General features: G+C 45.9%; 3 protein-coding genes and 2 non-coding genes across 5 annotated transcripts; 3 read left to right on the forward strand and 2 right to left on the reverse strand.

The window, feature by feature from the left end:
• Positions 1 to 21546: 21546 nt before the first annotated feature.
• Positions 21547 to 23679, reverse strand: LOC124672978 (tyrosine-sulfated glycopeptide receptor 1-like). The gene has a single exon (XM_047209122.1). It carries the CDS (start codon positions 23677 to 23679, stop codon positions 21547 to 21549), a length of 2133 nt encoding a protein of 710 aa, XP_047065078.1.
• Positions 23680 to 31459: 7780 nt separating this feature from the next.
• Positions 31460 to 31656, forward strand: LOC124679840. The gene has a single exon (XR_006995268.1). It is a non-coding gene; the product is annotated as a U2 spliceosomal RNA (small nuclear RNA).
• A 580-nt stretch (positions 31657 to 32236) lies between these two features.
• On the forward strand, positions 32237 to 36406 carry LOC124677789. Its single transcript, XM_047213748.1, has 8 exons — positions 32237 to 32662; positions 32750 to 33002; positions 33147 to 33369; positions 33466 to 33601; positions 34262 to 34414; positions 34504 to 34569; positions 34654 to 36205; positions 36317 to 36406. Exons 1-8 carry the CDS (start codon positions 32372 to 32374, stop codon positions 36349 to 36351), a joined length of 2709 nt encoding a protein of 902 aa, XP_047069704.1. The 5' UTR covers positions 32237 to 32371; the 3' UTR covers positions 36352 to 36406.
• A 2902-nt stretch (positions 36407 to 39308) lies between these two features.
• On the forward strand, positions 39309 to 43579 carry LOC124676888 (pentatricopeptide repeat-containing protein At3g18020-like). Its single transcript, XM_047212904.1, has 4 exons — positions 39309 to 42067; positions 42159 to 42251; positions 42898 to 43037; positions 43503 to 43579. Exon 1 carries the CDS (start codon positions 39309 to 39311, stop codon positions 41496 to 41498), a length of 2190 nt encoding a protein of 729 aa, XP_047068860.1. The 3' UTR covers positions 41499 to 42067; positions 42159 to 42251; positions 42898 to 43037; positions 43503 to 43579.
• Positions 43580 to 44831: 1252 nt separating this feature from the next.
• Positions 44832 to 45028, reverse strand: LOC124679843. The gene has a single exon (XR_006995272.1). It is a non-coding gene; the product is annotated as a U2 spliceosomal RNA (small nuclear RNA).
• Between the last annotated feature and the right edge of the window lie 27061 nt (positions 45029 to 72089).

Genomic DNA, 72089 nt, shown 5'->3' on the forward strand with positions numbered 1-72089 from the left:
CTATGCAAGGGATGATCGCCGCCGCAGCACCGCACGGAACCGGCAAGGGTATGACGGTTTCGCTTGCTCATGCGTTCTGCCTAGATCTGCGTCCTCGTTTCTGAGTTATCCTTCTGGATTATGCGTGATCCTGGCGGCGGTTATCCCCTTCGAGGGTGGAGGTTTTGTTTTCTGGAAGGACTCTATCGAACTATCGAAGTCGAGCAGATAACAAGCAATGTATAATTCGTTGTTGCAATGAATTCCTACTAGCTATGTGTAATTATCTTAGTTGTAATTTTCTGTTGTTTGTATGGTACTTGCTTTGTTGAAGTAAGTGGTTGTCCTACTCTATGTACTAAAATTTGGTTTTGTTTACTCAAACTAAACGATTGTTTTGCACTATTTATTATAACTAGCATGAGGGCCCTCGCAAATGCGAGGGCATCAACTTTAGTATCATTGGAGAGATGGGCACTGTCAATTGTATGTCGAAATTGACCGAAAACTACACTTATAGATCCATGGGCATTCAAATTATGTTACAGACATAATCCATTTTACAACCACCATTTTTTAAATGTGTATGTCTAAATATATAAGTCTTACAAAGCAATATTATGTTTCTAAATGCGAGATTTTTTAATTTTGTAATTTTTTTATATTTCTATAAGTATAATCACTTTTAAATTATCAGACCATACATACCAAATGTTTAATATAGATAATTATACTTTTAGGAGTTTGTAACAGTGTTATTTTATTATGTTAGTGTGGAACTTTAGAGGTTATGCATGGCTAGATGAATCGTCTAGGAAGGAGCTAGCCTATCCGCCTCTTTGAATATAATCCATCTCGCAAAAATTATCCTCTCAGACCTTTTCTTTTTGTTGCAAGAATATGTTTCAAATCTCTGTTCGGTTACTTAAATTTCATCAACTTAAGACACTGAAGGCAAGCGAGGCACCAATGACACATATTGGTTCTACCGGATTATTGATGTTCTTGTATGGATTAAATTATACTGTACATTAATCCATGAAGCCAGGTTTCTGTGGGTTGGCTTTTTAATCGGTAGTTTGGAAAATTTGGAAGTTTACCTTGTGAGCATTGTATCCATGTCCGACGTCCGGTGACCTACCGGTCCTACTTTTTGAATTCCACATCTCACATGATTTCGTAAAAGCTTGTGAGGCTAATTTATCTTTTCCATGTTATGTTTTTAATATTTATTGATTAGTTGATATTCATATGTATTTGCATGGAGAAATCATTTTATTTTATACCCTATTCACATCCTTTTTATCTTATTTTTCTCGGAAGTATGGCAAATTTGGCTAATATTCCACAATTTAATTTCCCCAATTTATGTTTTTGTTTGTTTATGCATTAGCTAATATTCACACATATATTTATTTTTGCTTGCCATTACTCCTCGGTAGTTTGACAAATTTAATCTATGTTATGGGGATTTCTCCTAACGCATTTCTTAAATATATAGCATGTCTTCCGACCATCGTGTCCCGTCCAGTTTACCACAACCGATCTTAGAGTCCTACTTCTTCCATTCGGAAATAAGTGTCATAGATTTTTCTAAATTCATATTTATCACCATACTAAAATTTATCTACATATATATACAAATCTACATAAAACTGCGGACACTTATTTCCAAACAGAGGGAGTCGTATGATCAGCTTTGGAGATTTTTGACCGATTGTTTTGCACAATATTTCTTGTGCATATGTCTATATTTGGTTGGTTATTTTTTTATGGCCGATTGGATTGCGGTATATTTCTCGTAAATAGCTATATATTAGCGAGTGCTATTTAAATTTATATCGTATCGATCAGGTTTCTAGTTTTTTTTACCGATTGACTTGTAGTATATTTCTCGCACGTACGACTGTATAATACAGATTTTGTATGACTAATTGGCTTGCAGTATATTTCTCGCAAATAGTTGTGTATTTGTCCAACTGGCCACTGATTTTTAGTTAAATTTATATATAAGTTATAAATTATAATGGATCGATCAGTCAGAGTTTTCTAAAAATAACAACCGGTACAATTTTCTGCAATAGAGCTCATGTGCATGAGGCGTTGGTAAATATTTTTGTATTGAACTGATTTACGGAGAGAGAGATTAAGGAGAGACTAGGACAATACCCGTGCGTTGCTACGGGTAGACTGATTTTGTTTTATCATTGAATGCAAATGATCAAAGACAACACAGATTTCTTGTTTGTCCAACTCAAAACATGTCCGTCGAACTATCTCACCGAGGTCTAGCACATTCACGCATTTCCTTAACTTCTTCTCGTGAGTCGTCAGTCTTTATTTGTCCAGAGAATAATTTTGCTCTGATGAGGGTGTGAAAGTATTTCATCTAGGTCTAGCGTGTTCACGTCCTTCCTTGACATCTCCACATGAGTTGTCGTTTCTTTAACTTTCCAGAGAATCATTTTGGTCTAATCAGGAGAACTTAATTAATTGAAGATAATATTTTGACAAGATCTTCTTTATGTGAAATAAACTGGGAACTTGTCATGAGAAAAGCCGCATCAACTTCATACAAAAAATAAGTGTCTCACTTTTGCCTAGATATATCCATATCTAGATGCATTTTCGTTATAGATACATCTGTATCACTTATTTTAAAATGGAGGGAGTGTGTATAATTCTTTTGCTCTATCGGAAACAGCTTGTGTCTCTATGAACTAATACTTCCACTTAATTAACACATTAAACATAATCTCTAACCATTCACTATGCCAACAAAAATTACATTAAGGTAGCCGTTATGTGCATATTTTTGTGCAAAGAGTCGTCCATCTAGGATGGCTGTGTACACATGCATACGCAGGTGTGCCAAGGAGCCCCAGTATGCCTGTTGCAGTGTTGCATGTACTGATTTCTACACGCAAGGGTAGTCAAGATTGATCTTGGACCGACCTCTCCCATCTACAGTGACCAGAGAGGAGATTTGTGAGCGACCCAGGCGTGCCACCTTGCCGGCGCCAAATCAGCGGCCGCTTCGGCAGCGGGAGGACAGGGGAATGCCGGTTCGCGTTGTGTACATAGTGTAGGTAAGCTTAGGGTTTCCGGCCAGCGGCGTCGTGACGGAGGAGGCGCGGTTGGTTCGGTTTTGCCGGTGGTGGATCCCCTCCTTGATGGCGGTGTTTTGCGGGGCTTCGGCGTCGATCTGCTACCTTCGTCAAGCTGGCGGTTCTTCGGAGGGGCTTCGTTCAACTTCCCCATGCCGGATCCCGTGGGTTGACGGCAGGATCTGACTGTTGTTGGTTTCCGGGAAGAAGCTGGTGAGGTTCGGATCAACATCGACGACGGCCGCTAGCATAGGCCCTTCGGGGTCGGCGATCGGCCACTTCCCAGTCGCACGGGGACTACTCCCGATCCAAGGCATCAAGGGGCGTAGGAGCGACGGTGCGCCACCGACGACGCCATGGTCGACGACGATGCTGTGTTGCAGAGGGGCGTGCGTTGTTTCTTTTCCATATTTGTGTGGACCTCTTTGTAACTTTGCCGGATTAATATCAGCTTCTTTCTTTCGCAAAAAAAAAAGTCCAAGGTTTAGCCAGCTAGCTAGCATCGATCGATTATTGGACGGACAATCTCGTCCTTCATTGAAATCAGCTACTAGCTAGCACTGATCGTGGGAGATCCATTGCAAGGCGCTCCCGAGCATCTCCATCCAGTGCGCGTACACGGACAAGTCGTACAACCAGCCGCTCGAGGATGTTGGACGCGCTCGCTCAGGCGTCATCACTGCATATCCGGGACGATCTCCTCGGAACGGGTAACCAGTAAATTATGATGTAACCGAGACACGTACGAGTTTGTTGTGCTATTTGATCGGGGTACGAACCTATGGAAGCCTATTGACGAAAGGGTTGTTGTGTGTTGATCGGTGTATTCTAGATTATATAGGGAATTGGGCGTATGGATACGATACCCGTACGTACTCTATTCTTTAAATAAGACACCTTATCTCTCGACTGGGCCGACCCTCATCGAACAATTGACCCGTACAACCTGGGCCCAACAAACTGTTTTGATCTGTCTGTGACACCAGACAGCCACCTATTCCAATTTAATAGTAAAGAAGATAGTTACATACAGAACATGCTAATATTGTATGGGAGTTTGTATTCTGTACAACCAAGACATGCTAAGATTAAGGAGAGAGATATTTACGTACGGGACATGCTAACACTGTATAGAAGTTTGTATTCTGTATAATATAAATAGGATAGACTTGTTCCAAGAAAAAACTGATATGTGGGATATTTCCAGGACATGCTAACACCAGATTGTAAGTTGAAATCTGTACGATATAAATAGAAAGGATTTTTCCCAGGGATATCTGATACGTGACAATACATTATGGTACGTTTAGGTTCGCAGTAGAATTATGTTACGGTACGTTTTGTTATATCGTAGCCGTAAATTTTCGATCCAAGGATTAATATATTTCTAATGATGTGGATCAACCTAATGCCTCGAAAAACATCCATCTTATTTTGCTTTTAGTATATAATAGATCTACTGTTCTAGATCTTCTATTCTGCTTGCTAAGGATCTGTTTGGTGCCCATCCACAATTTGCCGAACCAAAATTTGGAAACCATATATGGCCCATTTATCATAGTCTCAATTTTTTTGCCAACTTTTACCAAAGTTTGGCCACAATATTTCAAGCACCACTTTTATCACTAGCTACACTTTTATGCACCAAAGGTAGAAACTCGGCCAACTCGAACCAACCTGATTTGAAGAAGAACCGATTGTTAAGCGCATGAAGAACCGACGGGCTTTGGAGCTTGTAGTGCAAAACAATTAAGCGCTTGTAAAAGCTTGGATCCAGAAGTTAGGTGTTTGGCTGGACTTGTGCTTCTTAGGACCCAAAAGCAGTAAAAGCACAAGCTCCAGCCCAAACAAACAGGGCCTAAGGCTAGTTTCGGCTGCCAACGAGTAGATGAGGAACAAGGCTTCAAACAAGGCAGACTATGCTAACAATGCATGACAAAACGGTATTACGGCATGCCGCGTCTAACTTCCTAGTAAAGCTAATCAGGACAGGAATTTAAATTCATGGATGAGATTTTGGGAATAATAATTACCCCAAACTCCTTGTACCCGAATTAGATCATTATTTCTGCTCGCTTGTACATGATTCGTTAGATTCACTTCTGCAATAACGCCTCCTTTGCTTGAGAAAGACTTGGGCATTGTTGCGAAAAGTTATTTTAGATCCTGCTTTCATCGTATTAAAAAATTCGAAAATTATACTTATGTGTTAAAAAAAATATATAACAAAATTCTAAAAGGAGTTGATGATGTATCCCTAACGTACAACATCTCAATTATAAATATTTTGTTTTCTGAGCTTCACAAAAATGACAGAATCGAATCACTATACTCAAATCTACACAATTGTTATTTTTGGGTAGCTTAAAATATATATTATTTTCAGTTGAAAGTTTACACATCTGTGGAATGCAATAGCTCACCTGCCCTCTGCATCTACTGATCTACACATGAAGCGCAAGCAATTGTGCACGTTCGGCGCACCACTGGTCCAGGATTCGGGAGGCTGGGCTGGAGGCACAAGCGGCGACGCGGAGCGCAGCGCGGCGGCGGGCGGGCGGCGGCTCGGCGCACCCGTGGGCTGTGGTCCCGGGTTCAGAGACCGGACGGAGGCACAAGTAACTGCGCGCAAGCGGCGACGCGGAGTGCTGGGCACGAGCTGCCGGCGGCGGCTCGGCCACCAGTGTCCGATGGCCGGAAGCCAGGCGAGGAGGACAAGCTATGGTCCGAGGGGCACATCCTGCCCCAGAGATAAAGTGCTGACTGCTGAGGATCAAGGTCATGTAGAAATGCTGCTTTGTTCGCCGTTACATTGTTTAGTATATTTGATGATTAGCCTGGACTTGCAGTAGATGCCAACGCTAGTTTGATTCAGTACCAATCATGTTTGCATGTGCATTCGATTTACAACTTGATCTATTGTTGATTTGTTAACTGTCGGTACAACTATACAATCTCAAGCTGCATGACACCTTGCTGTCTTACAGATTACCAGTTTGCCAGGGTTGTTGACCTTGATGTTTCTGGGGTCTTTCAAAAGTGAGCACCGCCTGAGATCAATCATATCATGGTTGGGTATGGTGATAACTGATAGCAACAAAAAAGCCAGTAGCTATTTGCTGTTAGATTCAGTACTTTTTATTACATATATGCAAGGTAAAGCAAAATATTATAGCCTATTCCAGTTGAAATAGATCCAGAGAAAATTTTGGGACAACACTATCTGATCATATAGCATTCCTTCTCTGAACAAAACACCAAAGGAGATCACACAAAAAAAAACATTGTTCTAATTGAGAAAGAACAGTGACTGGATGTGTTGGGGGGATGACCCCCGGTATGCCGAAGGCATGCCAAACCGGATGGCTCGTGCCATCAAGATACCGGTTTAATGTTTATACCGGAACCTGAGGTTAAGAGTTTAGCTAAGTGGAGCTAAGCCGGTATCCCCAAGAGGGGTATACCGGAACCCGGTAAAGAAGATACCGGAAAGGAGAGCCTGTCGACGAGGACCGGTCAAAGATTCTCTCCGGAGCTAGAAGACAAAGATGAGCTAAGCAAAGTAACTTTTGACGAAGGGCTGACGATAAAGAGAAGAGTGACGGTCAAAGAAGCCGGAGGACGTCGGCGCCTACGATTAAAGAGGACTCCGGTGTCATCTATGATTAAAGTAGCTTTGTAAAGTAGTTTGTCTAGTCAAAGATGCCATTAGGGTTTCTTCCAGTGTAAGCCACCCTCTCCCCTATATAAGGAGAGGGGTACCGCCTCCTCACGAGTGCGAGACCATAGAGAGATCGGCGTATCGAGAAACTTGTAACCATGTTGAGATCAATGAAGCTAGCGATCTAGTAAAGAGTTCTTCCTCTTGTCTCTCTTCTTGTATACCGGCCTTTGGTTGTGTTCTTGAGGAAAGCATCCGGAAGTTCTTCCCATCTAATCGCAAACCCTCCCCCGAATCCTCATACGTCCATTCGGCCCCAACTTAAGCCATCCTATGGCATCTGCTCGTTCACCACGACGACAATTGGCGCCCACCGTGGGGCATGAAGTGGCGCATGCTGGAGTTCACATTCGGACGGGCCTCCTTGAGTTCGCCGGCGAGCGGACAGTGTCTGCGCTCGTGCAGAACTTCTACTCCATCGATTTCATCAACGACAACGCGGGCTGCTTCGCCAACGGCGGCATCTTCCCCAAGAACGGCCGCATCATCGAGTTCGGCAGCCACCGCATCTACTTCGGCACCGTCCCCGTGCGCCGGCGCCTCTCGCCGGTGCTGGTGGCACCGGACCCGCCAAGATGGCTGCGTGCTGGTCGCGCGCCCGGCGGCGTCGAGGTAATGATGACCGGTGTGGGCCGGTGCGGAGAAAGGAGGTTGAGGTCGAAGGCGCCGGTCGCGCGGTTTCGACCCGTGCGGCTAAGCCACCGCCGGAGCGCGACGCAGGCGCAGCGGGAGCATCATCCGCGCCACCGGCAACGCCTCTCCAAACGGCGATGAACGCGCCGGCAACCCCCATCGCGCGGAACATCGACCCGGCAGCGGCTCGAGCGGAGGCTGGAGGCGCAGCGCCCGAGGATACTCGAGAGCGGCAAAGACGTCGTCAAGGCGCAGCCGCGAGCTGAACCTAACCGTACGTGAGTATAACGCTGCCCATGGCTTTGCTTCGTTAGCGCTCATGCTGCTAGGATACCGGAAAACCGGCTTAAGGCTCGCAATCTAGCTCGGGATTTGCGTAAGGAAGTTCTTACCGGCAAAAGTACCTCTGCATCTGTTAGCATTGTAGAGAAACCTAAGTACGACGAGTCCGGATAAAACAATAAAAGCTGCTAAGGCTGTCGCAGATCCGTGTGATTCGCTACCGGAGAGGCTACGGCAAAACAACAAGAGCGTGTCGGAGAGCCGCTTGATGTCGTAGAGCAGCAGAACGCCGAGCAGTCGGCTAAGCTGAACAAGGCAATAGCCTCGAAATCCGCGCGTTCAACAAAGAATGCCGGAAGCAAGTCCCATGGGCAGGCCTCGTCCCCCATCCGGACGAGAAGAAAAGAAAAAGAGGTGAACGCACGGCAGATGACTGTGTATGATCCGGTCCTTGCCGGTAAACAAAAAGCCGGGCAACACGATGCCGGTAGAAAAAGCCAAGGGGCAGAACGAGGCTACGCCAAAGAAGCCTATGCCGGAAACAAACATGCCGGTAAACATGAAACCGGGCAAAACTATCCGACTGCAAGGGCAGCGTATGATGAAGATGAGGAAGAGATGCCTCCACCAAGGTACCGGCAGGCAAGGGCCGCGGCACCGGAACGTTACGATGAAGCCGATTCTAACAGACCGGCAGCATACCGGAACCCTTTGGGAGAACGCTTGGGAGAGAGGTACTTACCGGAACGGGATGCGAGGCACCGTCTGGATAGAGTATACTTGTCGGAAATGATCGAGGAGGAAGGTCCTCCAGGTCCAAAGTGCTTTGGCCCAAGAATCATGAGAGAAAAACCACCGGTTCGCAACTTCACGTTGCCCCGTGACACAAAAACATACGATGGCACTACGAAGCCGGAAGATTGGCTCGCGGATTACGTGACCGCGGTATACGTCGCAGGCGGTGGAGGAACCGTAGCAGGAGGAGGAAACCGGCGTTGGGCCGTGAGGATCATACCGTCGTTTCTGGTTGGACCGGCAAGAATCTGGCTAAATAACTTGCCGGCAGGAAGCATAAATGGCTGGCTGGATTTTGAGGAGGCTTTTGTGAGCAATTTCAGCAGCACCTATCAGAGGCCAAACAGGCCGCAGCAACTTGCTCTGTGTGTGCGGCGCCGAGACGAAACAGACCGGGATTATCTAGCCCGGTGGAACACCACAAGGAACTCTTGTGAAGGAGTAATCGAGGCGCAGGCCATTGCTTGGTTTAGCAGTGGGTGCAAAAGAGGTTCGCCGTTGTGGCAAAAGCTGCAGCGGAACATGCCGACAACGTTGGCGAGAGATGATACGTGTGGCGGATAACTATGCGTTGGGAGACCCAACGCAGCCGGCGATAGCAACCTCGAACCGGAACAGACTACGCCAAGAGCAACACCGGGACAACCGGAACAACAAGAGGAGGGAAGATTTCCCGGATCGAAGGTATGGCCCGCAGCAAGTTGCTGTCTGTGCGGAAGACTACGATGCCGGCGGCAGCCCAGAGGCAGAGAACCGGATCGCAGCCGTGGGCGGGTCCAAAGAAACAGTGGGTGGAAAAGAAACCCTGGGTCCAGAAAAGAAACTGGCAAGAACCCGCAAAATACACCATGGAAGCTGCCATGGACCAACCCTGCCGGTGGCACACTCCAAATCCGGCACACCCGTCAAACCATCTGACGAAGGATTGTACCTGGACCAAGTACTTGATGGAAAAAGGGGCGGTAAAAGATGCCCAAGGGCGAGGAGGCAATGCAATGATGCCACCACCGGACATGCCGCGGCAGACAGCAGCCTACCGCCACCACCGCCGCTTACCGGGCCAAACGCTTTACCGGTGCAGCCAAACCGGCAGCAATACCAGCAAGTTAACCGGGTGGAACAAGATGATAACCAGCTACCTCCACCGCCACCTTTAGGCCGGAACGTTTACGAAGACCCGCATCTGTGCTGTGTTGTTTTTGTCACTGAGCCGACAGACAGGCAAAGTATGCACCGCCGCTCCATGGAAGTAAATGCTGTGATGCGGCGGTGCCCAAATACATGCGAGTGGTCCAATCGGGAAATTGCTTGGTCGATCAAGGATCACCCCAAGATCATGCCGAATCCGGGCGGATATGCTCTTGTTGTGGACCCAATCATGAAAGGGCCGCAAACTCGAGTGAAGTTCAGCAAGGTGTCGATAGACAATGGCGAGCAGCATCAACATCATGTACAAGCACACCATGCATACGCCGGGCATAACGAGAAAACATGCTTCGGCCAACGCGCACAACGTTCCATGGAATCGTTCCGGGTTTGTCCTGCGCACCGGTTGGAAAAGTCCGGGTGGACGTGTCGTTTGGAGGACGTGACAATTGCCGGGTTGAGAACCCGGAGTTTGAGGTGGTGGATTTAGATAGTCCGTACCATGCTTTGTCCGGGGAGGCCGGCACCGGCGGCCTTCATGGCCTCGACCCACACGGCGTATCTCAAGATGAAGATGCCGGCACCTCGTGGACCTCCGACTGTGGTGGGAAACTACAAGGTCTCGGCCGGAAACGAGCGTCTCGCCGGATCGAACCTAGCGGAATCGCTGGTGATCGCGGAGGAAAAGAAAAGGATGCAAACAGCAGTTGCGCTGGCTCAGTCCTCACAGCTGAGCTTAGCGGCAATGAGTGCAAGTCTGAGCGCTCCGGCATTCAAGCCAACGAATGAAACAAAGGACGTTGTGCTGGATCCGGCCTACCCAGAGCGCACCGTTCGTATCGGTGCCGGCCTCGATCAAGCATAGGAAAGCGCGCTCGTCAGCTTCCTCCGTGAGAATCGGAATATCTTTGCCTGGTCAACTGAAGATTTGGTAGGTGTTCCGACGGAGCCGGCTGAGCACTCCTTGAACGTTCGGAAAGATGCCAAGCCGGTGCGACAACCTTTGCGCCGGTTCGCTGAAGATAGAAGGAAGATCATAGGAGAAGAAGTAACCAAACTGCTTGTTGCCAAATTCATTGTGGAGGTCACGCACACAGAGTGGCTGGCCAATCCGGTGATGGTTGAAAAGAAGAAAGATGAGAACCTGGAGGCAAAAGCACCGAAGGTGTGGCGCATGTGCATCGACTACACCAACCTCAACAAAGCTTGCCCAAGAGACCCTTTTCCTTTGCCACGGATCGATCAAGTGATTGATTCAACCGCAGGTGTGAGTTGTTGTCCTTCCTCGGATGCCTATTCCGGTTTCCACCGAATTCCCTTGAAAAAGGAAGATCAAATAAAAACTGCGTTCATTACCCCGCACGGGGCTTATCTGCTATATCACTATGCCTTTTGGTTTGCGCAACGCCGGTGCAACGTACCAGCATCTGTATGCAAAAATGCTTGTTTGATCGGATCGGAAAGAATGTGCGAGTGTATGTGGATGACATCGTGATAAAAACTAAGGTAAAAGATACCCGATCGATGATCTCCGGCAAACGTTTGATAACCTAAGGAGGTTCCGGATGAAACTCAATCCGGCAAAATGCACTTTCGGTGTCCCTGCCGGCAAGCTGCTGGGTTTCCTCGTCTCAAGCCGAGGCATTGAGGTCAATCCGGTAAAGATCCGGGCAATCGAAAGAATGACAATACCACAGGATTTGAAGGACATACAAAAGTTTACCGGAAGCTTAGCGTCGCTAAGCCGGTTCATAAGCAGGTTGGGAGAGAAGGCCTTGCCATTGTATGCCTTAATGAGAAAATCCGATAAGTTCGTCTGGACCCCTCAGGCAGACGCAGCATTCAAGGAGCTGAAAACAATGTTAGCTACCGCGCCAATATTGGCTTCGCCGTTGGAAAGAGAACCGATGTTGTTGTACATAGCAGCAACCAACCGGGTCGTGAGTGTTGTTGTGGTAGTAGAAAGAGAAGAGGAAGGAAAAACCGTCCAGAGGCCGGTATACTACCAGAGCAAGGTGCTCTCCCTCTCAAAGCAAAACTACCCGCACTTCCGGAAAATGACCTATGGCGTGTTTATGGCCGCCACAAAGCTCAAGCACTACTTCGAGGAACATCCTATGAAGGTGGTGAGTGAAGCACCCATCTCCGACATCATGTGCAACAAAGACGCCGGCGGTCGGATTGCAAAGTGGGCAATCCGAGATATCACCATACGTGCTCGGTGTACGAAAGAAGAGATGCCATAAAGTCACGGAGCTTTGGCTGATTTCCTTGTTGATTGGGCGGAGATGCAATACAAACCGCCGGATCAGAAGATAGAGTACTGGAAAATGCACTTTGATGGATCCAAGCTCAAGGAGGGTCTAGGTGCCGGTGTGGTGCTTACTTCACCGAAAGGAGATCACCTCCGGTATGTTTTGCAAGTACATTTCGGAGCATCGAACAATGTCGCCGAATATGAAGCTTTGATCCATGGGCTTAAGGTCGCAAAAGAAATCGGTGCGCACCGGATCATTTGCTATGGAGATTCGAGATCTTGTGGTACAACGGTGTTCCGGAGATTGGGATGCAAAAGATGCCAACATGGCCTCGTACCGGTTTCACGTGCAAAAGATTGCCGGGTTCTTCGAAGGTTGTGAGTTTCACCATGTACCGCGTGCGAGAAAATGAAGTCGCGGATGCTTTGTCCAAGATAGGCTCATCCCGACAAGAAATTCCTCCCGAATAGCTCTGGCGCACCTGAGAGTACCATCAATCAAGCCAAGTCCAGAGTCGGAATCAATTTTTGTACCGGAGTCACACATTGTGCCAATGGATATCGATGAAGGGAACCCGGGGACTGCTCCGGCGAACCCGGGAACTGTTCCGGGAAGCTCGGGGACTGCCGTACCCATACAGGAAGAAATGATGCTGGTGGATAGCATGGAGATAGATGCACCGGTGTTTTTGGTTCGAGAGATACCGTCATGGGCTAAACCTATTAAGGAATTCCTAATCAACGGCACCTTGCCGGCCGACGAAAATGAATCAAGGAGAATCCAAAGAAGGTCCAAGGCATACACATTCATCAATGGTGAGGTGTACAAGAGAAGCGTTACCGGTGTCCTTCAAAGATGTGTGGAACCGGAAGAAGGGAAAGAAATGCTTGAGGAAATTCACCAAGGAGAATGTGGGCACCATGCCTCGTCAAGGGCGCTGGTAGCAAAAGTGTTTCGGCATGGGTTTTACTGGCCCACTGCTTTGGCGAACGCTGAGGATTTGGTAAGGAAATGCAACGGGTGCCAGAGGTACGCCAAGCAAAATCATACCCCAGCGTCCGGTTTGAAGACAATACCGCTAACATGGCCGTTTGCTGTTTGGTGCCTTGACATGGTTGGCCCATTTAAGACTGCAAGGAGCGAGCATGACTCACATCTTGGTCATGGTGGACAAGTTCACCAAATGGCTAGAGGTAAAACCTATCGCAAAGTGTGATGGGCATACGAGCTGTGAAATTCTTGAAAGATGTCATCTTGCGGTATGGATACCCGCACAGACATCATCATCGACAATGGAACCAACTTTGCTCAAGGTGAGTTCAAAAGGTTCTGTGAAGATAAGAACATCCGGTTGGATTTGTGCTCGGTGGCACACCCACAAGGCAACGGCCAAGTGGAAAGAATGAATGCTTTGGTACTCTCCGGTATCAAACCCAGACTCATTGACGCAGTGGAAAAGGCACCGGGGTGTTGGCTTGATGAGATACCATCTGTGCTGTGGAGTATAAGAACAACCCCAAACCGGTCTCACCGGATACACTCCGTTCTTCATGGTCTATGGAGCGAGAAGCGGTCATACCAACCGACATCATCCATGATTCACCAAGAGTACAGCTCTATATCGAGCAGGAGGTCAAAGAGGCCAGAGAAAATGATGTGGACTTGCTAGAAGAAGCAAGAGAGCTAGCTTTGGCAAGAACAGCCATTTACCAGACAAAACCTCGGACGCTATCATGACCGGAAAGTCAATCCAAGAGTTTTCCGGGAAGGAGATCTTGTGCTTCGCCTAGTGCAGCGACCGAAGGCCGGCATAAGCTCTTGCCACCTTGGGAAGGTCCCTTCATTGTAAGCAAGGTGCTTCACAATGATGCATACTACCTAATTGATGCACAGGAGTGGAAAGAAGGAAAGGCGGACAAGTCCGGAGAAGAGAGCAAGCGTCCATGGAACATAGCTCTGTTGCGTCCTTTCTACTCTTGAAGTGGTGGTGTAAGAAGTTCCTTTTTTGTACCTTATATGCTATGAATAAAAGACGCTGGAACATTGAATGAGTTTCGGGGACTACCCCAATAAGGTTGCATGTAACTTGTCTATTTTTTCAGTTACCGGTTGCTTATTGAATGTTTTATCTTTCCGGTTTAGTAGTGTGCTAAATCCTACCGGAGTCTTCGACTCTGCTGCTGTCCGCAAACCGGCTTCATGGCAAGCAAGATAAACCGGTAGGGGCTAAGCACATGAACTGCGGAAAGGGAGAGCAGGAAAGAACAATCCGGAAAATTTAACTAACCCCGGTTATACCGGTTTTTTGCAAAATTTCAAAGTTATTTCTAAGTTGAAGAAGATGTTTGTTTGGTGAAAGAACCTTGTGCTCATACGCCAAAGAACGCCCAGAGAAGGCAGGCAGAGCCAAGGCAAAAGAACCAGGTATGCATCAAATTGGACGCGGAAGCAATTGAGAAATCTTTGCAGTGCAGGATAAAAGCAGAACCAAAAGCAAAATATGCTAAGGCAAACTCATAAATACTTAGCTACCGGTATAACTTACCGGCAGGAAATGTTGTAGCACAACCACAAGAAAACTTAAGTTTTACATCTTAAGCCCCGGCATACCGGGCGGAATTTAACAGACATTGTTTTAAGGTAAACGGGGCCAACGGGCATAGCAGGCAAAGGTGTCATAGAAGGTCATCAGGCAGCAGGGACGTCGGGTGGAGCAGCACCGGCCTCGGCATCTTCAGGAGGAGTAGCGTCGGCTTCGGGAGCTTCCGGCGGCACGTCCCCGGCAGCTTCACCTTCATCTCCCTCGTCTTCTTCTTCCTCATCGCTGAGGTAGTCCTTGACGCCGGGAGGGGGTGGGATGAAGGTGCGGACCTCGGCATATTCGGCAAGCCGGTATGCCCGGTCTGCGCGCTTCGCGGTGAGCGCCGGGTCGGTGTCCGTGGGAGCATCCGCGCGCACGCCCCGAAGAGCGTCCGGATCAAGAGCGAGGATACCATGAGCACGCGGAGCGCAGCGCGGTGTCGGCTCCGGCACGAGCCGCGGAGCATTGCCACTCGCGGATTCGGTGCCCGGCATCTTTGAGCCGGTTGGCGGTGAGCGTGATGTTCTCCGGCAGCTCCTCCTCGAGCCATAACACCTTGAAGATCCGGATGGCGGCGGTTGGCGGGTCGACAAGAAGCCGGTCGACGCAACGCATATGTTGGACCCGCGCCGAGAGGGCGACAAGATAGTCGTACCCGTCCCGGTGCGCATCCATGTTGGGGAACTCCCGCGCAATCCGGTCCTCCCTTACTTTCTTCACGAGCATAGGACTGGGATTCCGGGAAGTGCTCTACGTAAAGAAAGAAAAAACATAAACACAAGATACCGGAAAAGAGTGTGTCGGGAAAGAAAGGAACAAAGATATATCTTCAAGGGAAAAAAGCTTGTAAGCAAGAGAAGGGACAAGGCAAGGACTTACGGAGAGCTAGCGCATCTATTTTCATAACCAACCGATCATACTCCCGATGATCGGTGGTCATGGTATCAATAAGCCGCTCCGCTGCTTTCCGCGCCTTCCTTTCCTCCTCCAGTTCTGCCGTCAAGACGGTGTTGGCGTTCGTGGAGTCCTCCACAACCTCCGCCAGCCCTAGCCTCCGCCGCAACCCGAGCATCCTTCAAAACTTGCTCATGCCGGAGCGCGGCTTGTAGGGCCTCGCTCCTTGAGCTCCCCAGGGCGGTCTTCCGGGCCTCCGGCCGCCTCGTTGTGCTCCTCGAGGAGCTGCTCCTTCTCGCCTAAATACCAAAAAGAAAAGTCTTAGCAAGCAGCACTAGATCGAATGAAAAAAGGAAAGGGTCAGCAGAAAAAGAAAGGATGGTACCTTGGAGCTTGGCAACCTGGGCCTTCAGGGCCTCGAGGCTAGCTTCCGGAACAACTGTTAAACAAAGAGTGCGTAAGCATCAAGGAAGGAAACATTCCGGTAAAAAGATGCCGGAGGGAAAAAGAAACGAACCTTGGCAGTGGCTGTGAGCCTCAGCAAGCTCCCGATGCTCCCACAGAAGCTCCTCGAAGAGCTGCTTCCGGGTGTCAGCGGTGCTCTATTCGAAGAAAGGTAGTTGTGAGAAAGAAACAAAGTTTCAACCTGAAACTCGGGGACTGGCAGCGCCGGTGTCATGCTAGGTTTTAAGCTAAGTTGTGTGCTAAGAGGAAGGTGTTTAACCCGAAACTCGGGATCGGCAGCGGTGCCGGTTTCACGCTAAGTTTTAAGTTAAAGTTTTGCGCCAAGAGCTGCGCTCTCACCACAAAACTCGGGGACTCGGGAGAATAGATAAGATCTGGAAAGAAAAAGAAACCGGCATCAACGGGAATTATGAAAGAGGTTTAGCAGAACTTACCACCACATTGTTGGTAGCATCGTACCAAGCACTGTCGAACTCTTTCACGGCGCGTTTAACACGCGTGAAGTGTTCTTCAGTGGACCGAGCCCCGGCAGGATCCGGCGCAGGAAGGCGGTCCTTCCCCAGGCCGCGGGTTGAGGCAGAGATATCCGCCTCGTTCCACTTCCGGGCATAGGGGAGGAGGTGCCCCGAGTCCTTGCCCGCGCGCTTCGGTTCAACGATCCGACCTAGGAGGCCGGTGGGCTTGTCTCGTGCAACGAGCGCGGCGGGGCCGACGTGCGGCACCACATCTCCCGAGCCACCGGAGGTGCCGCCCTCCACAGCCTTGCCGCGGGAAGCCCCGGGCTTTAGAAAAGTGGTGATCTTGGGGGTCTTGGACCGGCACCGGCTGCTTGGCCGCGGAAGATCCTTGGCCGGGCGGCGGTGTCGGCGTGGCCTCGGGAGGAGGAATAAAGACCGGCGCGGAAGCATCCGGCGCGGTAGGGGAAGAGCTTGGCTTCTTCTTCTTCTTCTTCGGGGAAGAGGGAACCGGAGGTTCCGCCCGCCCGACATCGGTTTGGCCGGCGCCGATGTTGCCGGCGCCGGTGTCTTGGGTCTCCGGAGGGGAGGTAGAGTCCTCCTCCGCGCGGTGATCCGGAGGTGTTGGGGCCGCGCGCCCGAACTTGTAGTGCCCCCGAAGGGAGGCGGAGGTGTTGCTTAGGCACCGGATGGTGCCGGACTTGAGTGAGGAGGAGGAGTTGAAGTCCTCGCGGAGCCGGCGGAGCCGGCGAGCCGGCCGAGCCAAGCTCAAGTGCGGGGCTGAAAGAAAGGAAAAGGAGAACGAGTTGGAAAAAAGCAACCGGAGAAGAATTCGGTGGAAACAAAGAGAGTATAAAAAGAGATAAAACTTACCGGAAGACATCGGCATCCGCCTGCGCTTGTAGCGCTTGGTGCCGACCTGCTTCCCGCCGATGACCTCGGTCCGAGGGCGCTTGCCGGAAGAGGCACGGCCGGGGCCGGCATCGGCAGCCGGAGGATCACTCTTCGGCCTTCGGCCATAAGGTTGTCCGAGAACTCGTCCCCCACCTCGGCTTGCAGCGGAGGCACGTGCTCATGGACCTGTGGTTTGTTGCCGGTCGAGGGAATGTCTACGAAGTGAAGTAACAAAAGAGTATAAGAGAACGAATGGAAAAGCTACCTCAAGTATGGTCAAGTCATCGGACGAACCAGCGGAGTTCCGGCGGAGACTTGCCAAGGCGAGAAGATGGAGTCCGGCCCATCCTTAGATCCGGCCAATGGATGACGGGATCCGGATCGTACTTGTCCAAGGGCCTCTTCCGGGCGGGGCCTCGCCGGTCCGAATCAATCCGGGAAGCGGGCCTTGGCCCGAAAGCAAAGGAAAAAAGAAAGGTTAGACACTTGCACAAAAGTTACCGGTAACACGACCCGAGCCGCATATCTTCTTACATCTTTGGACGGAGGATTCCCGGCACTAAGAGGGCAAAGGCCCCACTCCCGGTCATCCGGCATGTCCGTTTAGCGGATTTGGCCCGCCTTTAGGACCACGTCCTCCTTGCTCAAAGCCAAGCCGGTGATCTTGGTGGGATCGCCGGGGCCGTACATCTCACTAATTTTGTGAGCGCGGCTCGTTGGAGGAAGCACCGGCGGCCGATGAAGGCACGGATGATATCGTCGGAGCAGATGTTGGTGTCCCTCATCAACCCCCGCATGAAGCGCACCACCCGGTTCGTCTCGGTGTGATCCCTTCCGGGGTTGTACCGCCAGTTGGTCTTGGCGGGTGGCGCCGGGTTGAACGCCGGCAAGTTGATGAGGTCCTCGTCGCCCGCGTTCTTCACATAGAAGAACGTCGTCTCGCCACAAGCGGCAAGACTCGAGGCCGTTGAACTTAAAAGGGGCTCCCTTGGCGGGAGCCGATAATACGAGACCCGCATTGAACGGGGGTTTGGGCTTAGGAATGTCCTTGCCCCGGACCGAATTGATCCGAAGGGAGAAAAAGCGGGCGAACGTCTCGCGAGCGGGACGGATGCCAATGTAGCCCTCCATGAAGGCCACAAAGCAAGAAAGATAAAAAACGGCGTTGCCGGGGAGATGATGAGGTTGGAGGCGATAGAAGTCAAGGAGTTGGCGAAAGAAATCGAGGCGGGAAGGCCGAAGCCACGCTCAAAGTGAGCAAGGAAAACAACGGCCTCACCCGGTTCGAGCACCGGTTGGATTTCGCCGCGAGGAAGCCGGCAGGTAACTCCTTCCGGAATCCTCCTGGACCGGTAGAGCCAGTCGATCTCATATTGGGTCACGTCGGAACCTCTCCAAGCTCCGCGTGTCTTGTCCTTTCCGGAGGCCCGGCTAGATGTGCCGGCCTCTTGCTTCCGGCTGGATGCCTGGCCCATCCGGGCGAGGTCGTCGGTTAACCCGTCGGAGGCGTTGCTATCTTGGGTGCTAGAAGTGGCGGCGGGGAGAGATCCCTCGCTAGACATGGAGATCTAGGAGATGCCGAAATCTACCGAGAAACAGCTTTTCCCCAAACGAACCCTCGCGCGAAGATCTACGAGTAAGAGGAAAAGCAAAACAAAGAGCGAATAAATACTCTACCGTCCCCGAGATCCAAAGTGCAAAAGAGAAAGAGGTAAAGGCGCGGCGAGCCTAACTCTGAGGCGGCGGAGTCGCGAGGAAGGAGTTTGTCCGGAGGAGCGGCGAGCCTAGGGCCGCCGAGGAAGTCCGGCGACGACGAGGCGAAGAACGGCTTGAGGAAGCGCGAATGCGGCGGGCTCGGTGAAGTTGCCGCTGAAGATCTCAGCACGACGACGTCCGGCGGAACACGAGGAGTAAGTTCGCCGGGCAACGGGCTCGAGCAAGCGGCGGCGACGAAGAATGGCAAAGGCACGGAGGCGATGAACTCGCGCGCGAGGAAGTGGGGAATGCGAAGAAGATGAAGGAGGAGCGGCGGTTGCGCTTATAAAGAAGGAGGGAAGTGGGCTGGAAACCGCCGGGCCGCGGCGGTTCGCCTCGCGGCCCACGGCGGTTCGCACAATGGGCCGCCACGTGTCGACGGGATACACGCGAAAAACCGAAGGCCACACGGGGGCACACGAGAGATCTGGAACGGCTAGTGGGATCCGCTGCGGTGCATTAAATGAGCGCGCGGAAGTCGAAACGAAATGACAACTGACACTGGCGCGTCAGTCACAGTGCGCATGTCTCTGTCAGGCGCGGGGCCCGAGATATTCTCGACTTCGCCGAGGAAGCGTTTAATGGTTAAGATACCGGAAGATAAGGCACCGGGGCATGACTTGCAAAGAAAAGATAAGGAGGATCCGGGCAAAGATGCCGGATCCGAGCGTGACGCCGGATGAATCAAACAGGTATCAAAGACATAAGAACCTGGCATGGTCTGTTGGATAGGATCCACCAGACTATACCAGCTTCGGGGACTAATGTTGGGGGGATGACCCCCGGTATGCCGAAGGCATGCCAAACCGGATGGCTCGTGCCATCAAGATACCGGTTTAATGTTTATACCGGAACCTGAGGTTAAGAGTTTAGCTAAGTGGAGCTAAGCCGGTATCCCCAAGAGGGGTATACCGGAACCCGGTAAAGAAGATACCGGAAAGGAGAGCCCGTCGGCGAGGACCGGTCAAAGATTCTCTCCGGAGCTAGAAGACAAAGATGAGCTAAGCAAAGTAACTTTTGACGAAGGGCTGACGATAAAGAGAAGAGTGACGGTCAAAGAAGCCGGAGGACGTCGGCGCCCCTGATTAAAGAGGACTCCGGTGTCATCTATGATTAAAGTAGCTTTGTAAAGTAGTTTGTCTAGTCAAAGATGCCATTAGGGTTTCTTCCAGTGTAAGCCACCCTCTCCCCTATATAAGGAGAGGGGGTACTGCCTCCTACAGGTGCGAGACCATAGAGAGATCAGTGTACTGAGAAACTTGTAACCATGTTGAGATCAATGAAGCTAGCGATCTAGTAAAGAGTTCTTCCTCTTGTCTCTCTTCTTGTATACCGGCCTTTGGTTGTGTTCTTGAGGAAAGCATCCGGAAGTTCTTCCCATCTAATCGCAAACCCTCCCCCGAATCCTCATACGTCCATTCGGCCCCAACTTAAGCCATCCTATGGCATCTGCTCGTTCACCACGACGACAGGATGTGCTGTTTCAATGCTAATAATCTCAGCTCTTTGTCCTCATGTTTTTTTTTTGGGATATGCGGTGCTATCAGCGTAGCTTTTGGCATGGACCAGAGTCCAACATGTTGGAAGTATTTCCTTGTGTTGCTTCATTTTTCATCACCAAATTGCTTGGAAGTGCATGAACCGATCTGTCTTTCCATTACAAAATAAAAGCATTGTCTTCGTACAGTTCAAAAGGAAAAAAGAACAGTTCACTGGTCTTGGCCCAAACCCCAAATGTTCAAACTTCGGCCAGCTTCAATTACCCAGATCATCTCCTGTGAATCTGTGATCCTATCACACGAAGGCGAGGTCGAAGTAATTACATGCATACAGTGACCTGGTGCAATGGCTAGCGCCACTGGCACTCCCAAGTCCGATGTCTGGAGACCAGGCAGGCAGGGGAACCGACGCAGTTCTGACCCACACATCATGTGACCCTTGCTGTCTGCTCTGCTCCTGACTCCAGTTGTAAATGCTATGAGTTAAGGTACCAAAGGAATCACAAAGCTGCTGCTTAATTCGTGTGACCTTGTAGCGCTATCTAGAATCTCTGTTTGATAATTTCATAGATATTTCTTAATTTTCTTGCATAAGCCATGTTATTTGCTGGAGAATTGCGATCCTGGATTTGAGTTAGATGGAAACTATATTGAGATTTAGGGTCCCCTCTTGTTTTACCCATGATTGGTTTATGAACGGACCATTCCGCTAAATTTGTTTAATCTTGTATGTTGTTGGTGTAGCTCTAAAATCTTAACTGCATGGTAGTATGCTAGACTACAAATAACTCATGGTTGTAGGGTGTCCCGTTCATCACCTATATCATGTTTATCAAAGTAATACTGAAAAAATAGGTATACATTCTTGAAAAAATGATTACACACTGTTGGGATTGCTTGCTCACTATATTTTTTTTTTCATTTACATAGTGTAACAGATTGATGTCAATAATTCGTGATACCAGGTTAACACGGGATGCTAATCTTGCTGGAACTGGATCCACTGACTTGGTCTTGCTGAACTGTGAGAACCACTCGAGATCATGTCATGGTTCACAATGGTCATAAAAAATTACAAAAGCTTAGCAAAAATATCTGGCTAATACTATCTGATCATATAGCACTCCTATTCCGAAGAAAACACCAAAGGCAATAAAAAAGATGACAAGATTGCCAAATTGTTTTGCTGAGGCAATGGAGACTGGACTTGCTTCTGGTAAACCGCAATGGTTTCCAACCACAGGACCACACAGTTTCGGGTTTCCATCAAAGCTAGAACTTGGAAATGTGCTAAGCTGGCCCACAGTTGGAATAGCCCCTTCTAGGTCATTATTACAAATGTTGAATCTAGAAAGGAAGTGCAGATTATTCAGTGCGGATGGAATTGTACCAGTGAGATGATTGCTGGACAAGTCGAGCACCTGGAGGTTCGTGAGGGTGCTGATAAGTCTTGGGATCTCTCCGGATAATTTATTGGAGCTCAAGTTGAGGGAAATGAGCGCTTTCAACTGGTCAATCTTTTCAGGTATCAGTCCAGTTAAGTTATTGGTACCTAGGTTCAGTACTTTAGGAAACGCACCAGGCATGAGGTACTGGATAAACGGACTCTTATTATAAACAGGCAGCTCAAAGACCATTGGTGCTGTTGCCTCTGATTCTAACATTGGCATTTCCATTAAGGCACTCGGTATTTCCCCTGTAAGGCTGTTGTTTGAGATGTCTAGATAGAAGAGGAAGTTTAGGCTGCTGATCCAGTCAGGTATTGGTCCAGTGAGTTCATTGTTGTGTAATAATAACATCCCCAAATTTGGTGTCTTTGATAACCAATCTGATCTTTTTCCAGATAGTGAACAATCATTTATAGAAAGGACCTGAAGATTCACAAAACCATCAATGCTGTCACCTTCTGGCATGGTCTCATGCAAGAAGTTGAAACCAATAAAAAGGGTGGTGAGGCTCCTGGAATCACTAAGGATCTGAAGTGTTCTTGTGATATTTGTAAGAGAGTTATTAACAAGTGACAGGAATGAGAGGGACTTCAGATTGCCAATTTTTTCTGATAGTTGACCATGGAAATGATTGTAGGATAGACGTAGTGCAGTCAGCTTGCTGCAGGAGTATATGCTTTCTGGAATGTCTCCGGTGAAGTGATTGTACAGAAGATCTATCTTTTTCAGATTGGACAGGTTTGAGAAGTTGACATTGCTAAGTTTTCCACTGAAGTAGTTGCGCTTGAGGTCAATTGTTGTGAGATCTATGCAGTTGCTCAGACCTGATGGCAGCTCCCCTGACATGTTGTTGTGGTCCAAATGCAGCTCCTCCAGTCTCGTGAGCTCACCTATTGAATCTGGAATTTTTCCACTGATCTCATTTCCTCCAAGATCAAGGATGACCAGATTTGTGAGCTTCATTATGCCATTGAGTGGTCCTTCCAAATGATTGTTAGGTAAAGAGAGGTGCTCTAATGAGGTAACATTGAAAAGCTCCTTTGGAAGAGTCCCACTAAGATTTTTGTAGCCAGCGCTGAACAATTTCATCACGGTGCAGTTAATGAGCCCCTGGGGGATGTTTCCACTGAATTGGTTAAAACTGAGTTCAAGCACAGCAAAAGATGGCGCGCTAACACAAGGTGTAGTTGGTATCTGCCCAGTAAAACTGTTGGTGCTGGCATTGAGCACGACCAGACTCTTCATCACCTCCCATGTCATGGTTGGGAACCTTCCTGTAAACAAGTTGCTTGAGATGTTAAGTACCTGCAGAGGTCGCACAGGGGTTGAAGATGGTAGCTCATGCAGGCCTCCTGTCAGGCGGTTGAAACTGACGTCAAGGACAATGATGCTGCTGGATGAAACCAATTCCAGCGGTAAGCCACCAGACAACAAGTTGCCGGACAGGTTGAGTCGCAGCAAGCCTGTGAGATTGCCTAGGAACGGAGATATGGGCCCCTCAAGACCTCGAGAAGCCAGCGAAACATCGGTGACCGTCCTATTGGGGCTGCAGGTGATCCCTTCCCAGCTGCAGCAGTCCATGTCGCTCCGCCATGATGCTGTGAGGCCGCCCTCCCGCGAGAGCCCAGCAAGGAGCTGGAGAAGGGAGCTTTTCTGCTGCTCCGTGCATGAGCTGGTGGGAGAAGCCAAGGAGACCAGTAGCACAAGAGCTAAGCCAAAGAAATGGGTGGGAAATTTGTTCCTGTGTATGTGACTGAGTGGCTGCATGGTTTTCTCGGAAAACGAGCTTGGAAACCAGAGGCTTAAGCTTTGGTCTGCCGAGATGAAATGCTAAATTGTCCGATGAAGGAAGAGCAAGAGAGGAAAGGGGGGCGGGGCTACTATACAAGCACTGGGTTCAGTTGAACCCAAATGATATTTATCAAACCTTCATTCGATTTTCGTTGTCATCATTTTATTAGTAGAAGGTTAAACTATGGAGTTGGACCCGGTGCTCGAATCATCTGGCTTCGCAACTACCTGCCCAGTCAAGAGAGGAAAGGGGGTGGAGCTGCTATACAGGCACTGGATCAGGTGAACCCAATGATATTTATCAAACATTCATTTGATTTTCTTTGTCATCATTTTATTAGTATAAGGTAAGACCATAAATTATGTAGTTGAACCCAGTGCTCTAATCATCTGGCTTCGCAACTACCTGCCCAGTTCTCCGTTTCGATCGATATGTTCTGGTCGTACTGGTGAAAGAAAATTTGGGTCAAGGATCACCTGCTATTGGTAAGTCTGACTTTCAAACACTTATTGGTGTGTTAATACTTAATCTGACCACTTCCTACCAGTTTTACAATATCATGTGTTACTGGCATTAAGTGGCACGAGCACAAGAGAAAAAGTCACCTCATGACGAACCCCTTTTGTACGTCTCTACCAAAATATCAAACCCCACAGACTAGCAAGATGTGATGCGTGAGTTACATGTGAACTAGCATCATTTATTGCTTATAATTACATTCCATCTTGATGTCAGGGTCAATGCACATACAAGATTTGGAGAAGAGCACATAAGGTACTCCCACCGTTTTTTATTTACTTTGTGTTTTGACTTTAGTCGAAGTCAAACTTTGTAGTGCTTAACCAAGAATATAGTAACAAATATCAACATCTATAATATCAAAAGTATATAGTATGGAAATATACTTCATGATGATTCTAATATCCTAGGTTTTATATTGTAGATGTTGACATTTTTTTTCTAAATATTTGGTCAAACATTACAAAGTTCGCTTTAAATAAACCCAAAAGGCGAAGTAAATAAAAATAGAGGGAGAACGTGAAGGTGATGTTACTGAAAAAGTGAGCATTGTATTCATTTTCTTACATTTCATTAGATATAGATTATTTTGTTGATGGAATTGGTGCAGTTACAGCTAAAATAACAGTCAGCAGTAAGTGGTCATTACAGTTGGTTGATGTAATAATTTGTCATAGCTATCTTGGCCTTGCCCTTGCTTGTTAATTCTTTCTCAAACCTCCTTTTTCTTCTTGGCATCCGGCATCCCATAACTTGTATTGGCAGGGTGCATTGTCCTAGCTTCCTAGCTTCATGTAGTCATTGTCATGTCCTTATTATCTATTACCTACGTGTATAAAGTAAAATCAATGCTGAAGCTATCTATGAATACGTACCCACAATAGCAACATCATGCTTATAGCTGGGGTGTGTTGGGTTTGACTTGAGCTTGTCTGATCTTTTTTCCCTAAAAAATATATTGATGACAGCTACGATTTTTTACTTAAATGAAAAATATCACCTACTAGGTGCAACTGAATCAGCAGGAGGCTGAAATTCTGTGGCATCTAATCTTACTGTGTGCAATAAACAGGTGGTGTGTGTTGTTCTTTTTCTTTCAAAGATTGGGTGAGGAGAAGCCTCATTTCACTCTAATCCATAGTAAATATTTAATTCTTTTTGTAAGATTTAATAAGAATAACTCTTATATTATTAGCTGTAATCTATAGTTCAGGTATCCATATGTTTTTTCTTGATATTCTTATATCGATGGGAAACTACTCCTGTAAATACAACTGTTCATGTCAAGCTGTAGCTGGTAGCCAAAATATATGTTTTCATTTGCGTGAACTGAACCTTTTTAGGGTCAGTGAACACAGCGAATGGCCTCTCTCTTATTTGCGGGATTGCAGATCGAATGCTAGGATTGAAGGGATTTGTTTAGCAGAAAATACAGCGAGTCATTTCACTTTTTTTTTTCTCTTACACCATGAAAAAACCTAATATCATCCCAAAGGTTGTAGTCATGAAATTTTTCTAAGGAATTAAGCACAACAGAATATTCAGTAAAAGTTTCTTTGGACTACTGTCCTCGAAATAGGCTTCCGCCCCGCTATATTAATATAGCAAACGACCCGATACAACGAACGCGCTGGGGCCGCAGCACAACACCAAGCCCAAAAGGAAACACAAGAGAAAAGAAAGAGAAAACAAAGCCGACACCGGCAGCTTGACAAGAACAAGAATGACTCGCAGCCGCTGCGCCCTCCGGAGAATGCTACCACACTCCTAGCACGCCGAAGCGCCGCGTAGCAAGCAACACCTTCAACAAGGAAAGTGACGACAACGCCATCGTTGCCCGGACTGGTCCTAGGGTTTCCCCGATACGCGGAAGGAGTGGGGAGAAGGGACTACCGACGCCCTTCGGAAGGCAAGGCGACACCCGCGAGCGTCACCGCGTCAGTGTCGGGCCTGCCGACAAGATTTCTCCCGTCCCCCAACCCACAAACCCGGACGATTCGACGTGCTCCACCCGACTTGCCGCCCACCAGCACACGCCACCGCGACCTTGAAGCCATCCTTGCTGTCTCGCCGTGGTCGCCGGAGAAGGGCCTAGACGTAGAGATGAGAAACAGCCGGGTCGGGGGTAGCAGCACCTCGGCCGAGCGGGAGGGAACTACCTCCACCGCCTTCGCGGTAGCCGACCCGGACATGGCAGCCGAGGTCAAACCCGCCCGGCCGGGCCCAAACAGGCCCGCAAAGACCTCGCTACCACGCTGCGGCGAGGCCGGCCGGAGTACCGCCGCCACCCAGCCACCGCCGTCGCATCTCCTCCACCTCCAGGGAGCATCACCGGGGCGCCATGAGCAGCCCGCCCGCCCAGCCCCTTCGGGCCCCGAGCCGGGCCCGGATCCGGGCCGAGCGAGGCCCCGCCATGGCCGCCGCCCGCGCAGCTCCGCCACCAACGGTCGCGCCGCCTCTCCTCCACCCACCCGACGCACGGGTACCACCCCGCCGCGCCGGACCGCCGCCGCCGAGGAGCACCGCCGCCGGCCGAAGCCCCGCGCCCCCAGCGCCGCGACGGGTAGAGACGTCCCCGCCGCCGCCGGCACCGCCCAGGCAAGGCCCGGCGGCTCCCGCCGACGGCGGCGGCAAGGGGGGGCGCGAGGAGGGAGGGAGGAGCGCCGGGGAAGGGGCGCGGCCCGGCCGCTGCGGGGGGGCGGCGCGGGTCGCGAGAGAGGGGAGGATTTTTTTTTTCCTCGCTGAGCTTCCTAACCTACATAGCAGAAATTCATATGGATTTAAATCCTCCGGCTTTCTTTGAAACTTCCTTGAAAAATGCCGACCAGTGTCCTTCCCTTTCCGGGCTTGTTTAAATACCTGTACATATTGATACGGATCAATAAACTAGGTTTCCCAACCTGTCAGACCCAGTGTTTCCCGTTTCATCGTCTCTGCTCTTGGATGAGCATCGTCTTGTGGGCATAATTGATTTAGAATTATTCATGATGACAAGAGTTGCTTTCCAGATGCTGTTCTGATGCTCTTCAGTATGTTTATCCTCACTTCAATTCCATTCCAGTTGTTGCAGGAGTATATGTCGGCTATGAGTGTAAAGGTGTTTGCATTTAACCCCAAGTTCATATATCCTCAAATCTTTTCAGTTCACCAGGAACGGGATGGAAACGACGAGCTGCGCCAAGAAGCAATAGAGGAAGGTCATGGGCATGGCCAGCTGCGCCAAGAAGCAATAGACGACGAGCTGCCTTGAGCAGAGTGCGACGAAATCACGAAAAGGTCATCACTGTCACCGCTGCTGTTGGAGAGGAAATTCTTCCCTGGTGTAGTGCAATGCCCACATTCATGGGTTTTTTTTAGGACGGGTCATTTCTGGTGCGCCCTTTGCTCTGCTATCACGTGGGCCTATTCGCAGTTGTCCATCCGTCATTGATCTATGTAGAGTTGTTCAGTCAGAAGACTATGCAAAAATAATAATAGTACTGGTGAAGTAATATTTGTTTCTATTTCTGTGCCCCCAGATTAGTGATTAGGATGGACGTGTGATACTGGTGCCCCTTGCTACTCTGTTATCATGACATTCATCCGTGTATGGTGGTGATGTCTGAAGACAAAGCAAAGAGAATATCACTGTACATGTGGCTAAGAGCATCTCCAGTCGCGTCCCCCAAACCGTCCCCCAAAGCGCGCCGGATCGAGCGTTTGGGGGACGTGTTTTGTTCGTGCCGCGTTTGGGGGACGTCGCTCCCCAGCCGCGTCCCCCAAACGCCGCCCCCAATCAGAAATTCAAATAGTTTGCATTTAAAAGAGATCGTTCCCGCCGAATCGTCGCGATCGAGTAGCGGCGATCGATCAAAGTACTGGGCGCGCGATCATATTACGGACCGGTGGTGCATGCAAATTAGAAGAAGGGGTTGGTCGACGGTGTCGTGTCCCGAGTCGACGCAGGCCCGTCGAGCACGACGACCTCGTCGCGATCCGCCCGTTCCGTGCATGGTGCGTCCGCTCCGTCGCCGACGCGGAGGCCGACGCAGGTGTAGCAGTAGAAGACGCGTCGGCCTGCTCTTGCTGCGCGCTGCCGCCGCCGCCGATGCCGATGCCGCTGCCGGGGCCGCCGCGTCCGCCGCCGCCATTTTGGCTTCGATGTCGTCGAGGATCCGGCCTTTGAAGAAGTTGTGCGCCGCTCGCGTCCGGGGAGACATTCCCTGCGTCGACGTTCTCGGCGGGGACATGTCGTCCTGCGTTTCTTGAGCTCCGGCTTCTCCTCTTGCCTCTTGAGCAGCTCCGCCCACCTTTCGTCGGCCTTCTTATCGCGGGAGATAAAGGTCGAGGAGACGTCGGCGAGGCATTTCGTGATCGACGCCTGCGTCTTCTCAGACGACGCAGCGTCGGCCAAGGCGGCCTTGGCAGCCTTGTTGCCAGTAGGACGCCCTGCCGACGTTGCCAGCGGCGCGTCCAGATCAATGGCGTCCTTCCCCTTGGACAACGACAGGCGCGTCAACTTCCATTTCTCGTTCCCTTTGAGCTTGCCATAGCAATCGTCAGCGCGAAAGACTTGTGACCTTCCGAGTACTTGGCGTACAATTCCATAGCCCGATCAAACTAACCAAAGGAAGCAGAGTCATTTCATCGAACACAATGTGGGCGCTACGGATTATGGAAGAAACGATCGTACCGGTTGGCCGACGTCGGCGCCGCTGTCGCCTCCGGTCTCTAAGTCGTGATGGTACCCATGGAAGGAGTTCACCGATGCCTGGATGATGGCCCATCGCGTCGACATTGCCTTCCGGCTCCTCTTCATTGGCACTTTCCGGTAGTCGCTGTTGATCGGCTTGCGCTCATCGAACTCGGCCTTGATCCTCGCCCAATACTTCCCGCCTTTTTGGTTGGCGCCGATGATGGAGTCATGGCTCACCGTCGCCCACGACTCGCACAGACAAAGATCTTCCAGAACCGTCCACTTCGGGCCTCGTGTGCCCGACGCCTTCTTCTTCTTCTTTGTCCTCACGCCGTCCGCGTCTACCTCCACGAGATCATCGTCACCGGCACCCTCGTCGTCCTCTTCCTCGCCGCCCTCTTCGTCCTCAACGTCGTCCTCCTCGTCGTCCTCCACCCCGTCCTCTTCCTCGTCGTCCTCCTCCTCAACCCCGTCGTCCTCCTCGGCACCGGCGCCGTCGTATTCGAGCGGACCCCTGCGGCCGGTGAAAGGGCCGCCGTCCGGACCGGGTCCCGGCTCGCGTTGCTCGTACGCCGGGGAGTAGAGGTTGTTGGGGTTGAAGCCGCCGTGCGGCAGCGCATCCTGGTAGTGCGGCGACAAGTTAGGCGTCACGCACCGGGAGTGGCGGAGGGGCCGTCGTTGTAGAAGGCGGCTTGCGACGGAGAGAAGACTCCCGGAACGTACACCGGCACGTTCGTACTATATGGGCTCGCGTTGGTGGCGGCGATACACCCAACGATTATGTGCTGGTGCTGGCGCGCCGCCAGAGCCTTCTTCTCCAGCTCCGCCGCCCTCCGTCCTTTCCGCTCCGCCGTCGATAGCTTCCGGCGCAGGCAATCTTGCTGTCATTCATCTTCGGTCATGCCTTCAGGCTTCTTCTTCGCAGCCGGCGCCTTCCGCGGCTTCGCGAACGGCGCTTTCGCCCCTATCGTCGCATTGCCGGCGGCTTCTTGGCCGCTTTCTTCGCCATCTTTTTGGGGGTCGTCGGCGGCGCCATGGAATGGGGAGAGGGTAGCGGCGGCGGGTGCACGGCGGGAGGGAGAAAGAAATCGGCGGGATAGGAGAAATGAATCGGCGGCGGGATATGTTTTGGGAGGCCTCGTGCGCGGCGGTATAGGCGCGATTTGGCGGGAGCGGCGGGATTTGGCGGGAGTGTGAGACGAATTTTCCCTCGTGCCGGCGACGGGTCGGGCCCGCGTCGGTTGGCCTCGCTTTTCGTTGTGTCCGGCGTCCCCGGAGCGTCCCCTGTGGGACGAGGACGGGCTCGGGGCGCCGGACACCGTATCGGGGCGCGCCGAACAAAAAAGGGCTTTGGGGGACGCGGCTGGAACGCTTTTTTTGCGCGCCCCAAATCGCTTTGGGGGACGGTTTGGGGGACGCGACTGGAGATGCTCTAATCGTATTTGTGTTCTGAGTGAGAGCAAAACTCAAAGTGGCACGCCTTGTGAGTAGTACTAGTACGCCATGGTCACATGTTTTCATCTGATTGTTGATGTTGAATCCTTGCACATCCAGGTGGCGCTAATACAGACTGAATACAAGCCCAGTTACAGGAAAACCGTTACTGGGCCGTCCAGCACATGGGCTGATCTTTCCTTGTTAGGCTTTGGTGCTCCAAGACGGGTGGGAAAAAGAACAGGGGCCGTATCCTTCAGCTCTGCGCTGCTGCTCCTTTCGTTTAGTCCCACCTCGCCTGCGGAGAGAAGAGCGGCAGTCGACGAGGCTATAAAAAGCAAGGGAAGCCAGCGTTTAGAAGCATACTCGGGAGCATATCACGTGCAAACAACACAAGTTCTGAAAATCTGAAAATGGCGTCCTGAGCTGTTGGATTTCACTCCAACGGTTGAGATCAATAGCCTCCATCCCACCTCATATGTTTTGCAAATAAATGCCTGAAATCCCAAAAAACTGCTATGTCACGCTCATTCTATCCGATCTCTCTCTCTCCCAGGAGACGGCGGCCAGAGTGAATCTAAGACATGGAGATCCCGCAGTTCCGGCGGTGCAATATCTCAAGTGTCCTTCGATCCGGCATCCCCAACCCCACCGCATACAGATCCCGCGCTTCTGCAGTTCGATGCAGACGCCGCCGGCGTCCGGCTTTCCATGCTTGCGTCTACAGCTTCTGCTCAAGCAGTGCTTCAGCTGCAGCCATGGCTGCTTCTTTTTGAGTTTTGTGCCGCACCAACAAATCCAGAGCTGAGTTGTATTGCTTTCATTCGAACAAATTTGTTCTTATATTTTGATCCAGTAGACATTGTTGAGCGATTTGCTTGTTCATGTGAAATCTGGTACAGAGTTCGTTTGGTACAGACCTAGATGGGAATTGACTGTGAGGTGGAACTGCTCACGAGGGGTTCTATATAAAGTGAATTATGGTCTGCGGGCGTGTTTTTGCAAAATGCACAGACCAGACGTGGGATGCCCTTCAAGAAAATCGAGGCCACTAGTACATGATCGGATGGACACCATGGAAAATTTTCAGATTTGCAGATTTTGGTCATTTTCACCTGATACGTCCCCTACCTTTCTCGGCCTTTTGGCTAAGATCAAGTGTAGTATCTGTTCTTATCAGTTTAATATCTGATATGTGGGCCATGTGTCCACAACGATATTAAATTTATTTTTTGTGGGGGAGGGCCCACCACAGTAGCTTGCTGCTGGGGTCCTCACGTGTCGCCTGGGTGTTGCACTACAGCCCAGGCATGGCGCACCCCAACCAAAGCAAACTGAAAATTTGTGTACTGGGCTGAATGTATACTTACTGTTTTTTTGAAGGCAATGTATACTTACTGTTGGCAAGAGGACAGATAGTGTGGTTCTTTTCTGATGGACGACAACTGAAGACAGGTGACAGCTCACATATCCTCTCATACCTATACTTTATTTATCTTGCTCTGCAATTGAAAATGATTGATTCGGTCAGCTCTTCCCATCCAATCATGATACTTGAAGGTCAGCTCTTTCCCATTCATTTGCAAGCAAAAATTATTTTAGAAACAAGAGGCAACGTCGTGGCTTTTGCACAGGCTGATTCACACAAATTTTAGTGGCCCAAGGAGGAGACACTGCTTTGCTGCAAGTCAACCAATCATCTTATCATATGGAAGTCTCCTATCTTGTATAGCTTGTTCCTTCCACGGCTCGACAGATAATCGGTCGTCCGGATTACCCCAAGTAGTGCTTCGCCAGGTAATAATCACCAAAGTCTCCATCCAGATTATATTTCTTTTGACCAAGGATGTTCTACAGATCCATTTTTATAGCTTCCAATCACATGTATACAGGGAGGTGATTTGTGTGTTCTTCTATCAATCAATCGGAACTGCCACTGTTAACTTCTTTCTATCGCTGAACAACAGAGCTGGTGATCCAAAAAGCTTGAGAAATTGGTGGAACTGAATTCAGGGGTACACCATTCCATATCCAACAAGATGCCCAACAATAGGATTGATGCTGCACAATTTTTTCTGTCGCAAAAACTAAAGAGTGCCTTATTGTGGTGTATTTATGCCTTTCATTATTATCTAATTATAACACTCCAGCAATTGGTAGCCTCACAAACGATCCGCCGATATAGTATTACACCAAGGGACCTAGAGTGCATGCTATGTGATGAAACTGCAGATCCAATGGCCCTTCCGCTGTCGCTTTTGGAAGAAATCACAGATGGTTTCTCCGATAAGCGGAAAATTGGCGAAGGTGCATTCGCGGTGGTTTATAAGGTACAATAACTGGGAGCTGCCTCTTGTCATAACCAAAGATCATTTGAAAACTGAAGTTGTTGCTGACAAGGCATCTTCTTGCCACAGGGAAAGCTTGAGAATAGGACTGTGGCAGTGAAGAGGATGTCCAACACATATATGTATGAGAAGGAGTTCCGCCGAGAAGTTGAATGTCTCATGATGGCGAAGCACAAAAATGTAGTGCGGTTTCTGGGATACTGTGCTGACACACAAGGTACCATGGCAAGGCACGAAGCAAAATTTGTCATGGCGGATGTACAACAAAGGTTGCTCTGCTTCGAGTATCTTCCTAAAGGGAGTCTTCATGACTATATCACGGGTAAGATCATCCAGCACACATATTTTCTTTTTTACCAATATTTTCATTTCTAAAGATTATGTTGTTTTGTATGCAACATATAGCACACACCCATTATATACATTCAGATATTAAAGGAACTTCCTTTGCCATCTCCCCTTCTAGATACATCTCGTGAACCTCGGTGGAGAAACTGCTATCAAATTATCATGGGAATTTGTCAAGGGTTACATTATCTTCATCAGAAAAATATTGTCCACTTTGATCTAAAGCCTGCTAATATATTATTGGATGATAATTTGGTGGCAAAAATTGCTGATTTCGGTCTATCAAGGTGCTTTATTGGTGAAACTGAAAGTCGGGTTATCAGTAAGATAGGTGGAACGCTGTAAGTTCGCTAAGCCTCTCAAAATTTCAGTCCTGTACTATGATTTACACCAACACTGCGGTACATTGCTCATAACATTACTATTTATTTTGGCAGTGGATATTTGGCACCAGAATCATTTAATCTCCATACCCAAGTCACATACCAGCATTCGTATCGTCTTGATATCTACAGTCTTGGTGTAATAATCATGGAGATACTCACCAAAGAGGAGTATCACGCTGTTGACAATGTAAGAATAATTTAGGCCTTCGTTTGGAAATTAATTATCAATTCTCGAACATATTTTTTTCGTCTTCATGTTAACTAATATAATTCATGGCAACACATCAAATGGTGGAAATGAAAAACTGGGTACACAAGACCCAAGCAATATTTCTTTTTGACTTTCCTTTTTCATGCTAACGACTTTTAACTCGTGGCAACACATTGAATGTTAGCAGTAATGAATTTTTTTAAATAGAAACAAAAGGCATATAGGTAGATCGATTAATATTTTAGAAAAATGCCTTCTATACATATTCTTTTTTGATGAATGAAAAAATACATGGCCCCTGTGTCTAAGAATACAAATAAATTGAAGCTTATTTTGTGTGGGTGAATGGTTGTACAATCACATTATCCATGTCCAAGTTAACTCCTACGTGCATTTGGATGCATATTACTTCGTTAATGAACTGATACCTGGTTTCTTAAAATATGTGAGAAAAACTAGGGTCCACCTTAATTTAAGTTCTTGGGAAATTTTTATTGTTGTTTTGAATTCTTAATTTATGTGGTTAGTGTAATCTTTTAACATCATATATGAGGCTAGTATGTAGGGCTACATACTTTAATTTGACATTTGGATAAAATGTTGCTTCTTTTCATAACTCACAAATTCAATTTGTAGGTTGTTGAAAGTTGGAGCAACATGTTGGAGAACTCACTGAGGGATGGAGAGCTGGAACAGGTTCGAGTATGTGCTAAGATTGGAATAGAGTGCACCAACTTAAATCCCGCGAAGAGACCGGATACACAACATATAATTAATAGACTGGATGAGGTAAGAGACCACTCCCGCGGAATCCATGACATCTCACCAATAACATAATCTTGAGAGTGTGAAATCTCTTTAACTGGTTATTCAAACAGGCTGAACATGCTCTGAATGAACTGCATCAAGGTATGCCTAACTCACCAGGAGACACAAGCTTAAAGGTGAGTTGTCCAGATTGATATATTGATAAATTCCCGGTACATATACTTGACTGGAATACTAACTTGAAATTTTGCTCCTTGCAGGAAAATGACACTGCATTTAGAGTGACAGGGACAAGTCCATGTAACAGTATTTGGGAAAATACCACAAACCTTGACAAGTTGTATGAAACCATTCATTGTCTTAATCCGGACATCAGGCGATGTTTTGAATTCTGCAGTATTTTCCCTAGAGGATCCAAGTTGAGAAGAGACGAGTTAGTTTGCCTGTGGATAGCCGAAGAGTTTGTAAAGACCAGCTGTGCAACAGAGGACATGGAAGACATAGCGCAGGGGTACATTCAAGAGTTAGTGTCGAGGTCATTTCTGCAACCAAGCGGAACTAGTTATGATACTGATTGTTTTACAATTCATGATGTAATGCATGATATATTAGACCAGGTTGCTGGAAATTGCTTCAGAATTGAGAATCCAGTGAGCCATAGAGGACAAGGTTGGGAAGGAGATGTCCCTCGACATACCCAACATCTTTTTATTCAGAATTATGATGGAAAATTGATTACTGAGTCAATCATTGGGTTGGAATATTTACGCACTCTGATTGTATATGTTGTTGGAAAGGACAAACCAATTGAGGAAGAAGTCATTGAGAGTATATGCAAGAGGCTGCCAAAATTACGGGTATTGGCCATTGCTTTCAGCCAGAAACATGATCCAATCAAGCACCGCACGAAGTTCTCATTTCCAGAGTCCGTTGGTCAGCTGAAATACCTACGCTATCTTGCTTTCAGGACAAACAAGTCTGGCAAGATAACTTTACCAAGCACACTAAATAAACTTAAGCATATCCAGCACCTAGATTTCGGTGATGGACATATTTTGGAAGTAAACTTTGTCGAACTTGTGGACTTGCGACACATATTATGCAGTGGATTGTTGAAGCTTCCTTACGTAGGCAACCTGATCCCACTCCAAACGTTACCAGGCTTCCGAGTGAGTAACGAACCAGGTTGTGAGTTGAAACAACTGAGAGACCTAAACAAGCTTCGAGGCAAACTACTGATCAGAGGCCTTGAAAATGTTAAAAGCAAGGAGGAAGCTCTTCAAGCCAATCTAGCTGCCAAGCGACTCGCTCAACTGGTACTGCAATGGGGTAATCCTTATTCCACAAGGTGCAGTCCAGAAGTTGAAGCAGGTGTACTTGAGGGGATGTGCCCTCCCGTCGGGCTTCGAATGCTGGATCTCCAAAACTTCGAAGGCAGGAGGTACCCAGATTGGATGGTGGGTAATCACAGCGGTGGCCCAAAGTACCTGCAAGAACTTCGCATTGTGCAATGCAGCCAACTGATACCTGCTTCTGGACTTGCCGAGGCTTTCCCTCATCTTCGTGTTCTCAATCTTGTGAAATGCAGCTGGGACGCCCTACCAGACAATATGGATCACCTCACATCGCTCGAGAAACTGGTGATCTTTAGTTGCATGAACATCCAGTCTCTTCCAACACTGCCCCAGTCTCTGGAGGAGTTTACAGCTAGTTGGTGCAATCACGAGTTCCTGGAATCTTGTCAAACTGTGGGACACCCGAACTGGCAAAAGATTGAGTACATCCCCAAGAAAACGATTCGCTTCACAAACCGTAAGACTGAAATCCCCCTTTTGTTGCACTGTTTTTTCCATTTTTTTCTATCGGTAACTGACGTTGTGCTACTGCCTCTCTTTATGTTTGTCCTCCTTCAACTCGGTACAGTCCTCGAGGGATTGCTTGGCTGCGATGTAATGTGAAGGGCGTTCCGGGCCATTGGTTTACGGATGCTGAGCCAAAACCCCCAAACTGCTGCGTTTTGGAGTAATGATGCCAGTACTGAATGCTATTTATTCAGTGTGCTATGTAGGTGAAGGAACGGGATAATACATGTGCTCTTTTCATTTACAGATAAATCTCCTCAATCTGTCATAGATAAGTCTGTCTTTTTTTTACAAACTGAAGAACGCTGCATTCATTTACCCGAGGAACTGGATCTTGTCGATTTTGCTGATTTTATGCGGACTGTCCTTATCTGCTTTTGATTTTTGAGGCATTCTGTTGTGCTTATTTCCAGTGCACTATATATGGTTGACCACTTGCTCGGGCAGATACATCTTCAGGTTGCCACAAAACAAGACCTAAATCTTGCTCCATTGATGGATCTATGAGCCACGAGGAATGCACCATGCATGATGGGCGATAATAACCTCTTAGCAGTTTGCCTGATGTCGTTAACTCATCTGTTTTCTAGTAATGTTTGCAGTACGGTCGGATTTACCATTAGGCAATTTCTGTTATTTTTTTATGCTTGCATTTTTTGTATGTAAAATGTGGGACGCTGGGCGTATCAAATCAACTTACCATTTGGAACTCAGCCTCTGATTTCTCCAATCAAGAGCCAAACACCGCATGTTGTTTGTTTCTCAGCTACATGAATAGTCATGAAAAAACTGAGATTTCTTTTACATCATGTATGTATGGAGACGTATATGCCACATCACCATGATGCATGATTTCTCAAGGCCGGGTGTCATCAGCCAAAAGCACCTGGATGGCCACGAGGCCCATTCCGGTGCTTACACCTGGCACCCATTTTTGAAAATATTTACCTGTAAATCGCGGACACTTGGTCCAGTCATACAACGACGCGTGTCCGCACGGAATGTGTCAGTCAAGGACACGTGTCGTCTTTGCGAGCACGCCGCGTGGACCAGTAGAAGTTGGACACGTCGCCTGTTCATTCCCGACATTGCGGCGAATAAAGGCTGGACACGTTGGCAAATAAAAGCTGGCCGCGTGGACGAGTACTCTTCGAGGATCCACAGTGTATGCTAAATAGTAGTTCTAAATAGTGAATTTGGCTTTTAGCATTGGTTCTCTTCATTGTGGAGGGCATTGCCATAGCCAAAAATTTGGCATGAGAGCAAGTAGTTGCTCCTACAGCCAAATTAATTTTCTCTCTCCCCTCTCTAATGTCTCTCTTTGTTGTGGGCCATGTAAAGTTAAGAAGAAAACACTGTAGGAAACTTAGTCATTTGCCACCGAAGCTATTTTTGATTACCTGCCACATTTGGCCTTTGGCAACAACCGTGGTTGCTCTTCTAGCACACATAGCCATCACCTTCAGTATGGACAGAGTCTGCGTTACACAAACAGGCCAAGTAAAACATAAATTTGATTTGCTATTTGGTGTCAGTATGCAAACCTATTGCAGCAACTTGCTTCCCTCCTTTCTTTTCACTGAAACGTTGTGAAATCACTATTTATGTTTCTACTAAAATAATATTCGGCCTTTTGTGAGAGACACAAGTGTCAAACATATATGGATTCAAACTTTGGTGGGTTGTGGATACAACCATCCTTCTAGCCACCCAGCCTCACGTTGTTTCTCAAAATTCAAAAATATTATGAAAGCTTCAACACATTTAGATGATGTCGTGACACAACCTATATCTGGCCATCCCCAACGAGTGTCAGCCGGCCTGACCAACTTCTTCAGACTCCCTCCGTTGTTCTACAAACATGAACAACTCGGGATCATTTGGTTCTTTTTGAAAATGGAGATTGAGACCCCAGACGGCTACATCTTAACGATGCTTTCTTTTTTTACAAAAAAAAAAAGAGACGGACCCATTCTCTGCACAAAAAGATGCATACAATGACTCTTTCATTTCAACTCGGGATTATTTGGCTCTGTAGGATGGTGTAGAAGTTTAGACAACCCAGACATTATCCTTTGTTTATGCATTATATTTTACCTTGTGAAATTACAATATAGGCGACAGGCGACTAGAGTGGTGCCCACGAAATATTCCATATGTCCCAAAATGTAAGGAGTCTACGGATTACTCAAAAGTCGATGTTTTCTAAGTTTAACCTAGTTTATGCAAAAAAAACTATGAATAATTACAATACTGAACATAAAGTATATTTTCTTAATGTGACCATTCAATATTATAGATGTGGATTATCTTCCTAAATATTTTGTCAAAGTTAGGGAGATTCGATTTTGGCCAATTAATCCTCGGAAACCTTACATTTTGGAAAGGAGTGGGTACCTAGAACTACATTGAAAAAAACACTTTGAGGAATGAGGTCATTGTTTATATGTTGCTTGATCCATCCAACTTGTAGGTCTCGGAAGTCGGATATCCGCCAAATTGTTGTGTTTAGACTTTAGACTACCACAATAAAGGTATCATAGGTAGCATTATGCATTTTAGGCATGCATAAAGCTGATGTGACAATGCAATTAATAATAAGAAGAGGATAATAACATCATAGGTAGATATTGTCATAGCATGTAAAACTAAAAAAAATTTAGTGTCAAATAGATTTTATACATAATTTTGTATTAAGATTTTATAAAATTAATAATATAATAATATCATGCATTGTAGAGATAGTATCATGTACTAGTATCATATGCATGATACTAGCGTATGATACAGAACCAGAAAATTCATGTCGAGTTTGATTGCAACAAAGCAAAATAGGAAGAAAAAAAAAACTAGTGTTGTTCACTTGTTCTGAACCGAATTGCCATTCAGTTAGCAGACGCAGTTACGGAGTTACCCGCCAAGTTCAGGCCGGCAAGACGGCAATCCGATACGATACGACGCTCGTCGGCGGGAACCTTCCCTACCTATGGCGGATCGCAGAAATTAGAGCGAGCGCCAGTCGGCGCCGGAACGGCTCGACCGCGGCCGACATCATGGCGGCGGCTACGCAACCCGAGCAGCCGGACCTGGGCTGCCTGGTGGACGAGCTCTGCGCGTTGGGCCGCTCCGCCGAGGCGCACCACCGCGTCGCGCTCCTCCTCTCCTCATCCTCCCCGTGGCGCCGCCTCGACGGACCCACCGCCAACGGCCTCCTCCGCCGTCTCCTCCGTGCCCGCACGCCCCTCCTCACGCTCCGCCTCCTCCAGGCCGCCCCGTTCGTCCCATCCCTCCCCAACTACAACCGCCTCCTCGCGCTCCTCTCCTCCGCCGCGGCACCATGGCTTCTCCTCCTCGCCCACCGCCTCTTCTTGCGCATGCGCGTGCCCCCGGATGCCGGCTCATACGCTGCGCTCCTCAGCGGGTATGCCTGCGCCGCCGACCCTGCCGCTGCCCAGAAGCTGCTCGACGAAATGCACCACTGGGGACTCGCTCCCAGCTCCCTCGCACGAACCTACCTCGTCAAGGCCTTCCTCCGCAGCCGCGACGTCGACGCAGCCATGAACCTCGTCGACAACCAACTCTGGCCAAGCATGGAGCGGTTCCATGACGAGGACCAGGGACTCAAGAACGCCGCGTTCGCCAACCTCGTGCAGTGCCTGTGTGACGAGGGGTTCTTCCACCTTGTCTTCCGCATCGCCGAGGAGATGCCGCAGCGTCGGTGTTGCATCCCCGACGAGTTCTCCTATGCCCAGATGATTGACTCGCTGTGCCGGGCAGGCCAGCACCATGGCGCGTCCCGGATAGTGTACATCATGGGGAAGAGGGGCCTCTGCCCGAGCACCGTGTCCTACAACTGCATTGTTCACGGGCTTTGCACCAGTAAGAAGCCCGGGGGACGACTCAGGGCATACCAGCTGGTGATGGAAGGCGTGCATTTCGGGTATCGGCCGAGAGAGGTAACATTCAAGGTACTCGTCGAGGAGCTCTGCAGGGAGAAAGAGCTCCCCAAGGCCAAGGATGTCCTGGAGCTGATGCTGCAGCCCCAAACTGGTCATGACAAGCCTGATGAGGAGACCAGGACTAGGCTATACAATATGTTCCTTGGGGCACTGCGTGCTGTCGACAACCCCAGCGAGCAGCTTAGTGTGCTCGTGTCCATGCTGCAGGGGGAATGCAGACCGGATGTAATCACTATGAACACTGTTGTCCATGGCTTCTGCAAAGTTGGGCGGGCCCAGGAGGCTAGGAAGATTGTCGACGACATGATTAATGGGAAATTCTGCGCTCCTGATGTCGTCACGTTCACCACCCTCATTTCTGGATACCTGGATGCAGGTGAGCATGCAGAAGCCCTGCATGTGCTGCATACTTTGATGCCCCGGCGCCGGTGCGCCCCTAATGTCGTCACATACAACTCTGTCCTCAAGGGACTGTTCTGCCTTGGGCTAGTTGATGAAGCAATTCAGCTCATCGACGAAATGAAGTCGAATAATGTTGCTGCCGACTCTGTTACTCACACGTTGGTGATCAAAGGGCTGTGCGGGGCAGGACAACTCGAGAAGGCAAAGGCATTTTGGGATAATGTAGTCTGGCCATCTGGGATACATGATGGTTATGTGTACAGTGCAATCTTCAGAGGCCTTTGCAAGCTTGGGAAACTGGAACAGGCATGCGATTTCCTGTATGAGTTAGTTGACTGTGGGGTTTATCCCGGTGTCGTGTGCTACAATATACTCATCGACACTGCCTGCAAGCAGGGATCTAAGAAGTTAGTCTATCAGGTGGTGAAGGAGATGAGAAGGAATGGCCTTTCACCAGATGCTGTGACATGGAGGATTCTTGACAAATTGCATCTGTATAGCAATGAAGAACAAGAGGAGCAGCGCCAACTCCCCACTTATCATATGGATCAAAGTTGTGCAGATAACGGAGTAAAGCCTCTCATCTCAACCAAAAACGAGATACCTTTGTTATTGTCATCGTCAAAACATCTTGATGAAGTATACAAGAATAACAACGAAGCTAAGGTTGAAGATGTTATATGCTCACCAGAAATGCCCGAGAAGCCGTCGGATTTTACCAAGTCTAACAAAGAACAGGACTATGTGATAGATGATTCAGCAAGTGGAATAATAATGGACAAGGGTTATACACTCTGGGATGATGGCTTCGACATGCAGGATAAGCAACCTCTAAGAGGGCCACTGTCTGGAGTAGTTAGAAAGGTTTTTGGCCTGCTCTAGAACAAAAAGAGGAGTTGCTGATTAGAAGGGTAACAGGTTAGAACAGTGTTTAATGGAGGCTGATTTGTTTATCTGATAATGGAGGCTAAGTGAATTAGAAATAACAACGAACTCGAAACCTGTTGAATTTTTAAAGAATAAGGCTTGAGCTTGATTGACATGACTGAATTTGGGTGCACTTCACATAAGCTTGTCGATAACCATCTTGCATGTGTTACAGTTGCATCTCTACTCTTCAATTAACTTACATCCATAGCTTTTCAGAAACTGTTGGAGAGTAAAGAATGCTGCATATGCAGTCTTGAGTTTGTTCAGGTTTTTCAAATGCTCGCTCCAGTCCACTACCAGGGCTTGTTGTATTTACGGCGCAGATGAACATACTAGTGAGCATGCTCTACCGCATTGTACAATGTCTAAGTGCTCCTGGGCTCTTTTGGATGAAGACCTCATGGACATGCTCTCAGGCCTGAGATTCATTGATTCAATACATTTGGGTTTCCATACGTAACATCATTTCGCAAGGTTACAAGCAGCCTGCCATGGGATTTGCCCGACGGACATGTGTTAAGGTATCCAGCCGGCCTCTTTCTTCCTTCTTTGACTTCGCAGGTTATCCTTTTTCCCTAATCTTCCTAATTGCAGATCCCATCTCTTGCGCAGTTTGTTGTTTGCCGTTCTCTTTTTCCTGGGCTGTTCAGTAGTGCGAGATCTCCACAAGTGGTCCACTGTCTGTCTCTGACTCTGATACTTTAGGTAAACTACTAACTCATAAATAAGCAACTTAAAGACTATAGTATTCTAAGTAAGCAAGAGGTGCTCATCAGACCCAGTTCTTTGCTTTCTATGTTCCTGAATCCCTTATATGTGTTACAAAATAATCACTTCGGTTCTCATCTTTTTCTACCGCATGGTCTGATTAATCTTAACCACATGGAAGTACAGCATTCAACACAAGTATAAGGAAACTAGTGCTGGTTCGAATACAACCACCCATCCTCGGATGGAAGAAGCATGTTTTCCCTATAGTATTTGCCCTTGTGCAGAAATACATCAGTTGCGTTGATGACAATTAAAAATGTAGTCCACAGTATGCTAAAAATAATATTTCAGGTTGCCTACAGAATGAATCTTTTTATTGTTATTTGGTTCCAAATTACTATTGTGCTAAGGTTAACAATGATATATAATACCAAAGTTCCAGTCATCATTAATGGTGTCCTGTGTCCTCTTAGCAATAATATATGGCCCCTTGTTATAGACTTACGTGTCCTTTTAACAGTACTATACCACGTCAAAGTTTTCATTTATCGACAATGTTCTAAAATTTTGTGCCAAGTTTACATATTTGTTTTCACATCATGAGCATGATCCAAATTGAGCCCAGTCGATGCACTTGCAGCACACATAGATGTGAAATCAAGCTGGAGATGATAGGCTGCAAAACTCACAATCCACGATGTTGGCAACATCGAGTCAGCGACTACCTCAAGAGATAGCACTAGGACAAGCTTGCAGTTTCTTCCCACTGGCGAATCCTAGGTAAACAGCAAAACGATGAGCACCTTGAGCGCCCTCAACACTAGAAATGCTCTCATATGGTGTCTATCAGTATACCTTTTATCCAATAAGCATTATTGCTACAATATCTACTTAACTTATCATAGTTAATTTCACTATTTATCTTTAATATAATTTACTTAGATCTTCAGTACGCTTTTGCCAGATCAACTGATCTTCTATTCTAGATCATGCAAATACCAATCTCATTGTTATGTTGAATCATACTATTCCTTACAGATAAAAAAATGTTAGATTATACATACTAAGGCAGGGTCAAGGCTATTTTAAAGTTTAAAGTTATGGAACATCTCACAGAAACTGTAGATCATGCAAACAAAGTACTTTGTTTTAAAACTAGTTTCGTTCGAAAGGTTATTTATCTTCTTTTGAGAATTCAGTTTATCAGATGTAATTTTATTTCCTGATGCTGATGATTTTGCCCAGCTCCAGTTGTGATTTGTATGCTGGCCTAATCATCTTACAGGCAACCTTGATCACTTGATGGATCTCCAGGAATCAGGCACGTTTTGTGGTGTGTTGTTTTTAATTCATTCATTGGAGTAGATTAGCCATGAAATGATTAAGTCACTGATGTGTCTATTCTGATGTTGTGATTGTTTCTGCCAGGGGGCTCATTTGAAGACACACTTGATGGATAATAAGTCTGAGGTCAAGCACATGCTAGAGGAACGTCGTATGATGAAGGTGAGAAAGAAAACAATGAAGACGATGTGGAAGACAAATAGGTCAGCTTGTCACCTCCATATAAGACAGATATGGCAGTTCTTTTTTCACTGTGTGCTTGTCACTGCTGATATGTTTTCATGATACACAGTAGTGTCAATATATCAATTAGGGGGATGGGCTATCGGTTGATGTCTTTCCTATTCATTCTTGACACACAATGTAGTTCATTTCTTCACCCATTCTTCATCTCAAACTGGATGACATTGAAATTTAACATTGTTTGCCTAAAGACGAATTGGTCAGAAATTTAATCAATTATTGCCTTTTCTTAGTTTGAACACGCTCTGAGAGAATATATAGAAGTATCCACAAAATTATCAAAGAGATATGCTAGATATTGCTACATTGCCGCTCTAATTAAGTCAGCAGCTCCTTGTTTTCTCTGGTACCTTAGATCACAATACATTCCTTGGAACTCAACAAGGACAACAATTTTCTTCGGTTTTCAGAAAGACAGATTGTCTCATTGCACTTCAGAGAAATTTGGCAACAAAGAATGAAGCAGCACAAAGAAATATTTCTTCCAACATGCTGGACGGTGGTCCATGCCAAAAGGTGTGCCGATAATACCATACGATGACCAATAGTTGAGATTATTTTAGCAATGAAACATGCATCTTTCTGAAAGCCTTAACAGAGTTCCGACACTCGCTGTTCTTTCTCAGTCATCACGAAGTTTTTCTTCGTGTGATCACATTTTGTATTTTCTTCAGTGTAGCAGTGCTTTACGATCAGATAATCGTGTTCAGATATTTTGGCTGAATTTATTTCAATTGGAATGGGCTCTGCCTTGTGTATATGTAATAAAGAGTACTTAACCTAGCAGCAAATAGCTACAGCCTACAGGCATCTTTTGTTGCTATTATTAGCTTATCACCATCTCCACGACTCCACCCAGGCGCTCAAGCCGGTACCTGCTAGTCATGTCTGCAGTCTAGTCACATTTTGATCAAACGTATTTGTGTTTTCTGTCACCAATCTCAACTGTAAGTATGCTTCAGCTCAAGAAATTTCAGTTTGATTTGGTTGGGGTGCGCCAGGCCTGGGCTGTAGTGCAACGCCCGGACCACACGTGAGGACCCCAATAGCAAGCTACTGTGGTGGGTCCTCCCCCACAAAAAAGAAATTTAATATCGTTGTGGACACATGGCCCACATATCAGATATTAAACTGATAAGAACAGATACTACACTTGATCTTAGCCAAAAGGCCGAGAAAGGTATGCTTCTCCCAGCTGGCCTCCCTTGCTTTTTATAGCCTCGTCGACCGCCTCTCTTCTCTCCACGGGCGAGGTGGGACTAAACCAAACGAGCAGCAGCGCAGCGCTACGCTAAGTTCTCTGTTCTTTTTCCCTGCCGTGTCGCCTATAATAACAAGGGAAGAGAAGCCCATGTGCTGGACGGCCCAGTAACGATTTTCCTGTAACTGGGCTTCTATTCAGTCTCTGGATGTGCAGGCATTCAACATCAACAATCAGAATTTCTCCTCTCAAAAAAAAAAAAACAATCAGAATTTCTCAACAAAAAGAAATTCAATATCAACAATCAGATGAAAACATGTGTCCATGGTGTACCACTCACAAGGAGTGCCACTTCGAGTTTTGCTCTCACTCAGAACACAAATACGATTAGCCACATCCCACATGTACAGTGATGTTCTCTTTGCTTTGTCTTCAGACATCACCACCATACACGGATGAATGACATGATAACAGAATAGCAAGGAGCACCAGTATCAGTATCACCGGAGAAAGAGAAACAAATATTATTTCCCCCAAAAAAAACGTTAGTATGATTAGCCACATGTACACTGATATTATTTTTTGCCTTGTCTTCAGGCTGAACAACTCTACATCGATCAATGACGTATGAATAACTAGGAAAAAACCAACATGATAACAGAGCAAAGGGCACACGAGGCACCAGAAATGACCCGTCCACTCTAATATCCATGAATGGGGGCATTGCACTACACCATGGAAGAATTTGCTCTCCAACAGCAGCGGCAACAGACCTTTTCATTGCACTGTGCTCAAGGCGCTCGAGCACACGGGCTGGCCATGCCCATGCGAGACGACCTTCCTCTATCGCTTCTTGGCGCAGCTGCTCGTCCCCATCCCGTTCCTGGTGAACTGAAGAGATTTGAGGATATGTAGACTTGGGGTTAAATGCAAACACCTCTACACTGATAACTGACATATACTCCTGCAACAACTGGAATGGAATTGAAGTACGGATACACATACTGAAGAGCATCAGAACAACATCAAACAAAAAAACTGGAAAGCAAATCTTGCGATCACTAACAATTCTAAGTCAGTTATGCCCAAGGCGATGCTCAGACAAGAGCAGAGACTATGAAAAGGGAAACACTGGATCTGACAGGTTGGGAAATCTAGTTTATTGATCCGTATCAATATGTACGGGTATTTAAACAAGCCCAGAAAAAGAAGGACACTGGTCGGCATTTTTCAAGGAATTTTCAAAAAAGCCGGAGGATTTATATCCATATGAATTTCTGCTATGTTTTTTTTTTCGATATGGGAGCATCGCCCCAGCCTCTGCATCAATAGATGCACACGGCTTTCTTTATTGATAAAAGGTACGTAACAGTTTACAGAATACTCTGCTGTGTAGGTTATTTGATCTGTAGGGCAGTAGTCCAAAGAGACTTTTACTAAATACTCTGCTGTGCTACATTTCTTAGAAAAAAAAAATCATGATTACAACCTTTGGGATCATTTTTTTCTTCATGGTGTAAGAAAAAAAATGTGAAAGTCTCCCTGTATTTTCTGCTAAACAAATCCCGTCAATCCTAGGATTCGATCTACAATTCCGCGAATAAGAGAGAGACCATTCGATGTGTCACTGACCCTAAAAGGTTCAGTTCACGCAAATAAAAACATATCTTTTGGCTACCAGTTACAGCCTTGATATTGATGAAGGAATCATAGATTGTGTGTTGAAGGTTGACATAAAGTATCTAGGAGCTCCTAGAGATTTCCTGTTCGCATTGCGGATTGCAAGTTACCGGTATTTTAGGTTCGCTGTTGATCAAGATGGAACCATGTACATGAGGTTTCAGTCAAACACAGAATGTGATTTCACTGCCATGTATCATTTTTTCGTGGGTAGACGTTTGATGGTGAAGTTTTACAAGGTGATTTCTGTGAAGAAACGCAACGCCATTTCGATGTTTCTGGTGAGACAATCTGGTGGAGGGCTCGCACAGAAGATACATGGTCAGCTATTCTGGAGTAAAAATATAATAAGTAGTGGGGTTTGCATGGGATGTACCTGAAGGAGATATGCCCTAGAGGCAATAATAAAGTGGTTATTATTTATATCTTTATGTTTATGATAAATGTTTATATATCATGCTAGAATTGTATTAACCGAAACATTAGTACATGTGTGATATGTAGACAAACAAGAAGTCCCTAGTATGCCTCTTAAACTAGCTTGTTGATTAATGGATGATTAGTTTCATAATCATGAACATTGGATGTTATTAATAACAAGGTTATGTCATTGTATGAATGATATAATGGACACACCAAATTAAGCGTAGCATAAGATCACGTCATTAAGTTATTTGCTATAAGCTTTCGATACATAGTTACCTAGTCCTTATGACCATGAGATCATGTAAATCACTTATACCGGAAAGGTACTTTGATTACATCAAACGCCACTGCGTAAATGGGTGGTTATAAAGGTGGGATTAAGTATCCGGAAAGTATGAGTTGAGGCATATGGATCAATAGTGGGATTTGTCCATCCCGATGACGGATAGATATATTCTGGGCCCTCTCGGTGGAATGTCGTCTAAAGTCTTGCAAGCATATGAATAAGTTCATAAGAGACCACATACCACGGTACGAGTAAAGAGTACTTGTCAGGAGACGAGGTTGAACAAGGTATAGTGTGATACCGATGATCAAACCTCGGACAAGTAAAATATCGCGTGACAAAGGGAATTGGTATCGTATGTGAATGGTTCATTCGATCACTAAAGTCATCGTTGAATATGTGGGAGCCATTATGGATCTCCGAGATCCCGCTATTGGTTATTGGTCGGAGTGAGTACTCAACCATGTCCGCATAGTTCACGAGCCGTAGGGTGACACACTTAAAGTTGGATGTTGAAATGGTAGTACTTGAATATGGAATGAAGTTGGAATATTTGTTCGGAGTCCCGGATGTGATCCCGGACATCACGAGGAGTTCCGGAATGGTCCGGAGAATAAGATTCATATATAGGATGTCATTTTATGTGAATAAAATGTCGCGGAAGGTTCTATGGAAGGTTCTAGAAGGTTCTAGAAAAGTCCGGAAGAAACCACCAAGGAAGGTGGAGTCCACAAGGAACTCACCTCCATGGCCGGCCAGCCCTAGATGGGGTGGAGTCCCAAGTGGACTCCACCATAGGGGGCCGGCCACCCCCCCTATGGGAGGTGGAAATCCCACCTTTGGGTGGGAGTCCTAGTTGGGCTAGGTTTCACCACCATATGGAAGGTTTTTGGTTCGGGTCTTATTCGAAGACTTGGAGACCAACTCTTGGGGATCCACCTATATAATGAGGGGCCTAGGGAGGGGGCCGGCCAACCCAAGACCACAAGCTGGCCGCCCCCCTTGAGTGGCCGGCCACCCCTCCCAAACCCTAGCCAAGCTCCTCTCCTCCATATTGCCCGCATAGCTTAGCGAAGCTCCGCCGGACTTCTTCACCGCCACCGACACCACGCCGTCGTGCTGTCGGATTCAAGAGGAGCTACTACTTCCGCTGCCCGCTGGAACGGGGAGGTGGACGTCGTCTTCATCAACAACCGAACGTGTGACCGAGTACGGAGGTGCTGCCCGTTCGTGGCGCCGGAACCGATCGTGATCAAGATCTTCTACGCGCTTTTGCAAGCGGCAAGTGAACGTCTACCGCAGCAACAAGAGCCTCCTCTTGTAGGCTTTGGAATCTCTTCAAGGGTGAGACTCGATAATCCCCTCGTTGCTACCGTCTTCTAGATTGCATCTTGGCTTGGATTTCGTGTTCGCGGTAGGAAATTTTTTGTTTTCTATGCAACGTTATCCTACGGTGGTATCGGAGCCGTGTCTATGCATAGATGGTTGCACGAGTAGAACACAATGGTTTGTGGGCGTTGATGCTCTTGTTATCTTTAGTTGAGTACTTTGCATCTTTGTGGCATAGTGGGATGAAGCGGCTCGGGCTAACTTTACATGACCGCGTTCATGAGATTTGCTCCACGCTCGACATGCAACTTGTATTGCATAAGTGGCTTTGCGGGTGTCTGTCTCTCCTACTATAGTGAAGATTTAACTTACTCTTCTATTGACAACACTAGTATCACCGTTGTGGTTCATGTTCGTAGGTAGATTGGATCTTACTCGAAAACCCTAAACCACGTAAAATATGCAAACCAAATTAGAGAACGTCTAACTTGTTTTTGCAGGGTTTGGTGATGTGATATGGCCATAATGTGATGATGAATATGTATGAGATGATCATTATTGTATTGTGGCAACCGGCGAGAGCCTTATGGTTGTCTTTAAATTTCATGTTGAATAGTATTTCAAAGTAGTTGTAATAGTTGCTACATGGAGGACAATCATGAAGACGGCGCCATTGACCTTGGTGCTTCGCCGACGATGATGGAGATCATGCCCGAAGATGATGGAGATCATGTCCGTGCTTTGGAGATGAAGATCAAAGGCGCAAAGACAAAAGGGCCATATCATATCACATATGAAGCTGCATGTGATGTTAATCCTTTTATGCATCTTATTTTGCTTAGATCGCGACGGTAGCATTATAAGATGATCCCTCACTAAAATCTCAAGATAATAAAGTGTTCATCCTTAGTAGCACCGTTGTCAAGTCTTATCGTTTCGAAGCATCTCGTGATGATCGGGTGTGATAGATTCGATAAGTACATACAACGGGTGCAAGACTGATTTTGCACATGCGGATACTAAGGTGGCCTTGACGAGACTAGCATGTACAGACATGGTCTCGGAACACGTGATACCGAAAGGTAGAGCATGAATCATATGGTTGATATGATGAACATTTTGAGTGTTCGCCATTGAAATCACACCTTGTCTCGTGATGATCGGACTATGGTGCGGTGGATTTGGTTCGTGTGATCACTAAGACAATGCGAGGGATATTGTTTTGAGTGGGAGTTCACCTAGATTTTTAATTATATTGAATTAAAATTTTGATCTCAATTTATCATAAACTTAGTCTAAACTATTGCAAATATGTTGTAGATATGGCGTCCCCAATCAATTTTAACCAGTTCCTAGAGAAAGAAAAGCTTAAGAGCAACGGTAGCAACTTCACCGACTGGTTCCGTCATGTGAGGATCTTCCTCAATGGCGGAAATCTGCAATATGTGCTTGATGCACCGCTAGGTGACCCTCCGGCGAGCCGAAACCGATGAAGTAAAAGCTGTTTACGCGACTCGGAAAACTCGGTACTCTCAAGTTCGGTGTGCCATCTTATGCGATGCGGAATCCGATCTTCAAAAACGTTTTGAGCACCACGATCCTCATGAGTTGATGAAAGAGTTGAAGACTATTTTTGAGACTCATGCGGCCGTGGAATGCTATGAAGCATCGAAACATTTTTTCGATTTGTATGATGGAAGAAGGCAGCTCCATTAGTGAGCACATGCTCGTCATGACCGGGCATGCGAAGAAACTCGATGACTTGGGAATAGTGATTCCTAACGGTGCAGGGATTAATCGTGTCCTTCAATCACTGCCACCAAGTTACAAGAACTTTGTGATGAACTACAATATGCGAGAACATGAACAAGGAGTTTCTCGAACTCTTTGGCATGCTAAAAACTGCTGAGATTGAGATCAAGAAAGAGCACCAAGTGTTGATGGTCAACAAGACCACCGGTTTCAAGAAACGAGGGCAAGTCTAAGGGAAAATTCAAGAAGGGTGGCAAGAAAGCTGCCACGCCTCCTATGAAACCTAAGAACGGCCCTAAGCACGATGCTGATTGCTATTCTCGCAAGGAGAAGGGACAACTGGAAGCGTAATTGCTCCAAGTATTTGGCGGATACGAAGAGCGGCCTTATCAAGAAAAAGAAAGAAGGTATATCGATATACATGTTATAGATGTTTATCTCACTAGTTCTCGCTCTAGTACCGGGTATTTGATACTTGGTTCGGTTGCTCATATTTGTAACTCGAAACGGGAACTAAAGAATAAACGACAAGCTGCTGAAAGATGAAGTGACGATGTGCGTTGGAAACGGATCCAAGGTCAATGTGATCGCGGTCGGCACACTTCCTCTACATCTACCTTCGGGATTAGTTTTAAGCCTAAATAATTGTTATTATGTACATGCGTTGAGCATGAACATTATATACTGGATCTTGTTTAATGCAAGACGGTTATTCATTCAAGTACGAGAATAATGGTTGTTCTATTTTTATGAATAATATCTTTTATGGTCGAGCACCACAAAAGAATGGCTTATTTCTATTAGATCTCGATAGTAGTGATACACATATACATAACATTGATGCTAAGCGAATTAGATTGAATGATAATTCTACTTATATGTGGCACTGTCGTCTTGGTCATATTGGAGTGAAACGCATGAAGAAACTCCATACCGATGGATTACTTGAATCACTTGACTTTGAGTCACTTGATAGATGCGAAGCATGTCTAATGGGAAAAATGACTAAGACTCCATTCTCTGGTATTATGGAGCGAGCTACGGACTTATTGGAAATCATACATACCGATGTGTGCGGACCAATGAGTGTAGCCTCGCGCGGTGGTTATCGTTATGTTCTAACCTTCACAGATGATTTGAGTAGATATGGGTATATCTATTTAATGAAACATAAATCCGAAACTTTCGAGAAGTTTAAGGAATTTCAAAGTGAAGTAGAAAATCAACGTAACAAGAAGATTAAATTTCTACGATCAGATCGTGGAGGTGAATATCTGAGTTATGAGTTCGGCATGCATTTAAAGAAATGCGGAATACTTTCACAATTGACACCGCCGGGAACACCACAACGAAACGGTGTGTCCGAACGTCGTAATCGAACTCTCTTAGATATGGTTCGTTCTATGATGTCTCTTGCTGATTTGCCGTTATCATTTTGGAGTTATGCATTAGAGACAGCCGCATTCACTTTAAATAGAGCACCATCAAAATCCGTTGAAACGACGCCGTATGAATTATGGTTTAATAAGAAACCTAAGGCATGTCGTTCCTAAAAGTTTGGGGTTGCGAAGCCTATGTAAAAAAGTTACAACCGGACAAGCTAGAACCCAAAGCGGAGAAATGCGTCTTCATAGGATACCCTAAGGAAACTATAGGGTACACTTTCTATCACGGATCCGAAGGCAAAATCTTTGTTGCTAAGAACGGAACCTTTCTTGAGAAAGAATTTCTCACTAAAGAAGTGATTTGGAAGAAAAGTAGAACTCGATGAGATTGATGAATCTATACTCGTTGATCGGAGTAGCGCGATGCGGAAGTTGTACCGTACCGCCTACACCGGCAACGAGAAAGCTAATGATAATGATCATGAAACTTCGAACGAGGAAACTGCGAACCTCGCGGATCGACAAGGGAACGCACCACTCTGATTGGTTTGATCCTTGTCTAAATGTCATGATTGTGGATAACAATGATGAGGACCACTGCTGACGTATGAAGAAGCGATGATGAGCCCGGATTCCAACAAATGGCAAGAAGCCATGAAATCCGAAATGGGATCCATGTATGATAACAAAGTATGGACTTTGGTAGACTTACACGATAGCGAAAGGTCTGTCGAGAATAAATGGATCTTCAAGAGAAAAACGGATGCTGATGGTAATATTACTGTCTATAAAGCTCGACTTGTCGCAAAGGGTTTCAGACAAATTCAAGGAGTTGACTACGATGAGACTTTCTCACTGTAGCGAAGCTAAAATGCGTGAGGATTTTGTTAGCAATAGCTGCATTTTTCGATTATGAGATCCGGCGAGATGGATGTCAAAACGGCGTTCCTTAATGGAGACATTGAGGAAGAGTTGTATATGGTACAACCCAAAGGTTTTGTCGATCCTAAAAATGCGACAAAGTATGCAAACTTCAGCGTTCAATCTATGGATAGAAGCAAGCATCGAGAAGTTGGAACCGACGTTTTGATAAGGTGATCAAAGACTTCGGGTTTATACAGTGTCATGGAGAGGCCTGTATTTACAAGAAAGTGAGTGGGAGCTCTGTAGCATTCACGATATTATATGTAGATGACATATTATTGATTGGGAATGATATAGAACTATTAAGCGAGTGTAAAGGGTTATTTGAATAATAGTTTTTCAATGAAAGACCTTGGTGAAGCATCATATATATTAGGCATCAAGATTTATAGAGATAGATCAAGACGTCTAATAGGGCTATCACGAGTACATACCTGGACAAGATTCTAAAGAAGTTTAGAATGGACGAAAGTAAGAAAGGATTCTTACCTATGTTACCGAGGCAAGGTCTTGAGTAAGACTCAAGGTCCGGCTACGGCGGAAGAAAGAGAAAGGATGAATCGGATCCCCTATGCCTCGGCGATGGGCTCTATCATGTATGCCATGCTATGTACAAGACCGGATATAGCACATGCTTGTTAGTTTAACTAGCGAGATATCAAAGTGATCCAGGAATGGAACCACTGGACAGCGATCAAGAATATCCTGAAGTACTTGAAAAGAACTAAGGATATGTTTCTTTGTTATGGAGGTGACCAAGAGCTCGTTGTAACAAGTTACACCGATGCAAGTTGGAACACTGATCCTGATGACTCTAAGTCACAATGCGGGTACGTGTTTATATTGAATGGTGCTGCGGTAAGCTGGGCAAGCTCGAAGCGGTGCACGGTGGCGAAATCCTCAACGGAATCGGAGTACATAGCGGCTTCAGAGGCTTCATCAGAAGCGGTATGGATGAAGAGGTTCATTGTAGAGCTCGGTGTGGTTCCTAGTGCATTGGACCCACTAGTCATCTACTGTGACAACATGGGTGCCATCGCCAATGCACAAGAACCAAGGTCACACAAGAGGCTGAAGCATATCAAGCTGCGTTACCACTCGATTCGTGAGTACATCGAAGATGGAGAAGTAAAGATTTGCAAAGTACACACTGATCTGAATGTAGCGGATCCGTTGACTAAAGCTCTCCCTAGGGCAAAGCATGACCAACACCAGAATGCCATGGGTGTTAGGTATATTACAATGTAATCTAGATTATTGACTCTAGTGCAAGTGGGAGGCTGAAGGAGATATGCCCTAGAGGCAATAATAAAGTGGTTATTATTTATATCTTTATGTTTATGATAAATGTTTATATATCATGCTAGAATTGTATTAACCGAAACATTAGTACATGTGTGATATGTAGACAAACAAGAAGTCCCTAGTATGCCTCTTAAACTAGCTTGTTGATTAATGGATGATTAGTTTCATAATCATGAACATTGGATGTTATTAATAACAAGGTTATGTCATTGTATGAATGATATAATGGACACACCAAATTAAGCGTAGCATAAGATCACGTCATTAAGTTATTTGCTATAAGCTTTCGATACATAGTTACCTAGTCCTTATGACCATGAGATCATGTAAATCACTTATACCGGAAAGGTACTTTGATTACATCAAACGCCACTCTGCGTAAATGGGTGGTTATAAAGGTGGGATTAAGTATCCGGAAAGTATGAGTTGAGGCATATGGATCAATAGTGGGATTTGTCCATCCCGATGACGGATAGATATACTCCGGGCCCTCTCGGTGGAATGTCGTCTAAAGTCTTGCAAGCATATGAATAAGTTCATAAGAGACCACATACCACGGTACGAGTAAAGAGTACTTGTCGGGAGACGAGGTTGAACAAGGTATAGTGTGATACCGATGATCAAACCTCGGACAAGTAAAATATCGCGTGACAAAGGGAATTGGTATCGTATGTGAATGGTTCATTCGATCACTAAAGTCATCGTTGAATATGTGGGAGCCATTATGGATCTCCGGATCCCGCTATTGGTTATTGGTCGGAGTGAGTACTCAACCATGTCCGCATAGTTCACGAACCGTAGGGTGACACACTTAAAGTTGGATGTTGAAATGGTAGTACTTGAATATGGAATGAAGTTGGAATATTTGTTCGGAGTCCGGATGTGATCCCGGACATCACGAGGAGTTCGGAATGGTCCGGAGAATAAGATTCATATATAGGATGTCATTTTATGTGAATAAAATGTCGCGGAAGGTTCTATGGAAGGTTCTAGAAGGTTCTAGAAAAGTCCGGAAGAAACCACCAAGGAAGGTGGAGTCCACAAGGGACTCCACCTCCATGGCCGGCCAGCCCTAGATGGGGTGGAGTCCCAAGTGGACTCCACCATAGGGGCCGGCCACCCCCTATGGGAGGTGGAAATCCCACCTTTGGGTGGGAGTCCTAGTTGGGCTAGGTTTCACCACCATATGGAAGGTTTTTGGTTCGGGTCTTATTCGAAGACTTGGAGACCAACTCTTGGGGATCCACCTATATAATGAGGGGCCTAGGGAGGGGGCCGGCCAACCCAAGACCACAAGGCTGGCCGCCCCCTTGAGTGGCCGGCCACCCCCTCCCAAACCCTAGCCAAGCTCCTCTCCTCCATATTGCCCGCATAGCTTAGCGAAGCTCCGCCGGACTTCTTCACCGCCACCGACACCACGCCGTCGTCTTTGTCGGATTCAAGAGGAGCTACTACTTCCGCTGCCCGCTGGAACGGGGAGGTGGACGTCGTCTTCATCAACAACCGAACGTGTGGCCGAGTACGGAGGTGCTTGCCCGTTCGTGGCGCCGGAACCGATCGTGATCAAGATCTTCTACGCGCTTTTGCAAGCGGCAAGTGAACGTCTACCGCAGCAACAAGAGCCTCCTCTTGTAGGCTTTGGAATCTCTTCAAGGGTGAGACTCGATAATCCCCTCGTTGCTACCGTCTTCTAGATTGCATCTTGGCTTGGATTTCGTGTTCGCGGTAGGAAATTTTTTGTTTTCTATGCAACGTTATCCTACAGTACCGGCGTCTCTTCTTTAGTAGTTGCACTTCTTGGGAGGATGTTCCCAATTGCCTTTTTTGGCTTAGTACTCTAAACTATGCCAAAACTACGTAATGTACTTTTTGTGTTGAACTACTATTATAGTATGACTGTTTTCTTTTTCAATAATATGACTGTTGTGTTCTTTTTTAGTGCTGGATCACTGTAATGTTTCTTTTTTGGGTTACTTCCCCCCACTTTTTTGTTAAAGTATTGGAAGACAGGTTAGTTTTGATTTTCAGTCAAGATGGAACCAAAATGTTACCTGTATTTTTTAGGTTCGCCGCGGATTGCAAGTTTCTTTTTCTTTTTTGAACATAGGATGTACTTTCATTTCTTTTTTAAGATGCATCTTTTTCTTTTCCCCTTTTTTTGACTTCCAACAATGTTTTTCTTTTTCCTTTTTTGTTAAAATCAGGTTAAATAAAAAAAGCCTTCCAACGTGCTTCACCTATGAAGCTGGTCAGCTTGTACCCATACATGACACCAGATCAGAGAACTTTGATCAGGGACGCAAAATATGGCGGTATGTTGGAATTCAAATGCTCGAAGCTTCGACCTGATCTCTGCAAGTTCCTGATGCAGAGTTTTGATCCATCGTCATGCGAGTTGGTGTTCCCTGGCCGCGGCTCAATCCCAGTGAATGAAGTGTCTGTTGAAGAAGTACTTGGAGTCCCTAGGGGAAAAGTCGAAGTGCGGTATGAGCGTGACGTTGAAGCCACTAAGTTTATGAAAGAACAACTTGGGAATGGAGTGAGGAAGCAACCTACAATAGCATCACTGAAGAACAAATTGCTATCAATGAAGAAGGCTAATACAAAGTATTTTAGGCTTTTCATCATATATGCCATGTGCTCTGTCCTTGCTGGAGTAAGGATAAGTCCTAATATCTACCCGTCTTTGGTAAGGATAAAACAAGCTAAGAAACTAAATGTATGCAACTTTGTCAACGCACAGAAAGGAATATTGAAGTCTTGCATGTTGTACCTAATGGTACATTTTTTTTGGCCTTTCCCGATTTTTTTTTCTTATGCAATTTTTTTTCCTCCTCAATTTTTTTACATAATTTTTTTTTAAATATGTAAATATCTGTTGTGCTAAGTCTACTTCTATCTTTTTTCAGGTAAATTATTTGGACTCATTACAACTTGAAGGTTTGGGTGTCACTGAAGATGGGACACGTGTGGCAGCATGGACTAATGCAATGGTCACGGAAGCCATTATGCAGGATACGTGGAGTGATGGCCGTTTTGGGAAGGCCCCGGTATATTTGTTTTCACTGCTATATCTTTTTCTGTATATCATTTTTTTGAGTTGTTATGGTAATGGTGATGGCAAATGCATTGTACTAACTGTTTTTTTAATCGCACAGCTTAAACCTGAATTTAGGACCACTACAGGTCAATCTGGATCAGAACAACCTGAATTTATGACCACTACAACTCAATCTGGACCAGAACTTCAAGGAGATGAAGAGACATTTGTGAATGCAAATGAAGAAGAAGGTAGCTACGGACTGAATGAAAATACAGAGAGCGGAAGTCAAAGGTCGGAAGGAAGGGAAAATGACGTAGATGATGTAGCTAGCATTCTTTTTCCAGATGATGCCAACATTGATAGTTTCATTGATCTCAATGCACCAGCAAATCGCACACCACAAGTAAGACATTTTTGCTTCTACCCTTCTTAATGTTACATTTTTCCTTCCCCTTTTTTGTAAATTTTCCTTCATTTTATTCTTTTTCTGGCCTGTTCTATGAATTTTGCCCACTTTTCTTTTCAAAATTAAAAGGACACAGCTAAGTACAAAAAAACAATCAAGGGAGCATGCTATAGTTTTGAAGGCACGGTTAAGATGTTACTTCGGACGCTTGCATCTACATCGGGGGAATGTTCCCCTAATGGCAAAGACTAATCAACTCAGTCTGGTGTGAAGAGAACGAGGAAGTTTGTCAGAGAGGAAGTACATTATGATTCGAAAACATCAAGCAGCTCTGACGAAGATTATGAATGTAACGATGAAGAGTTTGACGAAACGCCAATAGAAGTCTCTCTGGAAGATGAATGCTTAGATTTTTGTGCTTCATTAACACCCAAACAACAAGAAATTGAGCCAGAAGATGAGAGGCTACTACGCCGTAACAAAAGAGCGAAGACTAAGGCATCAGAGGAGCTGCTATCTTTAGAATCCACACCCCTAGGACAGTCATGCATGCCGGTTGGTAACGAAGATTTACATGACAAAGTAGATCCATTGGACATGGACAGCACTCAGCCAGAACCTTCTGTGCTGCAAAATAGTACTGATGAAGAACATGGAGTAACAGCAGATACGGGTACTAAACAGTGTCCAACTGTTGCATCAAGGATGGAGCAGTATGATCCAGTACAATGTGATGCTACTGAAGAACATGGAAACAATGAAAAGCTAGAAACCTATGACCAGCCAGAGTCCGTTGAAGCTTTCCTGGTGGAGTTGAAGGGAAAACAACAGGTTGAGTTGCAAGGACAATGTGTTCCTCGGACCAGCAAGGATACAAAACAAAGGGGATTCATGGAGGCACAATTAGTACAGAGTTTCAGTTTTGATGAAGAGAAAATCAAGCAGATGAGACGTGAAGATCTCCTAAGGATGGTACGGGGGGTCACCTTTTAAAGAGCTAGACATCCCACTGTTGGAATTGCTAGTGCTTAGCATGGAGATAGAAGAATCCAGGAACAATGTAGCAACTTCAATCTTCGAGGACTTACCATTCATGAATACTGATGATGCACAAGAAGGTTTGATAAGTTTAATTGATGGGAATCTGAGGCTGGAGGCTGCAAAACTGATATCTGACATGGAACCCAAGCCACTTACAGTGAGAAGAAGGAAAGTTACCTTTGCTGACCAGAAAACTAACGCTACACCTTCACCAGGCAGATACAGAACTAGGGCAGCTACCCGAGAAGAAGCAGCATCTAGCCCAAATAAAACACTGAGTTCTAGCAAGATTACAACTAATGTCCCAGGAAGGAAAGCATCTCCACGAAAGGGAGCCAGCCAGCAAGGTAGCCCGAACAACGGTGCTAGGCGCAGGGTGACACGAGCAACAAGCTCAGAATTTGTTGATCTCACAGGAAATGATGATGCAACAACCAGTAATTTGACTACCTGTCCAAAGAATGATCCAACTAACAAAAAATTGGACTTCAATGAAACTGTAGAAGAAAGAAGGAAGAAATGTCCGGCCATGGCCCCTGATGCACCACCTTTTGACCTCGACGCCCCACCAGATGAATGTGAGTTTCCTAAAGAAGCTAGTGAGAAGATGCTAACATGAAAGTCAAGGGGTTAATGTCAGCAGCTGGGCAAGAAGGATGCAGCAAAACACAACAGTATGCATCTTCTAACAGCAATACGCATGTCGTCCCACATGAATACGAAAAAAGAGTTGTCAAGGCAGGAAGATTTGAGACGTCCCCTTATGTTACATTTGGTAGCCAGAAACTATACTCTGCGAGCAAGTCAGTTGAATGCCTCTACAAAATGGTTTGTGAGCACGGATCGAAAACAAATTCAATATATAACAAAGAAGTGGTTATTGATATTAGTGACTACTACATATCCTTACAACAATTGGCAGATTCAGTTGCACCAGGGAAGAAACTTGTAAATATTGTTGCCGAGCTTGCAATCAAAATCATGGTTGAAGAGAACGAAAACCCAAGCAAGTACATAATGCCTCTCCGTGTTTCTGTAAGTTATTTAACCTCATCTTTTTTGGTTATTGGTCATTTGTGGGCATATTTTTAAAAAATAGGAAGGCATTGTTTTTCTAAACTTGTGCCATTTTGGGTTTCTTCTCTTTCTTTTTTGCAGAGGTACCTGACCGATCAGAGGTTCGACCTAAAAGATGTTACAAGATGTTTCACTAATACACCAGATGGTAGACTCGACCTTAAAGAAGTGGTGAGTGCTAATTGTAGCTCTAAGCACAGAATACATCGATTCTTTTTTGTTTTTTCAACTACATGTAACTATATTTTTGTCGGGGGGTAACTATTTTTTGTTGGATAACCGTGTATACCAAATACAGTTATAAAAACATCTACTGTTAACCTTTCTTTAGAGGATCAGATGAAAAGAACATAGTACTTATGTTACATCTTTTTTTAATGACTACAATTTTGGTGTCTGATGGATTTTTTTTGCATATGTTCTTTTGATAATTATACATATATGTAACCAGATGTAACTATGTATGACACAAATAGGTTTGCTTCCCAATGTTGGAGAGTTTTGCTGATTGTCCTCCAGACATCTGGCCACTACTTCATGGTGGTTCTAAATATTAAAGCTCAACGTTTTGAAGTCATGGATTCCCTCTCAAAGAATGGCAAAGCATTAATGATTGATATCTGTCATTTCCTAGTTGCGGGTGTAAAGACAATGTGGACAAGAATGTACAAGAATTCCAAAGTACAAATTGGTTCATGGCCAATTGAAGTTGTAGATTCACCAAGGCATAATAATGGGTAAACTCATAACTTGTATCTTTTGGTGGAGCCTGATTATGTGTACGTAAAACCGGTGCAGGTATGATTGTGGTTTCTTCACACTGAAAAATTTGGAAGAGAGGTTTGGAAGGAAAATGCCAACATTTACTCAGAAAGATATCCCAAACATTAGGTGTACACGGACAAGTGGTTACACTGGAACTACAAGACCTTCAAAAACAAGGCCCCATGGCAACTATATCTGTAGGCAAAAGGGGGTAAGTACAGAAACTTACTTCTTATTTTTTCCTTTTTTTATTTTTTGACTTTTCATGGATGACAATTACAAGTAAATGCAGAAGGTAGTTTTGCACATGTAACCCGACAGGGGGAATTTGAATCAATAAACAAGTAAACATAGAACATGTTCTTAAGTTTTTACCATATGGGGATGCAAATTACATGCAAGTCAGCCAAAAATGCACAAACCATATTTTTTTACTTGAACTATTACTGGAACAGAGACAACAACGGTATAACTCTGGATTTGCTAGCCTAATAGGACAATCCGCTGCATCGTGTCCTAAATCATTGCACACACTACACTTAGTGGTACGAGATGTTTTCTTCTGGAGATGTAGTCCACTCTGATTTCTTTTGTGGCCCGGACGCCCTTTAGTTGTAGTTTCCTCAGGGTCTTGCGTCTGTTTGTTGGCACCTAGCTGTTCATCTTGGTCCTTTTGTGCATTTGTTGACATATTAGAACCCGATGAACCTACAGTAGCACTTGTACTTTTTCCTCTTCAATGCATCTGCGGCGGCCTTCTTTTGGTCTGCAAGCTCTCTAACCATAGCTTTCATGTGCTTCTCAGCAATCTCCTTAGTTTTTCTGAAGCCGCTAAGTCAACAACAAGCTTAGAAAACTCTATGCATAAGTTCCCATAGCGCAACAACCTCATCTCCTTCCTGGAAAGCTTCTGCCCGGGGGATGGCTGATGAACTGGTTCAGTAGGTTGGATGACAATATCTGGAGTAGGCTTTGATCACCTAGGAAGGATGTAGTGCTTAGGCATTGTGATCACTGTACCCAAATAGGACATCACTTTCATCACATGGCAGCATAATATTCCATCCTTGTTGAACTTGCAACATTGGCAGTTGTAAATCTCATTTGCAATGTCAACGTCAACCATGTAAGTTTGGCTACCATAACCCATCACAGAACCAAGAATTGGGAATACTTCAAACACGCCACCACCACAGTCACCAGCATTATAAGATGTTAGCTTGCGCAGCTCAAGTTGGAACCGGTTGTAGATTGGTAGAGTGTAAATCTTCAGTGTTTGTTTTTCCATTGGGAAATCGCCCCAAAGACGGACTGTCTTGTCTTCATCGATAAATTCATTACCATCCTCAGCAACATCAATTTGTTCCTGCAACTTCATGAACTGCTTGAAGAAGTCGAAGAGGCTACCATGCGGTCTTGTGTACTGTTTAAGCACCGCATTAAACCCTTCGATGCGTGCTGTCGTTTGTAGGAAAGGGAAGAACCTATGCTTGAAATACACTGGAACAAAATGTTCCCTCAATTCATACACTGATTTAAAATGTGGGTGCTCGACAACATCATGTTTCACTAACATTTCAGCCCATTTTGACTCAAACTCTTCAACAATTACACTATAGTCGATAACCTCATTGAAGTCCTTTCTCAAATCCTCCGTTTTTGCTGTGAAGCTACCAAGACGTTCTTGAATTTTCTGCATAATGTGCCATCTGCAATTCTTGTGGCAAGTATGAACCAATACTGACAATATAGCAGTTCTCATTGCACCATCTTGGTCAGTGATAATGTTCTCTGGATGAAGACCATCCATTGCTTCCAGAAACATTTCGAACAACCAGACAAAGTCTGCAATCCTCTCATTCCGCACAAAGCCACAACCCAACTGGATTGACTGGCCAAACCTGTTTATACCAATGAAAGGCGCACATGGCATTTTATACTTGTTAGTCATGTAAGTCGTATCGAACGAAATACAATCATTGTAGTATTTATAAACTTCTCGGGCAGCTCCATCAACCCAAAAAATGCGCTCAACTCTAGTAAACTCATCCAACTTGAACTTGTAGAAGAAACGAGGGTCTTGTTTCTTCAGTTCTTCAAAGTGATCATCCAACATCTGTGGTATATCCTTGAACTTCTCTTCGGCTACTGTCGCAGTGTAGTTGCTGGATGTTTTTGCATCATACGGAACATTTGCCTTGCTCCCATATAGCTCAGCCATGATGTGCATGATCCTCCCAGAACTCAGATTAACCTCATGCAGTAAGTCAATAAATTTCCTTTCTTCCTTTGGTATTTTTTTGTGAGACCGCAGGTATTTTTTTAACGCCCACTTTGTGAGACACTCATGGTTATGTTCCTCCACTAACTGTGTTAATTGCCATCTAGCTCCAACACGTTTGATACGCAACTTAGCTTTGCATCCTGTTTGAACTGTGATTGTTCTATTTCTTTGTTTCCCCGGAGTAGGTTCTTGTGTTACAGGCTTCCCTGACTTGTGGCAAACAAACACTGTCTTGTCTTTCTCACCATCTTTTGTTGATTTGCGTGACGATTCAATTTTCACAGAGAAACCAATGTGCTTGGCATATCTATTGTAATAAACCATAGCAGCATCCACAGAGTCGTACATCATTCCAACAAATGGAACTTTGGGGACCAAGCCTTCCGGTGTTGATTGCACTTCACCATCGCTGTCACTATCTGCGCTCGATAGTGTTACTCCTGTGTATGCATTTGAGTTAGGATTGTGTCCTGAACCGGAAGGACCAGCAGAAGGCGGAGCTGAACCGGAAGGACCATCATGAGGCGGAGCTGAACCGGAAGGAGGTGTTACATCTGTTTCTTGCCCAGCGGAAGGGTCAGGAACCATGTTGACCAACATGGACAGGGGAACCATGCTGTCCATGGTGAGGAGATCCATTTGGTTCACCATGAGCTCCAGAAGTGCCAGCACCATCATCTTCAAATCCAGTATCTCCCTCTTCAGCATAAGGCTGGTTGAGATCAAATTCTCCAAACCAGCGTGCAAAACTCTTCGGCATTTTTTCCAATTGTTATCGACTGCTAAAACGAAAACAAGAGCAAAACTTTTTCAGTTTTGACTTCTACTATTATATCAAGAAACAACATTTCCTTCTTCTTTACTGTCCAATACACCCAAACAAGTCTAACATTTTCCCTTTTTTGAATGATAGATGCATGCAGGCAGGAGGTACTTCGTTCGACAAGTTGAAGTCAAAGCATTTTTAGAGATATGGTGCCACCTGTGTCATCTTTTTAAAATTTTCCACTATGTTTTGCTACCCTGGTTCATATGGCCACAAGTTTCATACTAGATGTTTCCTTTTTTATATATGATGCATCACTACTATATGTGATTCAGTTTTTTCATCGTGCTGAAAATACCATGCCTGAATGTTAGGAATACTATGATGTATCTTGCTGCAATTACATTGCAGTTACGATCTGCTAGAGCTGAGTTCTAGTTCTGGATCTAGTTGATATAAAGTACTAGATGGTATCAAAACAGTCAAAAGTTCCTTTTGAGAGTAAAAAGGCCAGAGCTTTTTCTATTCATATGCAGGTGTAGAGAGAAACTAGAAAAAGGAACTACCAGATGGTGTAACTACAAGATTTTTTGGAGCAGCAGATGAAACTGGAAGAAGCAGATTCAAAAGAAGATGGAACTAGATCCAGAACTAGAACCACATGGAACTCCGCACTCCAGATGATCCAGCAGATGACAAACCTTTTTGCAAACTGTGCTTTTCGTTGGGATCCCACCAGATATTGTTGGTCGACGTCATGGATGGGCACATGACACTAATAATGGGTATTCAAAGAAAAATTGGTCACCTTGCTACCCCTGTCAATCGCTAGATGGCTAGAGCTTAGAGGCATCACCATACAGACTGTGGAACATCTGCGTCAGTTAAATGATGAGAGCTCAAGCAATTGCTATTGTGTATAAGGTTCAGTGGGTGATACAGTTAAATGATGAGAGCTCAAGCAATTGCTATTGTGTATAAGGTTCAGTGGGTGATACGAGCCTGAAGGGCATCTATATTTGTTGATCTAGGTGGGTTACTTGGTGATATGTTTCTACCGAAAATAATGGGTATTCACCTGAATACCCATGAATTGCTTTGTGGCCGCCCATGGTCGACGTGGAGGAGCAGCTACATCAGTTGTCTTCTGCAGAAGCAAAGATCTTGGAGATAGGATGTATTTTTTTCATGTGGGGTGAGTTCTTTTCCTGGGGGTAGCAATGGCGGCTGCGTTGAGATGGGAGGAGGGGAAGAAGAGGATGGTGGTGATCTAGGGCACAAGAAGCTCGGTTTTTTTGTTTTCTTGCTGGAGGGACCAGCAAAATCACGAGAAATAGGTTGTTTGTTCCCGCGCGTGAGTTACTGAGGGGCCCACGTTCCGAATTGGGAAAGATTCGGTCCCCCTTTACCTTCCTGTTTACAGCCTGTCGGGACTGACCTCGTGTAGCCATTCCCTTAGGTTGTATCTAGTCTACTTTATAAGTACTTAAAACATCTTACATTTTTAAACGAAGGGAGTACATTGCAATGATTTTATTTAGGGAAACGCTTGGTTTTCAATCGGGGATATGACTCGATCGATCCCCCGGGTCCTACGAGCACCGCGTGTCCCAGAACGTGTCTAGAGAAACCGATAGAGGAAGGTCTCACCCACGTTCTCTCGCTCGCATCTTCTTATCTTTTCCCACCCATCTTCCCCATCAAATCCAATCGCCGCTTGATGCACTGGGCGAGCTCGCTCCGCTGGCTGGCCATCTGTCTCCTACACCGAGCGGCTGAGGTGCAGTCCCAAGCGGAAGGAGCCACGCCATGTTGCTGGCTGCCAATGGCGGCCGCCGATGCTGCGATGAGCAGCGCGGAGCTGCTAGGGGCGGTGATGCTACCATCGCCCATCACCGATGCTTCACAGGGTTGGAGGCGGTGCTACCATTGCCTAGCGCAGTTGGTACAAAGGGTTGGCGACGGTGCTACCGTCGCCGAGCGCCAATGCTACAAAGGGGTTGGTGGCGGTGCTACTTAAGGTTGGTGGTGTTGCTACCATGGCCCAACATCGATGTTGCAAAGGGGAGATGAAGGTGCTATCAAAGGTTAGCTGCAGTGCTACTTATGGTTGGCGGTGTTGCTACCATGGCCCAGCACCAATGCTGCAAAGCGAAGACGAAGGTGTTACCGAAGGTTAGCGACAACGCTACCATCGCCCAACACCTATGTTGAAAAGGAAGACGAAGGTGCTGCAAGCGGCGTCGCTACAGGCCATTTCGCAACACAAGCTCCGGGTTGGGCGCAACCAAGTTCTCCACGTCTCCGGGAGATTTTTTTAGTGTCACTCCTGCTTTATCTTGCCGCGGAAGACATGCTAATGTGCTTCTAGGTGAGCGCAACATCACCCAACGCGACGTATTTGCTGCTACCGAGGATGCGTGCTCGCCGGTCCTGGGGAGGCTTCATGTGCGAGTGGTGCGGAAGGAGATCTCGTCAGAAGCCATGGCGATGGGGGATATACCGCAATTAACCCAGGAGGAAAATGACATCCTTGTTGCTGAATTCACAGAGAAGGAAGTTAAGGATGCAATTTTTCAAATGGAGCTAAATAAATCTCCAGGTCCTGATGGCTTCCCAGCAGAGTTCTATCAAACTTTCTGGGAAGTTATCAAGGGTGATTTAATGCCAATGTTCTATCAACTGCATTCAGGAGAGTTACAGTTGTTTAAATTGAACTTTGGTGTTATTACTTTGTTACCAAAGAAGGAGAATGCGGTTCAAATTCAGCAATACAGACCAATTTGCCTTCTTAATGTTAGTTTTAAAATTTTCACGAAAGTCGCCACAATTAGAGCTAATACAGTTGCCGAAACAGTTATTAGTCCTACGCAGTCAGCTTTTATGCCAGGACGACATATTCTTGAAGGAGTGGTTGTCTTACATGAAACTATTCATGAACTTCATAGGAAGAAAATGGATGGTGTGATTTTTAAAATTGATTTTGAGAAGGCATATGATAAGGTAAAGTGGCCTTTTCTTCAACAAGTTATGCGTATGAAAGGGTTTCATCCTAGTTGGTGTCACTATGTAGAACAATTTGTGAGGGGAGGAAGTGTAGGGATCAGGGTCAATGATGATATTGGTCACTATTTCCAAACCAGAAAGGGACTTCGACAGGGTGATCCACTATCACCAATGTTATTCAACATTATTGCAGATATGCTAGCCATCCTAATAGCAAGAGCGAAAGAGGATGGTCAGATAGGAGGTCTCATCCCTCATCTAGTTGATGGAGGAATCTCCATTTTGCAATATGCTGATGACACGATACTTTTCATGGAACATGACTTGGAAAAAGCTATTAATATGAAATTGATTTTGCGTTTTTTTGAAGAGTTGTCAGGATTAAAAATTAATTTCCACAAAAGCGAGATTTTCTGTTTTGGTAAGGCTAAAGAGGAAGAGGAACAGTATAAACAACTATTGGATTGTGAATCTGGCTCTCTACCCTTTAGATATTTGGGTATTCCAATCCATTATAGAAAACTAAAAAACTCTGAGTGGAATCCAGTGGAAAGTAGGTTTGAAAACAAATTAGGATGTTGGGCTGGAAAATTACTTTCCTACGGGGACCGTCTTGTGCTGATCAATTCAGTTCTTACTAGTTTACCAATGTTTATGCTATCCTTCTTCCAGTTACCTAAAGGGGTACGGAAGAGGTTAGATTTTTTCCGATCACGTTTCTTTTGGCAATGTGAGGAAAATAAGAAGAAATATAGGTTAACCAAGTGGAACTTAATTTGTAGACCTAAAGACCAAGGTGGTTTGGGGATTGAAGTTTTAGAGATTAAAAATTCCTGCCTTCTTAGTAAATGGCTTTTTAAACTCCTCTCTGAAGAGGGTTTGTGGCAACAATTACTAAGAAATAAGTACCTATCACAAAAAACTCTCGCTGAAGTTGAAAGTAAACCGACTGATTCACATTTTTGGAAGGGACTAATGAAAATAAAAGGGGATTTTTTTAGTAGAGGTAAATTTGTAGTAGGCTCTGGAGAAGGTGTGCGTTTTTGGGAGGATATTTGGCTTGGTGATGAGACACTTGCAACCCAGTATCCGCAACTATATAATATTGTTCACCGTAAACATGATACTGTGGCGAATGTTATGGGGTCAACTCCTTTAAATATTGGTTTTCGGAGAAGACTAATTGGGGATAAGTGGGATCAATGGACACACCTTTGTCAACGCTTAATGATGATAAATTTAAATGATGATATTGATAAATTTGTTTGGGGTCTAACCTCCACAGGGAAATTCACGGTTAAATCGATGTATAATGATATGTTAAATGGACACACACGATATCTCCGCAAGTATCTTTGGAAAATAAAAATCCCACTGAAAATAAAAATCTTTATGTGGTTCCTTAGTAAGAAAGTTTTGTTAACCCGTGATAATTTAGCAAAGAGGAATTGGAATGGAAATACAAAATGTTCTTTCTGTGATGCCGAGGAATCAGTTGAACATTTGTTTATTTCTTGTCCGTTTGCTAAACTTATTTGGCGGGCTCTTTTCGCTGCGTATAATATTCCACCTCCATCCAATATAACAAATATGTTTGGAAATTGGCTTAATGGAGTTGACAAAGATGATAAAGCTAGAATTCGTATTGGCATTTCGGCTTTATGTTGGTCAATTTGGAATTGCAGGAATGATATGGTTTTTAACAAAAAAGATACTACCAATTTTTTGCAGGTTATCCACACTATGGTCCACTGGATCTAGCTTTGGCGTTTCTTGCTCCCGGAGGATCAGCGGGAATGCATGGTTTCTGGATGCAACCGTCTTCGCATGGTTGCCCAGGATATTTTCTACCAGGCTACTTGGCGGCATGTTAAGAGATTACATGATGCTTAGTTTGCTTAGTACTTTTTTATTTTTCCGATGGTTGATTTTTATATCGACCCTCGTTGATCCATGAGTTGTAAACTTTGAATTTGGAATGTTTTAATAAAAGGCTGTGTGCATCAACCGATGCAGAGGCCGGGTACACCCCATTTCGAAAAAAAATGGCGATGGGGGATTTTTCCTGCCTTTCTGGGGCGAGGGAGACTGTATGGAAGAGGCAGCGAATCGAGCGGCCGAGCTGGCTCCAATCTACATTTGGGAAGGCGGGGGATTGGGGATTCCGGTCCCTCGGGGGACGCTCAGCTCTGCCCTTTATTTAATCAATACAGTGTCGTACTCTCTAGAAAAAACTAGACTGTACTCCCTCCTTTCGATGTGCAACTGCAATGGAAATGATGCAAAAAAAAGATGCTTCTTGAAATGCGTCCAACTCATCCATGGCACAGGACGGTGCTTCGCAATAAAATTATAAGACATGTTAGGGCATCATCTATCTATGTATGTTGCCAAATCACATCACAAGCTGAGACCCACCTAGCAGATTTATGGTAAAGGGAGTACTACTACTTCACAATGTATGTTACAAAAACACACCATAAATTAGGCCCCACGTGTTAGGAAAAAGTAGTCAAAATGTGAAATTTGTGACCAATAGTGGATAGTGCAGCCCAAAAAGTACTATTTATTTATTCTTTGCGGTAGACTATAAGCTTGTGGATTGCTTCCACTATGTATGCAAAAATCCTTAAGGTGTATTTTCTCTTGTGGATGATTTTGTGGACTACATAGTGGATGCCCTTACAATGGATAATATTATATACTATTATCATGCATATACAAGTATAAGATACTATCTCTACAATGCATGATATCATTACATTTTCACATTATTATACTATTGATAATTGCATTGTCACGTCAATTTTTTGCATGCATGAAATTATACTACCTATAATATCTTTATTACCGTAGTCTAAACAAAACAATTTGGCGAACATCTGAGTTCCAAGACCTACAAGTTGGATGGATCAAGCAACGTGTAACCATTGACCTCGTTCGTCAAAGCGTTTTTTCAATGTAGTTCCACGTACTTCCTCTTTTTCTAAAATGTAAGGCGTTTGATGATTCATTAAAGTTAAATCTCACTAACTAAATATTTAGAAAAAATGTACATCTGCAATATTAAATGAACATATTGAAAAATATACTTTATGATGAATCTATGTATATTGATTCAGTATCGTAATTGTTCATATTTTTGTGTATAAATTTGGTCAAGCTTAGATCATCTACAGTGACGTCTCCCAAACCGTCATCCAAAGGGTTTGGGGCTCGCCGGACAAAAAAACCGTTCCCAGCCGCGTCCCCCAGAGCCGCTTTTTGTCCGGCGCGGCTTGATACGGTGTCCGGCGCCCCGAGCTCGTACCCGCTACACAGGGGACGCTTCGGTGACGCCGGACACACCAAAAAGCGAGGCGGGGAGTGGCGGGACCGACGGGTCAGCGGCACATTGAATTTTAACCTAACCATCGCCTACCTCGCGACGGAAGTTATTGGTGCGTAACGACGGTGCAGTTCCCGCGGAGGCGTAGCAAAGCGTCTCGTCGCGCCTAGCTCTGCGTGCCGGCGTTAATAAGCGCAACCGCTCCCCCGCCTCCCTCCGGCCTATAAAAAGGGCCGCCTCTCATCGTCCCTCTCACACACAAACCCTAGCGCCTCTCTTCCCAACCCTAGCCGCCACCATTTCAAGAGTCGACGCCATGTCTGGTAGAGGCGGAGGCCGAGCTCGCGGCCGTGGTCGTGGTCGTGGCCGCAGCAGAGCTGCACGCTCGCCGTCGCCTGCGACGCCGTCGTCTTCATCGTCGGACATGCAGGACGAGGAAGGGCCCGTGCTGTTCGAGTTCGTCGTCATCCTCAAGGGCGACCCACACGCCATCTAGAGGCTGCCAGACACCTTCGCCGACTTCGTCGCCGGTGACGGGCGCCCGGGTTCGCCGCATCTGCGGGAGGCTGCCTGTTGCTGCTGCCGGTGGATCGTGGACGTGATCTACAACGTGCGCGGCAAGATGTACCTCCACATCGGCTGGGAGATGTTCGCGCGCTACCACCGCCTCGAAGCCGGTTTCGTGCTCATGTTCTCCTACTTTGGCGAGAGGGACTTGAGTGTCAAGGTGTTCGACGAGACGCGTTGCCACCGACACTACCACGACGACAGCGCCGAGGACGACGACGACGACTGATGAGTGTTGTTTCTTCGCAGCGAAAACATGAACGGAGGTTTCTGGTTGTTCTTCCTCGGAAGAACCAACAGGGGCACCGTTAATAGCTGGATTTTCCAGTTTGGGTGACTGGGTGTGCCCTCGAGTGTTCTTTCTTGGCAGCGAACACACAAAACCTTCGATGCCTGGCCTAGTTAGGTTTAGTTATTTTGCAATGTTTTATATTTGTGTCAATCATGGTTCAAACTATGTATTAGTTTGTGAAAACCATGTTCTAGACTATGTCTTCGTGTAAACCACGTTCCCAATTATGTATTAGTTTGTGAAATGTTTCTTCTCTTTATTGAAATAAAAATGAAAAAAAAACAAAAAATAGAGTATTTTAATGTTTGGTGGCGGCGTTTGGGGGACGCGGCTGGGGAGCGACGTCCCCCAAACGCGACACGAACGAAACACTCCCCAAACGCTCAATCCGTCGCCGTTTGGAGTACGATTTGGGAGACACGACTGGAGATGCTCTTAGTAAGCGTTAATTTTTTTGAGTAACTTTTAGACTTCTTACATTTTGGGACATATGGAGTATTTCGGGGGCATCGCTCTAGTCGCATTTATTGTAATTTAACAAGCTAAAATATAACACATAAAAGAAGGATAATTCTGGGTTGTCTAAACTTTTACACCATCCTACATCGCCAAATAATCCCGAGTTGAAATAAAAGAGTCTCCGTATGCATCTTCTTGATATTGAGAATGGTTTCGCTTGATGTTGCGGTCGGGGGTCTCAACCTCCTTTTTCAAAAAGAACCAAATGACCCCAAGTTGTTTCTGTTGTAGAACAACGGAGGGAGTCCATGTAAAGATGTTGGTCGCTGGATGACACTCATTGGGGGCGCCAGATATAGGTTGTGTCACGACATTGTCTAAATGTGTCGAAGCTTTCACCAATTTATTTAAATTTCAAGAAAACAACGTGAGGTCGCGTGGCTAGCTAGAAGGATAGTCGCACCCACAACTCATCAGAGTTTGAACCCTAGGTTCATTGATAACGAGGTGCATGTTGTTACTTCGGTCAATCTCAAAACCGTATCCGTGGTCTCAGTCTTTCAGAGGTGCTCATAAACCCGATCATTGTGATTGTATAAACATGTATGTGAGCGTGTTCGTTGTTAATATGTTTAAAGAAAATGTATTTCAAGTGATTTGTATGGAGAAAATGTATATCGTAAGTTTAGACTATTTGAAACGAAATACGAAGTAGATGAATTTGTCAAAAATTAATCCCGAAAGCTTGGCAACATCATAAATCATAAATCTCTGTCATTACACCCAAGTCTAGAGTATATCTTTTCGATAAAGGGAATTTATTAATATCGAGAGATACCAAAAACATCTAGCATCTGCAACAACGCAATACCGAAACGGCACTACGGATGCACACAGCCAAACAAAAGAAAATTAACTAAAAA

The sequence above is a fragment of the Lolium rigidum genome, chromosome 7 (genome assembly GCF_022539505.1).
Source record: "Lolium rigidum isolate FL_2022 chromosome 7, APGP_CSIRO_Lrig_0.1, whole genome shotgun sequence".
Classification (NCBI taxonomy): Eukaryota; Viridiplantae; Streptophyta; class Magnoliopsida; order Poales; family Poaceae; genus Lolium; species Lolium rigidum.

Coding starts and splice junctions, on each gene's coding strand:
- LOC124672978 (XM_047209122.1), bottom strand. CDS start 23,679: ATGCAGCCACTCAGTCACATACACAGGAACAAATTTCCCACCCATTTC.
- LOC124677789 (XM_047213748.1), top strand. CDS start 32,372: ATGCCCAACAATAGGATTGATGCTGCACAATTTTTTCTGTCGCAAAAA. Junction 32,663..32,749: donor CATTCGCGGTGGTTTATAAG/GTACAATAACTG, acceptor TTCTTGCCACAG/GGAAAGCTTGAGAATAGGAC. Junction 34,570..34,653: donor CAGGAGACACAAGCTTAAAG/GTGAGTTGTCCA, acceptor TGCTCCTTGCAG/GAAAATGACACTGCATTTAG.
- LOC124676888 (XM_047212904.1), top strand. CDS start 39,309: ATGGCGGCGGCTACGCAACCCGAGCAGCCGGACCTGGGCTGCCTGGTG.